Below are 72,089 nucleotides of genomic sequence, written 5' to 3'. Positions count from 1 at the left end.
AGGAAAGACTGATACAGATGAGTGGTATTTTTGCCTAACCTGGCTCATAGGGTTAGTTGGCTTTTTTCCTGGTCTTGGAGGGTTTTATAATTTCATGGGCCTTCTGTATAGCTCTAGTAATGCGAGCACAAATAAGACAAACATTTCAGAAAAACAGGTAGGAGTAAGAGGCTACAGAGTAAAATTTCCATGTGCTTTTGGTTTGTGGCAGAGATGTAATTATATGTGCACACCTCTGCACAGCTGTGGCCTTCAAGTTCACTGGTGAGTGCCTCTTAATAACTGTTTTGGTAACTAAGTTGTGAATAAGTATGCAAGTACCCTCCTAGTGACAAGCATGGAAGGATGAGGAAATTTAGTTGCTTTGGGGCTCCAACATACTGGGAATCTTTTATTTGTTAGTATTTTTCACAGGCCTTATCCTTCAAGCATTGAACCAGGGGCATTCGCTTTTTACGTGGTCAGTTCCTTGAAGAAATGAAAGGAAAGAGCTGTGGGCTTTGATCCTGTCCCAAAAGTTTATTTCTCCGTCTTTTCTCTCTTTTCCTTCTCTCAAGCCTACCCCTCAGCTACAGCAGAAGACTACTGAGGAACCCTCTAGCTGCTACTGTACAAAGGCAGTGTGAACCCGTTGCTTTGGCCTGCTTCTCGAATAGTTTTCCCCATGTAGATTTAATGGGACTGCCTGCTCACATGCCATATGAAAAAGCCTGAGTAGTTTGCCTTCTCAAGCTGAATTTTAATTATTTCTGTTCTTATTTTGCTGCTGAGTTCTGCAGCTAGGCTAATAAAATGCAATTCCTTGGGGTAGCAGATTAAGAAGTTCTGCAACAACTGGCCTCAGAAAAGCTTACACCATTTAAGAATTTTTCCACTGATTAAAATTGGATACAAGTCAGTCACAGTCATTTATAGTGGCCTCTTAGCACTGCCTAGGTATTTGAACTATTTTACATTTTCAGGCTCCGTGGCACACTAATTGCGGTCTACAAAATATTTAAATTATTATTTTCCTGTTTGTTTCAAAAAAAAGGAAACAAAAGTGTCTTCAGACCCCTATAAGTTTTTAAGACTATCTTATCTGTAGGCAGGAAATAATCTGGAAAATAAAAAATAAATATATACTTGCTTAAAGTTGCTTACAGCACCACGCACAGAACAATTAAATGGAGCTTCATAGCAATTTAGTGGTCTGTTAAAAAGATCATGCCCTTTTGCCAAATAATTATATGTCATAAACAGTAATCACTGCATACAAATCTATCTGTATGTTTCTTTCCACATACAGACTTTTTGAGACAATTCTGCATTTTTCAGAGCAGTTGGACAAAATGAAATCAACTGAAAAACCCACAAATGCTATTTGATTTCTTTTATCTGATCAATTACACAACAGATTCTCGAGTGCACACACATTTACATGCTTAGACACCATTCTTCACCATTTCCCTGCTTTAAAAACACCCACACGCTTCCCTCTTACCTTCTGTGCTCCAGTTTCCTGATCAGGGACAGTGCAGGGCTGCGCTTTCTTCCCTTAAGTCAAAGCCCCAGCACATTTTACAGCAGCCTGCTTACTATTAGCACTTCCCATTACTTATGTGTTTCAGACTTTCCTTCTGAACATGGTTATCTTAATAGAAACAGCCACTTAAAAAACCAAATAAAACAATAAAAGTGGAGGAGCTACCCCTTAAGCCCTCGCAGACCTGACCAGCCAGGTGAAGTGAGCAAGGAATCCAAAGTTAGTAAAATGTATTTAAATAGTTATCAGGCAAGGGGAAACCAAACGGAGTGCATGGTGGGGAAGAGGCAAACATACGTATTGGAATAACCATGCGGTGTCAAGTAACAGACAGATGAAACAAACAGTCATCAGCTATTTTTACATTCAGATTCACCATTGGTAATGCTTCAGAGATAACTAATACAGAAAATAATGCTGTGCAATTAGCTCGCTACTGCCAGTGATTCAAACCTTACAGTACTGCATTTTTGTATGTACACATGGGAGTCAAAATGTTTATTAAGGCCACAATGTTTATTAAGGCCACCATTAAGAATACTGTGTAAGAAGTATGCATGAGTAATACATTACTGTCCTACTGGTGCTTTTGCATAAATAGCTCATTTCATCATCAAGGCTGGACGAATGTATTCCGTGTTCTTGGAGTAAGGATCCCATTCCACTGTCCTTCCAAAGCAAACAAGACCAGCCACCCTTCTGGGAAGCACTGGGTTTCATTTGGTGAACTGCAATAGGATGTTGAACAACAGGGGAAATATCCACAAAGTCAACAAACTAAGTTTTTGTATTGCAGATATAAACAAGGGATTGTATCCTGTGCCATGCTGAGTGCACAGAGCTCCTTACTGAAGACATGGGACTCTCTCCAGTCTCAGCATCACACTGGACTTGAGCCACAGCCTGTAGCAAAATGAAGAGCAGAAGCTCCTGCGATTACAGCCCAACTCTGGCTTCTATGGCAGAGCAGGGCTCCCTGTGAGCCCAGCGCTCATTTGCATTTTAAAAAGAGCTGCTAATTACATTGCTACAACATCAGCAAGGCAACAACCATGTGGTATCTGCTGCCTGAGACTCTCCAAGCACCAGAAGGCTTCTGATGAACTAATCCTCCTTGGGATTGAAGAGTTGCCTAAATTTACCAGTCCTCAGAGAGACAGGGACCAGTGTTCTCCAAAGCAACCTTCAGCTTTGAATTCCTCACCTGGGAGAGGTGTATCATTCACCTTAGATCCCAGCAGGAAGGCTTTGCAAAGTCCACTCTCCTAAACTGAGCTTTTGGTGCACAAGGGCTTCTCCCAGCTCACCCTAAACTGAATGCTGGTCTTGCCAAACATCAGGGCGCTTCTGCTAAGTTCTGGCCCCGAACTACAGACTTCCAATAGCAACCCATGCCCTGCACCCACCAGAGCACTTATGCACAAAGATCTGGTGCACCATGAGACATCAGAGAGCACTGATGCACACTGAAAAAAGAGAAAAGTTTGGGATGAAAACAGGCAGTGGAAAGGTAGCCTTCAGGCACCCACTGCCACTAAGACAGGCAAAACTGTCTGTATATGTGTGTCTGTCTCTCGCACACATTTCTAAAGAGGAGTGGAATGTATTTCTGGAATACTTGTGCTAAAAATATACTCATCCCTGCTGTCTATGAAGAGAGGCAGGTATATCCCTGCTTTCTGTAAGCCCATGAACTTGTGAACTGCTTAGAGGCTGAATCGCGACTACAAAGACCTCTGTGGAAATTGTAACTGTAGGAAGGGTGGCTGATTGCTTGGAAAATCCAAACCAGGCCTCTCACAGGAAAGCAGCTGGAATTAACACTATTCATCATGATGAATGTGCTTTACAGACTCCAGCTTTGAAAGGACTCAAATCTTGGGACAGACATTATGCTTATTCAAATATGATGATAATAAATACATATATTTGCAAATTCAGTGCTCAGATGAGACTCTGGGATCAGATGGCCTGTCATTAAAATAAAACCACTTCTGGGGAAAATTACTGAATAACACACACAGCAAACAAAAACCCAGTGGCACTTAGATGTTGTTATCCTGCTCCCAGGAAATTTAAAAAGCAAAAATTCCTGCTGCTTCCTTTCAGTGAGTGCAGAGCAATAACAGATCACACTGGACTTTTGTAGGCAGTTATTAAGTTCTAAATTTATATGAAAAGACTATGCAATTTGCACAAATATGCCAATGGAAAATGAATGTATGTGTAATGAACTCCAACTTTCATACACATTTGAATCTTTGTTTGCTTGGCAAGGCTGAGAACACAGACATGAGTGCCTTATGCAAGAGCAGAGTTTTCAGTCTTTTCTGACTTGTATCCCATCCCTGAACACTATCTCCAGGGAAATAAAACGGAGTTCTTCCCTGCTGAGAGAGACAGCTTTTTTCTTTTGTTACCTTAGCTGCAAATCCCAGAGAAGCAGTATGCAGACCCTGAGGGGTGAATGGACTGATCACATGCAAAACGTCCCTGGTACGTGGTAACCAAAAAGTGGAACTGATTATAAACAGAAATGAAAGCACGCCATTCTAGACTAGGAAAACACAAGCGTCAAACTGCTTTGGTTGTAGAAAGTAAATGGCTTACAATGCTCTTGGCATTAATGAGCAAGGGGCCTATTTAATAGCCCACGAGACCTATATGACTATATTGAGTTTTCAGTTGTTTGTTTACAGCACTTTATGTAAAGTAGAGCTATGCAGGTTCTATTCTTACCTGGCACAGACTGAATAATTTATTGATTGTTATCATGGTCATGGTGCAATAACGTGACATCTGGGCACCAGACAGATGAGTGTAGAGCATTGGCTGACAGAGAAGTTCCAGAGTAATATCAGCTGAACAAAAGCAGTGAACCAAGGATGAGAACATGTCCCACAGCAGGGCAACACCTTCATCTGCTTGGCATGTTGACCCTCACACTTGCAGGCAGATATTGCTGTGCACCCCCTGAAGACTTTCAAGGCCTTCATTTCTCTGCAGGTGTTAATAGCACCTGTAGTGCTATATAATTGCTCCTGGGTGCCTGGCAGCAATACAGTGCTGAGCAAGGAGTCATGTTGTAAATCAGATGCTGTTCCACCCACCTCCTTGAGACAGGCCAAGACCTGCCAGCTTGTTTTCCAACAGCCGGGCTCCACCTCCATGAGACCTGTCTGGAGGGGGATGTAGCTGTAAATTCTATCCCATTCCTGCAGTATGCCAGCAACCTGGACCCAAATGCCTTCCTTCCATGCTCAAGCTGATCTGAATGCACACCTTCTCTGATGATAAAAATGCTCCCAGTTTCTGGGAAGGAGGTCCTCCGCTTGTTCTTCCTCTTGGGATCTTTGCATTTCACACCTTGCTGGAAGAAGGAGAATGCCTGAAAATGAGCTGAGGTGTCTAGTTTTGCATTCTCCCTTAGGAGGCATTGAACTTGCCTGAGTATCTGTTTATTTTCTACTAAATGAGAAAGCATCACTGCTTCCTCCTGCAGCTGGATTTTGTGTAAAAACTCTGGTGAGACCTACCCTTCTTCCCTGACTCTAGGAGGCAGCAGAGACCTGAGGGTCCTGAGGGAGGAAGACGTCTTAGTATTGGTTTAGGTATTTTATCACCCAAAGGGGAACAAGATCAAGGCTGCATTTTCTTTGCTCAGCACCTCCTGTTAGCCAACACAGGCTTTGCTGCACTTGATATCAGTGAAAATGACAAGTAGGTCTCTGCCATATTCCTCTCTGCCTGCACCCTCTTCTGGGTCCAGCCTCACTACACATCAAGGTTTGAAAGAACCTCTGTCCTGACAAACCCAGCTGAGCAGATGCAAGTGAGGGAAGAAGGGTCCCCAGCAGCAGTAGCAGTCTTGCAGCCTCTTCCCTTGGGGCCATTTCTCCACCTGGCTGGAAGGGCTGCTTATCCACCCCTTGTGCAGAATTTAGGCAATGGCACAGTTACAGGATTCACCCACAGCCTCTCTGCAGGGCTACTCTTTAGGGCTCAAGCCTTGCCAGTAGCTGGAGTTCATCAGTCCCAACTCCAGGGATTCCTAGAGCTCTGGCAAGGAGAGAAATTTTAATTTTTTAAGACCTTGGAGCTTTCTCTATTCGTCGTTATTGCACCTTGAATGAAGCCTGGAAAAATAAAAATCCCCTGCAAGAGAAAGCTTTGGAAGAAATTTCAGCATGGCTCAAGCAAAAAGAAATATTTCCTTGATTTGACCTTTCAGAATTTTATAATATGGTGTTTAATGTAATACAATATCAAAATTATTTTTATCCTGCCCTCAAGAAAGTAGTCGAAGATACTATTTTCCAATAGAGAAAATGCTATAACTCTTTTCTGAAATCAGATTTCTCAGGAACACAACAAACTTTTCTACATTTCAGCTTTGACTGCATTTGCAATTGCTGGCAGACATTTCCACCATTTTGCCCATCTTTTAAGCTCTCTGAGTACAACCTTAAATTCATTTTTAAAAGAAATTCTATAGCTTGATCTGCTCTCCCTGCTGCTACCCCACTAATACCACCCAGACTCAGCTGACTGAGATGATCCAGCCATGAATACTCACCCTAAAACTCTGGGAGGTGCCTGGCCATGGCACCAGACAAGCCTTATGGCTTTCAGAGGCAGAACATAGGCTACAAGGACTCCAAGACACAGCCTCAGTGACAGTTTTGGCAAGAATCCTATTTATGTCCTCCAAATCAAACTAATTCTTTGATCAGGAGCAAAGTCCTGCTTTTGCCAGTGAAACACTTGCCCCACGTACATTGATCATATTTGCAGAACCCCAGAAAGACACTTCTATATAACCCTGTCACTCTTCAACAGTCTGCCAGAGTGGAAGACAGATGTGGCAGAAAAGAAACATATTACAGGAAATGCTGAACACCACAAGATGGTTAAGTTATTCTGCAAATAAAGGTTTAACCCTGCAAAGCACTTTTCTACTCGGGACAAATTTTCAAAGAGATGGCATTATCTTAAACAGCCAAAACCCATGCTAAGTACCTCCCTGCCCACTGGGAGCCAATTTCCTTTCAAAATCTTTCCCTTCCAAGCCATCAGGAATTGTCAGTTAAATCATCAGGAATTGACAGCACTTTGCAATTTGCAGGAGAGGTTTGGCCTGTCAGAGGATATCCCCAAAATCAGTCTTTCAAAGACAAGTTAGGAAGTGAACACACTTGTGATGGGCCAGATGAGGGAAAAATATGCTTGTGAATAGTCTGAGTGATCTAAAAATTAATTCTCTTTAAAAACATTATGTAGAAACCAATGACATTTAGACATAACAGGACAAATGCATTAAGTAATTTATAAATATAGCTATAATTCACCTAATATAAGAAAAGAGTTTGGAGGAATGAGGAGTTACTGGCCAAGCGTAAATATTTCCTATTTACAAATTGCAAAGGAAAAGCCAGAGACCAGAGGCTAATTAAAATAGCTGGACAGCAATGATGGGAAACATAAGGTGCTATTTTTAGGGGATCATATGAGAGCCCAAGCAGCTAGAAGTCTAGTCAACGCAGAGGTGTCACATGGCTGCTCTTGGAGTCCTTTGCACTGTATCACCCCACAACAGACAAGGTGAACTAACCACTATGATTTTTGTCCCAGCCTCCCAAACCCCCATCCAGATCTTGTGCAACACTGCATTTTACACAACATGTTAGATGAATTTCCATGGAAGTTTTCATAGAACCGTTGGCCCTGTCCTGTGCCAGGTTCCTTTGCAACTGAGAGATGGGGTTTGGGCAGTGTTTGCAGGGCTGACTCCCCCCAGATGTCGGAGGCCACTATTTTACAAGAGGAAATTAGATTATGCTCAGTATAGCTGGTACTGCTGAGGTAGCAGCAGTTCAAACGCAGGCTTATCTCTGGGCGGGGAGGGATGAAGAAAGAAAAGATAAAACATGAAAACTTGTTATAGGCTATTGAGTTTGCCTGAGTTACACAGGTTTTTATTTTGTGGTTTGCAGAATACACTTGCTGTGGTCCAGGAAGAGGAAACAGTGAAGCACAGCGGAAGAAAACATGAAAATTTTATTTCTCGGCTGTCACTGAAGTTTCAAAGCATATCTGCATTATCTATGAAAACTAGTAGCACTGCCAAGAGTGTTCTGAAAATACTGGGGTGCAAAACGTCTACCTGGGTGGTTTTGTGCTGGAGCACTGGTGGGTAGTGAGGGGAAGGCCAGTCTGGTTTAGAAGAGAGGTCTCAACGCAGATGTGAATCAGATAGGGAAGCAATTTAAATTTGCACTTCCTCCTTCTCAAACCAACTCTCTTCCTAGCTCAAAACCCTTCCCAGAAAAGGACTATTGAAAACCACAAAGGCTTTGAGAAATATTCATTTTGCATGTCTTGGCAAAAAGATGGGTACCACTAGTAACCAAGCCACAGCAAACACCATTGCCTGACCTGTATCCAGTCCACTAGCAGATCAGAGCACACCAGTTAACTGTGAAAACCAACACAGCTTTTTGCCTTTTTCCCATTCCAGTAATGTGAGGAATTACAATACTCTATTACTAAAATGATGTGACTTTAAGTCACATTTAAGAAAACTAAGTAATCTAAAATTGGCATTCAGTAAAACAGGAAGCACTAGAAAGAACTAGAGGTTTGTGCCCAGCCTTTCAGAAAAAGCCAATATGTCATTTTTGAAGGCTTTGCTGAATGTCAGGGCGAGAAGAATAACAAGCCAACAGATGGTGATGCAGTGAGATTGCCAGTGCTAGCAGGAAGAATTCATGCAAACACAGAGAGGCCAAGAACAGCTAAAAACCTGGTCCGAAAGATAGCAGACATGCTTCTCTGCAGAGGTGCTGAATAATGCCTGAGAAGAAAGGAGCCAAATGAGGAACAGAAAGCAACTGCTGCAGAAAAGCAAGAAAACAGAAATGTGGCAATTGGAAACAGAGCTCAGTTGTGCAGATCAGCTGCAGAAATTAGTCCCAGCTCCTTGGCCTGCAGCACATCTGGGCTGGTCGACACAGCCTGGGACCTGGCTGCAAGGTCCTTTGCACAGGGAATTGGGTGGACTGGAAACCTAGGAATGGATCTTCATCCTTTCCCTGTGGCTGAACTTGGAGAAGAGGGTCAGTGAGATACATGGAGGAGATAAGATGAAAGCACCAGAGAAGGCCCTAAGAATGTCCCAGGCCTCAAACTGTATCACAACCCCTTAATGAGGATTAACCAGATGAGTCTCAGGTAATCAGAGACGACTCTTAGCAGTACAGTCGTTCCTGGGACTGAAATTCACTGTACAAAATGTACTGAAGTGGCTGGTATTAATAAACTGACAAATGCAAACAAAAGAATTGTTCTTTAATCTCATTCCATTAAGGAAAGGGGATGTGGTTTGAATTATGATCATATAAAACACTGACTTTAGGCACTTCTTCAAGGTTTGTAGTCTGCAAAACTCATTAGAAAATTTATGCTGCCAAGTATTTGAAAAAATATAATAGGAATAAAGAGATAAATATTGTCTTTTTAAAATGTCACAACTGGTTTCTTTTAAACTTTACAAAGGCATTTTAGGCAAAAAGATAAACCTAAAACAAATAATAAAATTATTACTGAAGAAAATTCTAATCCTGTATTGTATGTGATTAATTATCTTCCTGCAGAGGTCAGGGGCACTTCTCTTAGGAATAAAATGAAACATGTTGATAGAATCAACGCTTTAAGCAAAGCCATAAAATCATTCATACAGATATTCTCAGTGATTTCAGCAGAAGTGTTTACACACAACGTAGAGGACAGACTGAAACATTTAAGCACTGCAAGCTCAGAGTGCATTTTCATTGTAATCTTCTTATAGAATCATTAAGGTGGGAAAAGACCTCTAAAATCATCTAGTCCAACCATCAACCAAATACTACCATGACCACTAAACTATATCCTGAAAAGCCATGTCTATGCATTTATTGAACTCCTCTAGGGATGGCAACTGCGCCACTTCCCTGGGCAGCCTCTTCCAATGCCTCACCATTCTTCCAGTAAAGAAACTTTTCCTGATATCCAATCTAAAGAAATTTTTCATAATACCCAACCTAATAAAGATTTTTTTCCTAATGTCCAGTTCTTGATAGCGACAGAAAGTATTGCTGATTAAAAACCAGCAGTAATTCCCAAATCCAAGGAGTATCTGAAATCCAGTAAGGAATTGACTGGGTATGCAGGCAGGCCTGAAGAAGGAGGCAAGGCTTGACATCTCTACTCATGACACTTTCAGTGGAGTCCATGTCATTTGGGATCACAAGTCCTATTGATTTAAATATTCCAACGCTGCTGAAGGACAGTAGCCCCTCAGATATTTCAACGTGATGCATGGAAGCTGGATACTTTGGAAACTGATGCTGACTGCAGAGGCAGCCTGGCAGATGCAGCTGAGCCAGTTCCAATCCAGAGATCTGAGTGAGAGCTGGAACATGCTCTGCTTGATTACTGCTTTAAAGATGGAGTTTGTGCTGTCCTCACAGAAGGGATGCTAATGAGACCTTGGACTAGTCTTTTTTCCAGCCTAGTTGAGCATGACAAGCATGAAACATCTCAGTAGAAAAAACCCCAACAACTATCAATTTTGAAAGTTTGCAGATTTTTAGAAAAATAATTGAAGAAACAAATACAAAACTTCTATGTTAGTAAAACAAGACCATAAATCACAAAGAGAGCAAGGAACTGGTGGTGTAAATAGAAATGAGTAAAAATTAAATGTTATTTAAAGAATGATATTTTTATATTATTCAATATTAGATACTCTGATGTATGGTTAATTCCAGTGTCCTAGTTCATGTTTTCCTTTGTACCTTTCACAGCTTTACCATCTATTTTGGCATCAATGTAAAAATTATAGTCACCAAATTCTCATTTTGCCTTGAAAAATCATTTGCAGACTCACTGTTTCCACAGGATACTTCAGGTATAATCACACAGTCCTTATGTTCACTATTTGAGTTACATTAGTTTGTGAAAACCATAAGATCTTAAAAAAAGTCATTAAGTGTATCAGGGGTCTTCACTGCGGCCAGTACCAGAGTAAGTAAGCACCTAAGCCCGCACTCAGAGAAGATGATCTACAAATCCAGGTCCATGTACACCTGGTCCTGTTGCTGAAGACACAACCCACTGTTAATTTGAGTAAAAACACGATGCAAAACACATACAGATTCATATCAAATGCTTCTACTGGAATGCTTTCCAGATCTCACCTTTAGTTAAACATCTACAACATGCTGTGCAGACTTGTTAGATTCAAAGCAGCTAAACTACATGCTCAAGGTTACAAAAAGGAACTCATAGAAAATCCAGGAAGAGTATCCAGTTCTCTTCCATCATTATGGACTATTCATCAGCTTATGCTGAGTCCTAGATGGGAAAACCTCCAAGGGAGAATTTTTATTAGCACATTCTGCCTTCTGCAAATTACTGCAGTATGATCATAATGCCTTTGCGCATTTGCCTACCTACTGGTAATATTTAAAAAGTGCCTATTGCTCTTGAGTCTAGAGCTGCATGAACAACAACAATAATAATTAATAACTTTTGCAATTATCTTCTGCCAAATGAAATCTCATCTTCGGCTTCAACTGGATACATTCATCTGTCTTAAGTTGTTTTCTAGGGTTGCTATGCACTAACTCTTGGTATGTTCTATCCCAAAGGTGGCTTTTCGGGAAACTTTGAAGCTCTATAAATAGAAGATATTATTACTATTATTGGGAGGCGGTAGGAATGCAACAATTCACCCTCAGGGGACAGAGAAACTCAAGAACACTTGCTTCAGCATTTAAATGCATGGATGCTTCACAATCAGTGATGAGAGGGAGAGAAGAGCTCTAGTGCAAAATACCCTGTAGGAGCGAGATGAGATCCAGTGGATGGAATCCATCACAGCCAGTGCTGTCCTTTTAAAGTTTAACCTGGTCATCTAGGCTCCCTTTCTCATCAATGGAGGTTAGCAGACAACTCTGGGAGGTTTGCAATGCCCCTCTTCCCATGGGAAGAATTAGTCTCAGGACATGGTCCTCCCTGCAGATGGGAGAGGAAGCCTTGCTGAGTGGCTCAGGCAAGGCACTGAGTGCTGAGACTGCCAAAGAGAAGTGGCAGAACTCTGGCCCCCAGAAAGGGGACTGGAGCCCAGCAATGGTTGAGATCACCAGAATGAGGAAACACAAATGAAATATGTACAAGATGGAAAGGGAGTGGGGATATTGGGAACATCCTAAAAAAAAAAAGTAAAGAAAAAAGGGAAAATGAGGAGTAACAAAACAACTGAAATTATTGTTTTTCTTCTAAAATTTGCCGGTCTTTTCCTATTTCTGTTGACTCCTTGTGAATTTTCCATCAGGAAACATGAACACTGTCCTCTAAGTCCCTTCATTTCAGCCTTCCTGAGCAAACTGCACTAAGCTGTTGCTCTGCCTCAGAAGCCCGGTGAGCTGTCCTGCCATGCTCTCTGTGCTGGGCAAGCCCCATGCCCCCGGGCTGCCTTCCCAGTAAGCTTTTGCTTTGACACAGTTGTAGGTCTTGACCACTGCAATGCAAGAGGGTTTTAGAACTAGGCTGAAGAGGAAGAGAGAAGGTGGGCACTGAAACTGTTGGCAAATCTAAGCAAGACAGGATGCGATCTGTCACCAGCAACAAGTTCACATAAACAAAGGGTGTTATACATCACTTCAAAACCAGTCAGGAAGCAGCATTTGACCCAGAAAGATGAACTAAAGAGATACGTACCCAGCTGTCCTCACAGAGAAAATCTGCCTGTGCTGATGCCCTCCTTCCCCCAGGGTGGCTTGGAGAAGGGCTGTGTGAACCGCCAGGGTGCTGAGCAAGGGGGGGACACCTGACCCTCCCCTCCTCTCCCCACTGCCTGCCTGCGCTGCAGGCGTTCAGCACAGCCACAGAGCTCCCTGCTGCTACATAATGAGGTGCCTAAAGGGCCTTTCGGGACGAGCCCATGCTGCTGACAGGAGTGACAAGCAAACGCTGCTTTGCCTAAAAAGACAGGTGCTGTTTTCCAGTTAAATGAGCCTTTAAGTCTGTTTCCTTTCACTGTTCATCTGACAGCCCTGGAAAAATGCTTGTCCTCAGCTCTCAGAGAGCTGAGTGCAGGGGCTGGCCAACAGAGGAGAGGGTGGCAGTGGCTTGGCCCCACTTTGGCAGCTCTGCCTGGAATCAGTGAGAGAGAGGTGTAGCTACAGTTCAGCTCTTCATCAAATGAAAAATTCACTTTAACCATACCTCATTCTTCTTCAGAAGAAGCCCAGCAAAGGCTAGGCTGATGCAACCAGCCTCTGCCCAGCCACTGGCAAAGTCAGCATCAACTGACCTCTCTCTCTCACTTGTGCCAAGAGTCAGGGAGCTCAGGTATCAGATCAACAACAGTGCTGGAGCCAATGGTCTGACCAGCAAGGTCTGAAAAGAGGGTGGAAAATCAGTAGCCATAAGAAATGGCCATTAGCAACTAGGCTTCTACGAATTGCTACTAGTTAGAAGAACTTTGATTAATACTGCCAAAGACAGTAAAACTATTTATGCAGATTCTATAAAAGAGTTAGAGGGGGTTTTTTTGTTTGTTTGTTTTAGCCCTCTACAGCATCTGCACTGTTTACATAATGAGACAGGCCACCAAATCCTGGTGGAGGCAGGTGCCATCATTCAGCCCAACCTTCCTCATAGCAGTCTGGCATCTTCAGGATGTGCCTCAGCAGGTTAGCTAAGGAAAAAGGTTTAGCGAGGTTCTCCATGCACCAGTTTGACTTGTCTTTGTACCATGTGATCAGCATAAAGCCCAATCCTCTCCACCACCAAAGCCCATTATTCAGTGTCTTGAAAGAATATCAGAAAAAATACCCTGTCTCTGACTGTGGCCAGGATTATCTTTCTTCTGATATTCATTGTGTGGCCTGTAGCTCCTAGATCATGGAAATGGTAAAAAAAAATACCCATCCATTGTCTGTCTTCTAGCCTGAAGAATCCTACTAATCTAACCTCTTCTCGTGGAAGAAGACATTCCACAATTCTCTACGTTTCTCCTCTCTGTACCTTCTTTAATCTACTATTATGACCTTTTTCAGGTGACGGTAATTACCACAGACAGTATTCAGAATGGATTTACATGGTGACAAAATACTATTCTCAATCCCTTTCTCAGTCTTCAGTTTGCCTTTCTAACTGCCCAGTGTGAACCAGAGAGTTTGGAGGCATAAGTCTAGTGTACCAGCACAGAGAGACAGACAATAAAGTCAACGCAGGAATACGTTTCAGCAAAGCATTTTGGAGAACCTTGCCCCTTTTAACTCTCTGCCAGGACAGACTCTCCAGGCTACCCCATGAGTGAGGGCATGAGAGCAGAGTCAAGGCTTCGGTAACTCCTGATGCCACGTGTAGAATATACAACTCATTTAGCTTGTCCATGATCTCTGTAACTACTCAATTTCCCCACACCTGGTATTAATCCTAGCAACAACCACTAGCAAAAAATCTGTCTCTTTTTCCAATTAATTTGTCATTCATTGCCAAAGCCTCACAGATAAGGAGCATTAAACTTGTGCCCATTTTTTTTGCATTCAGTGTAAACTGTACCACTGATGCAGAATGAGTCCTGTAAATGCCTAAGCACAGGGATAAAGGAATGAATCAGTTGAGGAATATTATCTGCCAGTACCTGCAACCTAGGCTGGCACTGGTGATTTCAGGGCTTGATGCTATAATCATTACAACGTGCAGTACTCTGTCAGCCTTTGATAACTCTGCTCATAGGTACAAGATGAAATTGATTGGGCATGAGTACTTGATCTAGATCATACTGAACTGAGTTCAGTCCCACTGAATGCCTTTCTGATGGCTGCTGCTGGTTTTTGGGTTACCAGCTAAGACAGGTGAGATCCAAGTCATTTAAGGGCTGAGGTACCACCTTACCAAGTGAATTTTGTCGGTGTGAGGTGCAGGGACCTCACCTTGGCACCTAGCACCCTCACTCTGGCACTGGAAGGTACCCAAGCAGCGCAGTGGCAGTGCTGTTCAGGGTGAATGAGCTGCACCGGGCGGCTGTGTCCCAGGGGCTGCAGCAGCTGAGGTGCTGGTGTCCATGGGTTTCTGCAGCACACACTGCACCACCATGACATGCTACTGACAGCTTCAGTCCCATGGGCTTGTGAGACCTAAGCCCAGACATCGTGGCAAGACACCTGAGAAAACCTTTCCCTAGAAGCTTTTGCCTATCTGTCATGTTGCTAATAATTTTATCCCAAGCATGATCTGATTGCCTTGAAGTCAGAAATGCCTTCCATTTGTAGAGTAAATTCACAACCTTAGCAACACTAGAAGGCAGGTTTTTGTGGTCAAATATATTGCCACATTAATAACTTCAGAATATTACATGAAGCACAAAAAGAAAAGAAGAGAATAAATTAACAGAAGAAGCCTGCATGGCACACTAGAGAATTAAAGTGCCATTTTATTACACACACCTTAGAGTTAAAGTTTTAATTTTCTTTTAAAAGATAGCAATATATAATTTTCATCCTCCATGTTCAAAAACACTTTGAGAGGATGATTTGTTCTTTGTCGCAAAGTACAGGACAAACAAAGCTGTAGTCAAGTGATGTTGACCAAATCCTTGTGACTTCACAGCATTAACCGAACTGTTGTTACGTTTTTTATTTGTTATTGTTCTATGAAAGGACTTTTCTCCAAGAATCTTGACCTACTCTAAATACAAATGAATGAGTATTTTCTAATCTCTTGTGAGCTGTTATGCAGTCTTATTTTACAAAGGGATTATTAAAGAGGACACTGAGGCAGAGAGGGTTTACTGGCCTCACTTTCACAGTAACAGACTTTGAAGCAGTTCCTAGTTAGTGGTTTGGCTCAGGTCAAAGCTCTAACTCTAAGTCAGAGGCAGCTCCAGGAGTTATTTCCAATCCCCCGCTGGGGACATGTGTCCCTGTCCAGATGTATGGCTGCATACATTCATTCAGCACAAGTACAGTAATCGCTGCCGCTTGCGAGTTTCACTTGCTCTGCTGAGATGGCACTGAGGAGCTTTTAAAAGAGGAAAGGCATTCAGAGGCATCTTTTTCTTTTACAAGCTGCAGACATTTGCCTCTTAGCGAAGAAGGTCACCAACCAGGCATAGAGATCTGGTGGATATCACTGCAGCACAGCTTCCAAATGGTTCCTCAATCCAGCAGCTCTCCCCACTGCCTTATACTGCAGAGCTATATTTGGAGACAGATACATGGGTTATGTTCCCAAGGGCCTCTGATGGAGTAAGTTCAGAGTGTGTTGTGATGATGGACGTGCACACATGTGCCCTAGCAGAGTAGAGGTCAGCCATCATTCATGAATATGTGGAGACCACTTACAGTCCAGTTACAGCATATGCTAGTAACACGTGTTCCCCACCCACCCTGCTTTCTCCCTAGTAAGCTGCTACATTTTTAATGTCTCCATTAGCTCTTAGAACAATTGACAGCTTCATGTCTTCCCTTGCAATGAACTCCAATGTGGAAATGCCATGCAGCTTTCAATCACAAGCCAAATGGCTAAAGACTTTGAGGGGAGATTTCAGTTCCAGGAGAGGAAGCCTGCCCAGTCAACCCTTCACCTTTAATATAATTATTACTTATTTATAAACAATGATACAATGTACCTATCTCCTGCAGTACCATTTGTCTTTGGAAATGCCCTTGCAGGTAAGTATTTAGGTTTTCCTATTTCAGTGCATCTGCACCTGACGCAAGTTTGCTGGCCCCAATGCTTCTATTGAGAGTTAAAAGATTCACTGTTTAATGCAGAAACACCAGATATTATTCTTTCATTTAAAGAGAGGACAGTGCAGTTAAATCGTTTCTACGTAAGGCAGTCAGACCTCAGTCCTCCCAAAAACATCTACATTCACAGCTGCAGAATTAAAACCTGAAGCTGGCTGGTGTTGCAAAGGTTCAAAGCACCAAGCAAATAGAAATAATACGAATCATCTGCTCTCCTGAAATCTTGTGTTTTTAAGACATGCTGTCAGCCACACCAGCAATGGAAGGTGTGCTCTGGTACGAGAGAAACTGATGTTTCTCCAAGTGCCGCATAATGTATCCTGGAAGCAGAAAGTTACCCAATGCTCTTAATTGAAACATCACTGACAATTACAGTTTTGTTATCAAAGGACGGCTCAGTTTTAGTGGAAATGCCCAGCTACAGAGAGACACAAACCTGTCACGTGGTTCAACTCTGCAGAGCTACCAGGAATAGATAGAGGTAGAATCATACTTCTGTCATTGCAGGAAGCTCTGCACACAGTTTGAACACCAATTTAAATCAATTTAGAAAACAATTTTGTTAAAACAGATCCGTCCCTTGGTATAGTTACTTTGATTCTAGCTTGATAGCACTATTTTGGCTAAGGGATTGACTGAAGAAAGAGCAAAGTGGGTCACTGAAACTGCAGTTACACATGCTGTGCCAACTGCTGCCAAAACTAGCAGTTTTAGCTACCACTGCACATGTTGGGTTTGGCAAGCCATTTAATTAGAGCTTTTGGGAGAGACCAGTATGATTCCATAAGTAGAGAGAGACATTTACTGATAGGGAAAGGAAACCAAGTAAGAGAGATACTTGTGTGGTAAGCTGTCATGATCTGAAAATGATAACAGAGCTTACTAATTTGAATCTTAACATTTGCATTTGAAGTAAGAAATGTGTCTACACTGTTTATTTTCACGCTCTGGTACTACCAACGGCAGCAAGGCATTAGTAGCAAACTTGGGCATACTTCCTCTCCCTGTCTCCCTCTCTCCTCCTTCTACTCTCACAATTTCTGAAGGGATGACATGTGCTTTTTCTTCTTCCAGCTTGGGGGGAAACAAGTTAGTTAGCTGCAACTTCTCAGCAGGAGCACTTTAGAGAAATACTTTTCAATTTGTTCAAAACATGCTTTTGTAGGTTACCATCCATGATTACACTCCAGTGCAACAAATGAATGACAAACTCTCACAAATGTGAAGGCAAGCAGCATGAGAGCATTACCAAAATCAGCTCAATGATATAAACTTTCAAGAAACTTCTGCCACTTCTGTTCTGGAAAAAAACCTCCATACACTGAAGTCTTTCCCCTGTGAGATCACAAAAAATAAAAAAATGGCTCATGAATCCCATCAGTCAAGATACCCACCCACAACAGTCTCTATCAGTCAGATAGATAGAATGAAAACCAAATATGATATTTAAACACAGCTAGATGGAGGTGGGGAGTTTTATTTTTACAATACTACACAATACACAGCCTTGGGAAGAGTGAGTGAAAGTCTGACCCTCAGTATCCAGTCTATCTCCTGGATGGGTCTCCCAACACCAACAGCAGCCAGAGCAGACCTTGATGATACTTCTTGCCTGCATATTCTAAATTGCTTTGGTTTTCAAGTAAGTTTACAGTACCATAAATGTTTGATTTAGGTATAGCAGGATGTGTTCATCTTACATCTGGCTTGATGACTTCATAAGGGAAAGTGGTCTGTGAAGACATGCCTCTTTCAGGAGGGGTGATCTGGAGGCTGTGCAAGAGGAAAGACTGCCTACACTAGGCTCCCTGAGCAGGGGCCCTGGGTAAGGCACTTCCAGCTCTCCATTCCCTTGCCCATGGGGCTGGCGCTCCGCAATCAAGTCACTCATTGCTCTCTTGAACTTAGACCATGCAGGCAATACCAAAGCAAGTAATCAGAACTCTTCATGCTCACACTTCAAAGTCCTATTTTCAAAAACAATGTGAGCACTTAAGAGAGTAAATCCCAATGAAAATTACTCTTTGCTAGTGACACTAAATCTCTTTGGCACTTTCAGAGTTGTATTTTGATCTCGAATTGTGCAGTATGGCTGGCAAATCCTTTTAACCAGCTGTTAACAGCCTATCTGCAGAGTACAGCTCCTCAGGCTCCTAGAAAAAAACTTTGAGAAGGAGGTTGGGAAAGAGACCCTGGAGCTTTCTTGTTAATAATGTTCCCATGATTTCTACAGCTCAGGAAGGAGAAGATGCTGGCAAAACTCTGTGTCAGTCCTTCAGCACGGAAGAGTCTAGACTTCTCTAGCATCCTTCAAAAGAAAGATCTCCAGATTATCTACAACCTAATTAATATCAGTCTCCACAAATCACGATGAGTCCAGGAGCCAAAACATTCCAGAATGTGACAAAAAGACTCTATCTTCCCTAATAGGAATTTCAGAGGCAAATGTAGATGCATCTATGGCAGAAGACTTTGAGATGGATCATGACTTGAGTCTTTAGATCTATGCTGGGAAGGGCAGGGCATGCACTTCCCTTGAGTCAAAAAAGAGAGAAGGAAGGCAATTTTGTTGAAGACTAACAGATTACACATTTCTGCTGTAACATGGAGTTCAAGAGAGATTGTATGTGTGCTCAGAGGAATGAGCAAATCTTTGCAAATGCTGATAGACTGTAAATAAATAAATGAAGTATTAATCATCGCTGCCACCAAACTCTGGGAGAAATCTATCTTTGTATTATTTGGATGAGGCTCTGTCATTAGTTCAACCTTGCCATTTTTAGAAATTATTAGAGTTTTATAGCAGGTCTGAAACTCTATGCCAATGAGACTCTGATTGTAATGCATATTAATGGCACAAATGGGGGAGGGGAAAGGAAGTTGGTGCGATTCCCTTATAGAGTAGAATGCTAAATAAGAAGATTCCAGCTGTGCAACAGGAAAGTTAAAATGGTTTGTTTGGATCATTAATATTGCAATGAAAACTAATTAAACCTAGAGATACAAGGAGGAGCTCATCAGAGATTTGAATAGAGGCAGCACAGCACTCAGCAGCCTCCAGTTTTAGCAGTTTCTTTTATCACACCAAGTGGGATAGCAAGAGTTCACTGAACAGAGAGAGGATAATCTGAAGAACCAAGGCGATACGGATGCCCAGTCCAGGGAATGCAACTGCAGGAGGAACCTGACTGCTACAGGCCTTCTTTGGAAAATGCTGTGTGAGTTTTGTAGCTCTGTAGAATTAGCCAAGCCCCTTTACCGGGTCTCTGCTCAGACTAACATCACTGTGCTCTCTGCCACCTTCAACTCTGGCCTTGTCTCCTGCCATGTTAGAGTCATCCCTTTGTATGTCCCGACACATGAAACTTTACCGAAGAATTTCCTTAGAGCCAAAGAGCCTCAGAAGCTGCTTTGCAAGATGCAAAATGTATATCATTGGTCCTTCCATTCCTTCCTTTGGCCATGGCAATTCATAGTCTGCAGTTTTAGTGTGACCCTCGGTTTGGCGTTTCCTTTCTTCTTTAGCATGCCGTGCCACATGACTCTCAGCTCCAGAGAGAAGCCCAGTGACACAGGACTCTGTAAACCTCTTCCTTAGACATTTGTCTCAGGAATGAATAATGATCAGATTGGGCCTTCTTAGGTCTTGCATCCCTGTAGCCTCAATACTTCAGTCTCAACTAAGCTGTTGCTTTTCTGTGCCAGGTGCTGGTAACAGTGCTTGCATTTCACTCCAATAAAGGCTGTAGGGATTAAAGAATGACCTCCTAATGCCTACCATAAAGTACATTGTGGGAGCAGGGTCCTCACAGATGAAAGACATCTTGTAATTTTACTAATGTTGCCTAAATGCTGCTCAATTGGGGTCTTGCTTATAACCTGGGAAATCTAAAAATCCTTTAGTCACAGAGAAAAAAAGTAAGACACTAAACCAGTGACACACTGAACTGTATAAATGCAACTCAGACAAGAGTTTTTTTGGTGAGTTAGTAACTGAATGCCAAAGAAACATCATAGGAAATGAACCCTTGCATCCTAGTGTCAGACCATTTGAATATGAGGATCACTGAAATCCCTCCTATCTTCAAGTCAGAAATTTCCTACCAATATAGGAGGTGCTGACTCAAGTTTTCAGTAATTTACTCCATCTTTGGGCATCAGAGAAATAAGTTTTGATGAAAACGCTCTGCTTCATTCACTGTTGGGAGACAGTACAGTCAAAGAGCTTGACAGGAAAAGAGAAAAAAAACTCAGAAAAGGAGAAAATGGACAATTAATACTGAAGATACCTAGAGATGGGAATGTAACCAAGCAATTCAGCAAGATATCAGCTCTAGCCCAGACTGAATTTCCAGGCAAGTGTTATCAAGGCATGGACTTCCTTAGGTAGCTAAGGAGAAGAAAAACATGGAAAAATGTTGTAAAATTAAAGAGAACTCACTGAAGATGCAAAATTAATTTTCAAATATGACATCTAGGCATCAGCCTAGTCAATATATGCCAGTGAGGACCCTCAGAAATGCCTCTGTTGCAGGATGGTGGGAGGCACAGAAAGGCTGCTGAACAATGAAGAACACTGCACACTCTGCAGAGTCAAACCCCTTGCGCACCCTCGGTGTTGGCAGCCATGGGAAGCAGGGACTTCTGTGCAGACACTAAAGAGGTGACAGATGCCTCCTGTCTGTCTAACACTGTGTAACAAAAGCTGAATTGCTTTACAGAAAGTCTGCCAGGCAGAACCCAGAGCTGTGTGCTATAGGCAGAAACAGCGGCAGAGGCCGGAGGAGTGGCACCTCCCCCAGGCATCTCAGCAGTGGAGAGTGGCATTTAAGGATACCCATCAAAGGGGGATGATTTTGATATTTTGCAGCCAACATATGCATATGTAGATGTGATCTCCTCCTTGCGCTGCAAACTCTGCTTTGCTGAACCCGTGAAGAGACTTGGTGTCCATAGGCAGGCTCAGGTTACAGCAAGTTCACAGAAGGAGTAAGAGCTCAAGTAAGGCAAAATTGTACTCCAGATTGCCCTTGAACAGAGGAATCCCAACTTAAATTTTGGTGCATGGATCTACACTGGACCAGATTTATACAAACCCTTCAAAATTCATGCCAAAAGACTTGAGGCAGTGTTATCTAAACTGTTTTCACCTTTTTTCTGGGAGGGAAATAGGTGCTTATGATGATGGCACTTCTGCCTCTTAATAGACTGCAATCTTGAGAACCTACATTCCACTTTCTATTTTCCCCTCCCTGATGCTCTCCCTAAACCGAAGTTCTAAACAGCATAGTTTTGGAATGACAAATATCTGCCCAGGCTTGAGGGACTGCAGTAACCTCACATTCCCTTTTCTGGTGCAGCTTGCATAGTACAAATTCGTATCATTCAAAGTCAGCCCTTGAATACTTCACATGCTGGTTCTGCTTCTTCATCCTCAGACATCAACACCTTTAAGTAACCCTGTATTGCCCCTGAAGTGGTCCAACTGACATACCTTTGATTGACAAACAAGGACAGTTATAAACAAGGGGGAAGGAAATCAAGAAACATGTTATGGCTGAGGGCTTGATTTCCACAGAGAAATGAAGACCAGAGAACATATTAACCTCGTATAAATTGTAATCAGTGACCATCTCACATTTGTTGCCCACCACATAACGCTTTTATGGATTTCTTCAAATAAATCTAATTCATAAGGTGCTCTGTATGAGTGGAAGTCAGGGAGTGGGAGACTGCAGGCTCTGTAGAAATGGAGAATGCAGGGGAATGGCATCTACCTGAATTTGTGGTGCTTCAAATATTAGTGGGAAAGGCAGTCTTGCTTCAGATCTTTCCCAGAAGATTTATTTGTTTTGTGATGCAGGCAATGTAGTCAAAGGTTAATGCCTTGGCTGTCACTCAGTCACACACATTGATGATTTTACTAGCAAAGTGACTGTGCACTGAAATGCTGTTTGGGCTAATTGCAAATCATTAACACTGCCTCTACATGAAAGACATCAAGGTCTGATCTGTCAAGAAAGAAAACATTGGTTAGATTCTCTAATCTAATTTAAATATCTTAAACCCATAAGGTACGTGCTTAAATTACTGTTGAAGGAGCTAAAACGGTTGTTTACATACCTAAATCTATATGCGAGTGCTTAAAGAAAGCAGATGGGTAAGAAGAAACAGTTAAGTCACTCATTTAAGGCATCCAAACTTGGATTTTGGTGCCCTCCTTCCTTGTTTGTCCATAAAAATCTCTCCACTCACTCTGCTTGGCATGCCAGAGCAAGGCAGGCACGGCCGCACCATGCACAGACTGAGATTTTTGAGAAGCTTCTCTCTGTCAGGGGCTGAAAGCTTTCAGCTTTCCACAGCACCAAAATGGGATTCAGTTAAGTCTAATATCATGTAACCAGCATTGCTCATATTATAAATAAAGTAAACGGCAATTACTTTGAGGCAGAACTGGATAGTTTGTTCAAGTGGCTCTGCTTTATGTGCATTCAAAATTTGCTTCTAACAATAGGATTTCAAGAGTAAAATGCAACATGTTCACACATTTGAAGAATAATACAAATATGCTGTAGGAGTCCATTTGTCTACTATTCACTAGACACTGCAACACCTGACTAGTAGTCTGACATCAAATGATTCCCTTATCATTCAAACAAACAAAAAATTCTACTCAGAAATCTACGAGGCTTTCTTGTGGAAGTTACATATCTGACATTCATGTCCCCTCTTTTGATAGCTGAATTTACTAGTCAAAAAAAAATAAAAATCCCTGGTTGCATCGAATTTTTGCTGTGCCATTGCAATGAATCATTCTGTCCTCTGGTTACAGCACATCATGAGAATGCAATTCAGTGGGTGACCCAGCCAAGAGAGGACATGAACTACCTGATTTACAACTCTTATAGAGCACTGCATCTACATTCTCAAAAAAGGAACAACTAGTGTTTTTCAGGAGTTCATTCCTGACAAAAGCTCAACTTTTCCACATTTATGGCACATTTTCTTGAAAGAATTATTCTGCTGAAAACCCTACTTTACACCTAGGAACAGAAGAGATAAAACAAGTTGCGCACATTCTAACATCTACCTTCCTTAGTGGGCCACTTGGAGGAAACGACCTACAGAGCTTTGGCCATAAAGAAACTGACTTCTCCTACCCAGGAGGAAAGCAGCAATGGACCACACAATGCCTGGTCACTAAGGCTGCAGAGTAACTTTGGAAGAGCATCGTGTACTTAAGAGTGCTCTGTACTGGCAGCAGCAGGTACTAGCTATGAGCAATGATTATTTCCTGAAAATACATATTACTGAATACATTTGTCACATTTATATTTAGATATGGCCCAGATTTTCCACCTCACTGGCTTTAATCTGCCAAGCGGTTGCGTCAGCCATAACCACATACACTTATGCTCACCTTACTGATGTTTGGGATTTGAGATGAGGTAGGCCAACAAAAAACAGGCATTTTTTTTCCTACTAAACCAGAGAGACATAATGTGCTCTCTGAGAGGTACCTAGGTACTATGGGGATTTGCAATCAGGAAATTTTTATAGGAAAAATTGACAATATCTCATTGAAAGGCACATTCTGTCTTGAAATTCTCTATCTTCCGCACCAGATTCTATGACTTTGACATCATTATTCTTGAAATACTAATAAACCACTTAAATCACTGCACAGTGAAGAGCTGCTTTCCCCACATCCAACACCTAGCACAGCAAGTGACCCTTTTGCTACCTGCAGAGGCCAGCAAGCGTAGATTTTCCTGGACCAACATCGGCAGAAGGCAGAGAGGAAATCCTGGTGTCCTGCCCTTCCTCTGTGAAACAAAGAGGCTGTTCATTCAAATGCCTCCCTAGACTGCAGCTGTTGCATGGAAAGAAATAATCTCTGTGGCTATATTAGCAAAAATGGTTTCAGTTTCCCAGTTCTCCCACCATCTCCAAAACTGCATGCTGTCCTATGCAGGACTCAAAGGACTTTCCTAGTTCACCAGCATAATTAAAACAGGACAACTCATACACACAGACAAGAGAAAAGCACCAAATCAACTCCACTACAGCAAATAAAAGCAAGAGCAAATCTGTTAACTCTGCCATCTTCTCCTCCCATCCACATCCTTTGATTCTTCCCTTCAAAGCCTTATTGATTCATTAAAAATAAGTGTTACTGCAGGTGAGAAGTTTAATTTTGCCATCTTCTTATTGTTCACCCTTTAAAAAAAGGAAACTTAGTACCTCTGAAAACTGTTAATATCCCAAATACTTTAAAACGCTGTACAATTACAAGGCAAACACACCAAGAAATGGCAAAGCTTAAAAAACAGGAACTGTGACTACACAGGTGTCCTGTCCTACTCCTTTCATGTTCTGCTTTAAATTAGGTAAGCAATATTACATAAAAACATAAGCATTTTAGAAAAACAATAGGAACACTCTGTTTTGTCTATGGTGCCATTACTTTCATATCATTTGACTTCCTCTTTTCTTCCCTGTCGTAATGGTAAACCTGAGGGTTTACATTCATATTCTTACAAACATTGGCTAAAGATTGTGCTCCATCTCCTGAGCTGGCAGTAGAATAAACGGGCTGATTCTCAGAAGTACAGAGCACCTCTTGCAGAGCAGAAAATGCTGCTGCTTTGTACTGTGACAGCAGCAGGGAGGAGGAATTTAAAGTGAGCAAGTCGCAACCTGAGTGTGGCCGGGATCTGCATCCCAGCCCTGAACCAATCCCTGTGAATTGCAGAACTCTCAACATCACCCACAAGCTATAGTTATACTTTAGATGAAGTTAAACCATCAGAAGTTTTGAAGTAATTGCAAAGGCACAAGGGTTTGCTCAGCCCTCTTCCTAGTAAACTATAGCTCCAGATTTTCGCATTTATATGGATTTTCAGTTTCTGGTGTGTGGGGTTTTTTCTTTTTCTTTTTTTTCTCAATAACCATAATGCCCTTGGAAGTGTTTACCCCACTTTACCAATATAACTTACAGTGGCTTCACTTTAACAAAACACAGCATGCTTATACAGAGAACAGATGGACAGGAGATGTAAGAACATTGGGTGGAAATTGCACATCCTCTACCTTTTCCTTCTTTTGCTCTGAATTTTCATGGTCACTGCGTTTTGCTCCACCAACATACATGACACCTTCAAAGACTAAACACTCAGCCATTTTCAGAGTCTGCTTAAGAACTTTCTAAGTTATCATCATACACTTCAAAGGTATTTTAAGACACAGCTGAATCTATCAGAATGTACAACAACAAAGCCGAGCTGCCTGGGATGCTTTGCTCATGCCGTATGAAAACCTACATAGGAAAAATTCCAGCAGTGCTGCCTCAGTAAAGGAACTTAATCAACACTGAGCCCTCCAGTGACTAGGGTGCTTGATAAACAGAGGAGCAGACAATATAATCCAGTGAGTACTGGAGCCTTCATTTAGGGTCACCCAGTCCCAAACTCATTGCTCAGAGAGTCAAACCCTCCCCCAAGGACATTTTTAATCAGCTTTGTGGGATTTTTGCTTCCTCCCACAGCCTCCCAGCATCTCTAGTGCCTTTCCAAGTGCTACAGCATCTCCACCGTGGCCTGCAGTGCCTCCAAGAATACACAGTATGTAAAGAATTCTCCCCCCTCCATTAGCTCACTCAGATAGATTTGAGCAACAAGGAAAATGCAATGTTGAGAGGTTTTCCCACAGGATGCTGAATGTACTGAAATCCACACGCTCTGAGAAAAGGGTCCCTTCTCTTCCTGAGCAGACTCTTAACTCCGGCCTGGAGCTGACCTGTACAGAAAGGAGTCCTTTGCCAAAGCCAGCCAAGGAAAACAAGCAGACATATCTCCTTCCCTAGCCAGACATAGCTCTCTGGTGGAATTGGACCAAATGGTGAAAGGCTCCTGCTGGCTCATATGAGCAGCTTTGCTGGGATTAATGCAAGTTTGTTCTGTGTTTAGCACAGTGGGTAGGTAATAAATAAAGCCTGTTAGTCCCACTGAATGATGGAAATAAAAAGACATATTGAACAACTGCCTTCTTCACTCTGCCTCACTCGTTATCCATTTCAGATGAGGTAAGGATCTGTTCTTGAAGCGAGGTGGAGACGGGACAGGGAGGACTGCGTACCATGGGACCATGCTATTAAAGTCTGTACTATCCTGCAAATATGCAACAGGTTGAATTAGCATATCTTATATCTGAATTTTCACACAGCAGCACAAAATGCCATTTCCAAAAACCTCGCCTTAGTGTGATACAGCTCTTCTAATGTTATTTTGGTAGCATTATCTAAGCATACTTTTTGTTTTTAAAAAAAGAAATATCCAGGTTTGATTCTCTGACTTTGTAACAGCATCTGTTCAGGCATCAGCAGCACACTATTGAATTTTCCATGCTGTAATAGACTTTTTCTACTCAACACAAGAAATTCATCCATGCAATAGAGAAGGACACACAGTCAAAAAAACCAATGGGCATACACATTCTTTAGACAACCTAGACAAAAATATTTCAGGATATTTCCAAGACTGTAGATGAAAGATGGGAAACCATAGGTTGTCTATGGCATGTTTCCCTACAGCAACAAAGCTTATATGATCACACCGTCTGTGTGTGTGTTCCTCAGTCCTCCCAAAGGTATCTGAATTTACTGAAAAATGTCAACTAAATCTGAGAAAGGGCTAAGATTTTTTGCCAGTTGGTGAAATTATTTTAATTTTAAAATAAATTTCCCATCTGCTAGCCCTCTGAAAGATATCAGAGAGGAAAAATAATCACTTTCTGGGGAAAAAAAAGAGTCAGATAAGATGGTCTCAAGTTGATACTAAAATGTAACCCAGTTCTATTGAAAATAAACCAATATCAAGCTACAAAATGAAAGAGAGCCTCTGTCTCTGTTGACTATTATTTGCAGCCTTGCTTCTGGAGGAACACAGGGCTAATTCTTTGTTCTTTTAACTTGTCTAGCTTTTGCTGCGTGTGTTCCCACACTCATCCTTCTCAGTGACTCACGAAGTACTATGTCTACGGCAGGTTGCTGACTTCTTTCCTATTTTTTCAACTAAGTAAAACACTTCCCAGTCATCTCACACATGAACACATCCTCCTACTTCTAGATTCTCTCAGCCACAGGCCAGCTGGTGATTTTATGAGAAGCCTGGAAGAGTCTTTATTATTAATCTTTCTAACCTAAATAAACTATTTCATACTAAACAATTTGTCTCCAACTTTTATAAACATTTCATACAACACACTATAGATCAGATTATGGTTGTCTAAGACAAGACAATTGAGATTACAAGTTTCTGTGAAACCATTCCTGTGGTTTACATATACTTATGAGGCTGTGGAATATGTTTAGGAATCAGTAAAAATTATCCTAAGAACATATCTATAGGCCTAAATACACTACCTGGAGATCGATAACTCCCTAAGAAAATTTTTAGGCAAAACCAGAAATGAATTTAAATCCTCTGGTCTAAAGCAGAGGAAGATGGGAAAAAATGTTGCCAACACTGATGCTCTCTGTATGCTACCTGGAATCCCAGCTTGCAGGAAATTAACAGTAAAGATACACAAGGAAAAGTCTAGAGAGACACTTGCTGCAATGGCCACGCAGCACAAGGTCTGGACAGCAAGGAAAGATTTTCCATGGCTTATATCATGGCTAGCCCTAAACAGACCTCTGTCCCTCCACCAAACACATGCACAGAGGAACGGTGAAAAAAACTATCACCTGAAAAGCCTGCCACACTGTGCGTGGGTGCCAAAGCTCTCCAGATGAGGGCTATCAGTATGGGAAAGCATAGCAGAGAAGAGGAACCATGAATGCTCCTGTTGTCTGTACTCAAGTCTGAGCTATAAGCTGTGTCATCAGGAAACACTGACAGTGGGTTCCCCAGGATCCCAGACCATGCCTATGGCACAGTGGCAGGATTATGCCAAATTTATGTCATATGTACCTGTGTTTAATCTGAGCACATAATATACTCAATGCTATGTCTTAACCCAAATTATACACAACTTCTCAAAGCGATGTGCAGGCACTTTTCTTCACCATGGAAGAAACTGCCTTCTGTTGCAATATCCTTTTTTCCCTCTTGCAGGGTAACAGAGAATCAGTCTGGTTTAGAAATACAAAAAGTCCTCTTCACTGGGAAGCAAAGAATAATGATGCATAGCTGCAGACCATCTGAGTGAATAATACAAATACATCCAGTATGGAAGCAACTAAGTCAAGTAAAAGTTGTAACTTCCAAGAGGGTCACCACACAGTTTCATAAACCTAAGAAGAGAGCAAGATCTAGGACATCTGCAAATGAATAGACTGCTCAGCTGATCCGTGGACTACTTTGGCATTTTCTTCCCTGACGTTGCACAAGAGACATTTGAGTACACATGTCCCAAGGCTTTTTTCTTTGTGTCTTTGCACCTCAGTTGGCAATAGGACCAAGCCATAGTGTTCCTCAAGTTAAATCAAGAAAATACATTTTAAAAATGTACCAGTATCTCTGTAACATAACACATTTTTTCAAAAGGAAACAGAGATGGAGGGGAAGAAAACAGAGCGAGACTGAAATGTTTAATGGTTTCCCATAGTATTGCTTAATGTCAAGGGAGGAAGGCATTAAATAACTGGTGGAGGCATGCTTCCCTTTGTTAAGACACTCTACATCTGTGATTCTGCTGTTTGCTGAGATGTGGAATCCCTCCCAGTTGTCCCAGCAGCTCAGAGTCCTGACAGAGGAGGAGATGGAGAAAATAGCAAAGGACGAGCAGCTGTGAGTTTTCAAGCATAGTTTCCATTTGTTCCGGATGCCCACTGCAAAAGCACCTTGTTTTTTGGTAGTAACCAGCCTGAACATGTTTTCTTCAATTTGTTCCATGATGTGACACAACATGTTAATGCAAGGCAGCATACCCACGCACACCACACTTCCCTGAGGCTGCCTAATCTCCAGTGATATCCACCAATCCAAGTGCACAAAAACTTTCAATCTTTTTCCAAGAATCTGTTTCAATCAGACTTCAAGACTTGCTTTGCCATGCTCTGAAAGCATACATTTGAGCCCGAGGACTGGATTTATCTGATGATGAGCTCTTGTCAAGAGCTGTTAATGAAGCAAAGGAAATGACCCCATGGATCAGAACAATGAACCATTCCACTCCAGCAGTGGCCAATCCAGAGGATGTAAGCAACGGTTACAGAACACCCTGGACATTCTGGAGCCTTCGTTACTTGGGACTGACAGGCATCCCATTGCATTGGAGTTTCCTCTTTATTTTCAAACACATTGGACTGCCATTATTTAAAGAGAACTTTTTTTTGTTAATTTGATTTTTTCTTGCTGAAATTCTTCATTTCACAGCATTTGTTCTCTCTCCCCTTGCTGATTTCTGTTAGATTCTTTAATTAATGCTCTGTTATGGTTCCTTATATTTCCTCCTCTCTACTTAACTCCTTAATTTTTTTATATCCTTTGCCCTTTAAGGACCTACTCTCAGAAAATGATGCAGACAGTCCTAGTTCAAGCAACTAATCCCAATGAGAAAAGAGGCACTGCTATGTAGGTAAAGACTTTGGAGAATATGCTCCTAAATGCCCAAATACCTTTTATTTAGCTGAGCAGCATAAACCTGGGCATTTCCACAAACACAAATCGTGTTACACCAGCTAAAACAAAAAGAGAACAAGCACTTTCATATCGAGCCCCTCAGAATCTTTTAAGAGGATCCTCTTTTTGAATCCATCATAACCATCCTGGCACCCCAGGCAGTCATAAGTTGTTGCAATGATCTTTGCTTTGTCCTTTTTAGCGCAGTTAGATTCTATTTTTTTGCACATGCGATGAATTCCACAGAGAATCAAAGTTCGAAAATTTCAAAAGGACAGATTTCCTTTGACTCTCGGATGGAAGAGAAGGAACAGCATTTTAGGGTGCCTCTAATTACAGTCACCATGACGGTTCATATGTGTAGCAATAAAAAGAACGAGAAACCTACCTAATCATTAAAGTAAAGCAAACAATTCCTCTCTGTATCATCATACGCAGGTACTGGAGTTGCTAATAAACCAGGAAGAGCACCGAGGCACTGGAGGAGCATCTTTCCTATCTCCACAGTTTCTTAAACAACTTTAGAGGCATAATTTTATTAAGTATATGCAAGGCAGGTGATCTTAAACCTCAAAAAGAGTCAGTATAATAATTGTGTGCTCTTCTAATGCTCTCCAAAGGCCTATTCAGAGTCCATTCCGAAAGACAATAATATATCAAGAACTTCTGCAAACTTCCTCCTAATGAACACATGCCAATTTGAGACCAAGAATTCTGGCCTCAGAGGACAAAATAACCAGTGCTCTTAGTCTCTGGATGTTTTGCTACTTTATTTCAGAGTGATTCAAAATCTAATTAAATTTCTAAACTCTAATGAAATTACAGAAGAAAAATCATTTAGGATTATATTATATACAATTACTCACAGCTGAAAATTACAGTTAGCCTCTTTCACCAGGATAGGGTCTCCTGAGAAATCCTTGTTATTCATATAACGTATAAATCTGACATTACTCCCACTATTTACAGGTCGAAGGTAAAAGCAGAATTAATTAAACATATATATCCTGCCCAGTGGCCGAATAGTGGAAAGTGGGTAATAGAGAGAAGTCTCATAATGATGACTATGCTTGAAACCACATTTCCCAGTTTGGTCAAGAATCAGAATAAACCTACGACAAAGCAGGATTTTATTAAGCTTGGCTTATTCTGATCAGTGCTTTTCCTCACTGGAGGTATGCTGTGAATAAGAATAGTGAAGCATATCTAGTCAGCCATGTGCAGTCAACTAGCTGAACTATCTGAAGCATTTTGTGGAGAAGTAGCAACAGAATAAACCAAGCAGCTTTAGAGACTTCAGCCAAATACTCGGATGTTTAGTTGACGAGATGTTTGGAGAGCCTTGAGCTCCCTGATGGACAAGGGGAAACAAACCAACCAACCAAACAAACAAAACAAAAAGAGGAAAAAGAAAAGTTTTTTAAAAAGAGAGTGTTGACATTCATTCCTTCCACAAGAGGTTCTCATGAACCCTGGAGCATGGGATCATTTGCAGATGAAACACGAGGTACAAAAACACTGGGGGTTTCTTATGAGGATGCTGATCTTTTCTGTCCAGCTGCTGCAGAGATTTTTGTTTGCTTGCTCTTCTCAACTCTCATTCCAGAAAGAACTGGAAGTAGTGAAACAGCAAAACTCAATTACACACATATGTATGTGTGCAATCAGTCACAGTGAGTCAAAGTATTAACAAATACTTTCTCTCACACCTACCACAGCCAGTTCTAGCTATACAGCAGAATAAACTAGGAATTAAGGCCACCTCAGAGTGGGTCGTCAAATACATGTGTCATCTTTATTTATATTTTTAGTGCCTTTAGAGTCTTATTTGTTGGCTAGCACTGTGTTTTACTTATCCCTCCACAAACACCTGGAAGTCATAAACACAAATTTTCACTCACAGCTTATCAGAGCATCTAAACACTTGTGAACATGTTGATCATTTGTAGCAATTTTTCCATCAAGGTGGCCATACACATGAAGTCACCAGCATTCCTTATGGACGACAATGGTCCCAGTAAAAATAGACTTCTGAAGGAAGGGTTTACAACTGTAATTACTGAGCAAGACAGATATTTTGTCCAGCCTTAAAGATGTGAGATTCTTCAGAGATCAGATTCCTCAAACACTCCCTCACCAACAGCAGGAAAAAAGAAATGCCCAGGAGTTTTTTCTCTCAAAGCTTCTCACTCAAGATGCATTTAAGATTATTTTGGCTGGAATATAGAATCATCTACATGAGATGAAGATACCAGACAACACAGGACTAATCTAAAGCACAAAGGTACATCAAGAGGCAAGAGGTAATAGCAATAGACGCTCCCGAGACTTCTGTTGCAAAAAAATGAGGCCTATGCTTTTGTGCCTTTCCCCTCTGACGAATGGATCTGAAATGAGTTGAGCGGAATAAGTTCACTTAGTAGAAACATTAATATTTACTTATATGTTTTGCTGTCATTCAGTACTAGAGCAGGTTAACTTGTTTGAAATCATGAATTCTCCCGAAGAACAGAAAATTCTGTTTTTTCACTACGGCTCAAAGAATAAGCTTAAGTCCTATCAAAAGCAGCATCTGCTAGTAAATTCCTGCTTTTTAGTTCCTACTACATCAAGACATTTTTCATAGGCCTAATTTCTTTTCCAGGAACTGGCTTGCAATCGTTTTGCAGCCATGGTGAATTTCTCCTGAAAAATCTGATTCTGAAAGGGAAAAGTTCAGCCAAGTACTCGTCTGCTCAAAATGTTATGATGGTGTTCATGCTGAGCTCACACTAAAGCTGGCAACATTGAGAGAGATTACCTTCTAAGGCAAAAAATCCACTTATATCTCCACGGATTTAGAAGACACCAGCAGAGACCAATTCATTGCAGAATGACTTTTTCAGTTTTGTAAAATAAATGTTAGCATTTTCAGTTCCATAGAAAGCAAAACAGCTGAAACAGGCTGTGGCTGTTGGCTGTGCACCTTTCTCAAAGAACATGTGGAAGTGGGGAGTTTGTTTACATGTTGGACTTAAACCCAAAAAAGGGAACTTATGTTTGCAAATGTAACTACTCAGGATGTGACTGTAGTTTCCCAATATAGTCACATGACCCGTTTTATCTTCTATTTATTTTTTTCTTTAAAAGACACCACAGAAGGGCTAAATTTTGAAAATTTCAGTGAAGCAACTCTGTTGTCAAAACTTCACAATGAGCTCACTAACAAGGTGGATATCAGTCCTAATGGCATTTCTTCTCTTACGTAAGTGAACTATCATATTTCTTTTCTGTCCTCTTTGAGAGCTTTTTCTTTTTCCCTGAGCTTGGTGGCATTATTTACTTCCCAGTCTAATTGTATATATGTTGTTTAAAACTTTGTTTAGAGCTCTGTTCCTTGGTGGAAGAACATTTGCTGAGACAGTGATGTATTCTAATGAGTTTTTTATCTAACATTTCCTAGACTGGGTATTAAGGTCTTTGCTGTGCACAATACGGAAGTTAAATACACAGCAAAAAACACCACAAAGTCAAATATCTGCATCTTTGCAGATGAGACGGCAGAGCTGCTGAACATCTTGTTTGGCACTGCATAGAAAATGGTAATTCAGTAGAGTATAAGAAAAAAGTTGATCTGTGTGCATGCTACCTGCAAGCCACTTTTGGTCTTTGTGATTCTCACTTATAGGACTTCGATGCTGCTAACTCCCACTGCTTCTAACACTTTCTGCCAGCCCAAAGCAGGGCTTTCTCATCCTCACCACTTGGCTCTTCATGGTTACTCACCTCCACTTTGTGCAGAGGAGAGGTGGGGCTCATGGACAGAAACTGTCAGCAGGGGTCATGTTAGCACTGAGACTAATGAGGAGGGTGGAGCTGGCAGCAGCTACAAAGACAAAAGTTTACAAGGGTTGCTGTGCTCTCTGAGATGTCAGGTAAAGAGGCAGGCACCCTCTGGTGGCAAAAGCCTCATCTTTACCTAATGAACACCTCTCACGCTACTATACTTTACGCAGAAATTCAGAGAAAATCATCACCTACCCTTGGGGAATCCCACAAGAGTAGTTTGTCTCACCTGAGGCATGCAGACCAACTAGCTTGCATCCACTGTCTATCTGCTCCTACCTTGGATTCTGCAAGCAAAGTTATCTGTAGATCTACAGCAGTGGTCTATCCTCCTGTAGTCCCTCTCAGGGTACCTCTCAGTTACCTCTCAGGAATTTGTTGGTATTACTATCTTTTTTGTTGTTGTTGGCCCTTAAAGCCCTCCATACCTTTCTATAGGCACTTCCAAGAGTCCAGAGGAATGGTGACTGTGCACCACATAGGATATGGGTAACCAACCATTCTTACAGATGTGAAGTCAGCAATGACTGCTCCCTAGCTACTGACTAGTAACTGCTCAACAATCAAATGGCACAAGTGCCATTAATACAGTAGCATTTGCTTAGAAGACGGAGATGCAAGTTCCAAGAGCAGCAAGACATGTTCTACAGCAAAAGGCACTTTGCAATAAATACAAGGAAAAATGTATTAATGTGCCTACAAGTGTCACATGGATAGGTGCAGGCAATGCTGTATCTACAGGACTTGGATAGAGGTGTGTCTGGCAATGACTGGAACTCAAAAAAATCCCATTTTCATGTAGGAGTGACTCCTGTCCTCATCTGTCACTATAAAGAAGGATTTTTGCCTATAATTTGAAGACTGAGGAAGGACTCCATCTGTCTGGATGCTGGCAGTGCCTATCTTACGAATTTTACATGTAGCTGGGAATTTTGCTACACTAAATGCCAGACAATATACCTTTCTTTTTAAATTTTTTTTTTTTTTAATAATGGCTTCTAGAAGTGGTTTCCAACAGGATCGTTGGGTGTTATCTCTTTGTTGTCATAGCCTCTTTGTTTGACTCTGAAGTTGCTCAGACACCCACTGTGAGCCATTTCCTTTTTCCATCCTACCTCTTGAATTTCCCAGGTACTTGCTTCCTTTTTCATTTGCTGGCCCAAAGATGATGAGCACTGAACCCCTGGCTACTGCAATGCCACAGAACTAGCCACGATCTGCTGCAATGAGGAGAAACCTGAGACAGGGGAAAAAGGGAGAAGAAAGCCACATGTAAACAGGAGGCCATAGAAGTGAAGGGACTAAGGCAAGTGCTGTGCACTGAGAAATACAAGGCACATATTGCTGATTATCAGTGTAGGTTATGGCTGGGAGTTGTTTACAATCTCTCATAAGGTGAGCTATTCCTGCTCCTTGATCTTATGTCCAAATTACATTCTGCACCGCTTTCCTGCAGGCAAGGCACTGAGTGAGCACAGTTATGTAGGAGAGGGCACAGGGAGAACAGGACATCCCTCGGTGTGCCTTAAAAGCTCTTTCCTGCTTAGCCCAATTCTGTGCACACCAGGTCTGAGGAGGGCTAAGCTGAGATCACAAACCAGGGGCTCCCAGGCTGGTACACTTATTTGTGAGTCCGTCATCTGCTCAGTGTATGTGCCTTGAGGGAGTTAACGGTACTGGCTGAGGACTAAACTGTGCATCCAGAAGCAAAAGGCTTCTCAGCTGCATGCCTAGCTCCAGCAAACCTGACTGAGCCCAGCTCCTCAGGCAAGCTGCCGCAGCAGATTCACACTTACTCTTTCTCTGGCCTCCTTCACGTCTCATGTGAGACCTACCTAGCCTGCAGTCTCATCTCTGGACACGCTGCCAACAACACACACAAAAAGACTTTCTCCCAGCAGCTGGAGATGCAGCTCATGCCTCTCACAGACTCCTGTGCTGTCAGGACCCTGGGGACACATCTCTATTACGGTACCACTTGCAGTTATGCCTGAGCCAGCTACATTGGAGAGGTGAGAAAGTATCGTCAGTTGCTGCAAGACCCTTAGAAAAATGATCCGTGAGTCACTCACGAACAGACATCACACTGATCTATGAGGCTCTTCCACCAAGAAGCAAATGCTCTCCAAGTCCTGAGGGTTTGTTCAAAGCGTGGGAGTTAGTCTAAACCTGGTATAGAGGGACAAGGGGTGGGAAAGCTAGCACTGTGACTGGAGTGCTGCAGAATTTGAGGCATCATTTCTAACCCTTCCATAGTGGGAGGTTTGTGAACATCCCCAGATCTAAATTGAAGATGGCATCTTGGTCAAAGAGCAACACATGCTAATCCATTTCTTTCCACCTAAGAAGAAACTGAAACTAACACAAGCTGGCTATCTAACACAGTCCTCAAAAGCAAATGGTATTTAAGCAGAACCCAGTAAATGATATTAAACCTTAATTAAAACCATATTGAAAGTATGAATTGAAAATGTTCTCTCTAGTCCTGTGGGTTTCCAGAGATTTCCCTCCTTTCCTTTTAAAAAAGAAACTAATAATTTAATCTCAATATATTAAACTGACCTACATAAAATATTCCATGTAAAATATTATTTCTGTCATAAAAAACATAATCTGTCACTGGTTTAATTCCATTAGAAAGCATACATTAAGGTCTATGTATTATGATCATTAGGATAATAAAAGTAATACAATATCACTTTTATTATGTTTGAATTTAAAACATTCTTCATATGGGCACAAAGAATAATTAAAGGAATGGAAGAAAGGGTTTTTTTTAAAATTTATAGTGAAATAAATTTACAGGCAAGAGCAAAGAGACTGTCTTTTAATCTGGAAAATCAAGTGCTATGTTTTTTACACCCACTGGGTAGTCCTAAGGCTTTTTTTAAAACAAAATTTCCATTTCTTTGTAACTTTGATTTTGGTCATGTACTATAGTCAGCTTTTGCGATCATATCTGCAGTCCAATTCCCCACCCCTCTCAACTCCCTTCTCTGAGTGTCACAGGGGTTTTGGAGACAAAACATTTCTGCTTGTATAAAACAAGCTTCCTGACATTTTAATGATAAAGAAAAGCTTGGCAAAAAAAAGGACTTTCAGCTCAGAATTATAGTTCCTAATACAGATTTGCTTTAAAACCCAAGATTTTTTTAAGCTCATCTCCAAATTTTTGAGGCTTGGTCCATAATTTATAAAAATTTGAGATTAGAAAATGTGATTAGACAGTGGATTGCCAAAGATCAAGGGCTATAGAAGAGGACTTCATATTCTGCCTGAAACATGTACAGGAGATAAAAATTTCGCAGCGTCCTGTTTTAAAATGCAGGAGACATATCTGCCTTTAAAGCCTTCTCATGATCCAGGTACTTCAGGCAGCTACACATCAGTTATGTCATTTGGAGCTACTTGAGAAGACTTCAGTGAAAAATATTCTTGCATACCCATCACTGAAAACCTATTTAAATGTACATTTAGTAAGTTTCTATAATAAGCAAACAACATTAAAACTAAACATGACTTCTCTCCTTTTCCCTGATTTTCTTTTTTGAAAATTTTGAATCTATTTCCTTTGAAAAGTACTGGGGATTTAATTTTTTCCATTCTATGCCAAAGGCCTGCACGCTCCAAGCATCGGGCAGCACAGCTCGGTGGCTTTACGGAGAAGGGAAGGGCCAGGAGGGTGTCCTTTTGATGAACACGGAACTTGGCATGGAGGGTCTCTGGAAAGGTTGCTTTCAGCCCATAACATTTTCTTGCAAGAGGAAAAAGACTGTTCTCTGCCAGCAATAAATCACATTGTGAAAACTGGAACTACAGGCAGGATTGGGACTCGGGTTTTCGGGAGAGGGGTGCTGGGGTACACCATATCCTCTCTTCTCAGCATGTCTTATTAGCTTTACTGCATCTGTAATCTTTTTCTGACTATAAAGCAGGTTCTCTTGCACACAGCTCTCAGGCTTGCAGTGAGGAAGCTCTGGAATGGAAACAGGGCTAAGACGACATAAAATGTTAAAAGTGTATTTTCTATTCTGTCCAAAAACTGGCATATGGTGGCCACATTCTTAGGATATTAACACTTCACTACTCCAGGAAGCCTCAGATCCTTTCTCAAGCTTTACCAGGATCAACCATCTCCTTGGAAAGTCAGATGGAGCATTGTCCTTGAATATAGAGCATTCTCCTCGATGTTCTAACAGGCTAAACTATTTCAATTTCAGATTTTTGGAGAGCACAGGTCTGTGCTTCTGGAAACTCAGAGGAGGAAATAGGTGAGTTCATGGTGAGATTTTTGCTTCCAGACAGGAAGTCGAGGTGAGGCAAAGCAAACATAACAAAAATTACTGTGCTTCTACATGTTTTCTGTGTAGAAGACAATAATGTAATTGTGTGCTTGTACTTTATGCAGCACAGCAGAGTCCTGCTGTGTGATTGGGGCTTTTAAATTGTTTTTACGGATTTAAGTTTGGGGGGAAAAGCAGAACTCTAGCTCTAAAACTCAGCTGAGACCTGCATGTACCAAAAGCTAAAATTGTTCATTATCATAAAATGGCATTGAGCTCTGTTGCCATGGGTTAACATGGTTTCATAACATGCAGAGGACTGAATAAGCAGACTCTTCTCAGGTATCTAGTCTGGTTCAGCATTGTCGGGCAATTGTAAAGAATTAATTTTTTTAGGGATGCATTTAAACTTTGGAAACCTTGTGTCACATGAAAACACAAAGTCTGTATTTATTACTTAATGGTGTATACTCACTGACTTGTTTCAATTTTTGCAGATTTCACATATCTTATTATAGGAGTGACTCTGGGAGCATTTCTAGCAATTGGTTTTGTAGCAGTAATAATCTGCATGATCAAAACCCAAATGATTGACAATGTCTTTGGAGGTAAGAAAAAATACTCCTGATTTCTTATCCAGAAATCTAGATCTTATGTTTTAATACAGCAGATCTGAGCTTCAGTGTTAGAGACTGTTGGGTACAGCTCTGGATTTCCTTTGAAGAAATATCTAAAAAATGTTTGAAGTGCTGGAGTCCCTAGAACTGCAGATTCATATTTCAGTATAACTAGCTCTGCTCTTTGGTTGTACAAGAGAAACAGAATTCACTTCAGCATGCTGCTTGGGTATCTTTTATCCTAATTAATTTTTAAAACAGAATTCTGTCTATTCAATGTAAGTTAAAAGCCTGCTGGATTTGCAGGATGGGCAAGAGGCTTACTCACAATTCCTAGTCAGAATTATTATTTATTTCAATGATTCTGGACTTTTCTCTCAAATGTGACTGCCTAACTCTTGAGATACACAGTTTCAGAGTACATGGTAAAACTCCCTATAATTTTTCTACTGTGACTGCTTCTCAAGTTGCCACATGAAAGCATGTTTTGCATCTGAAACAGGCAAAAGCTCTTTGATATAACATCATAACTTCTGGTAGCAAGAGTTCCTTTTGACTTTGGACCAGCAGTTTACAAACTATGGTTTGGATCCAAACCCCAAATCTTAAAAGTTAAACTGAATAACGCCCATCGTTTCACTAGACAGAAGTGAGTGAGTGGCTGAATTTTTCCCATGGGCCTCTCCAGAGGCAATGGTGGTCCCTGGCCCTCCATCCTCTGCACAGAACCTCTTGACAGGACTCCAAAGTGCTTCACAGAGCAAATATTGTGATGATTTCTTCCACTGAAATAACAGCAAATACAATAGCAATAGATAGTGGCAAATGAAGAAGCACAAAGTACTAACAGATTGACTAGAACATCAGTATAAGCTGTTCTTTACTACAAAAAAGTGAGTTCCGGGACTTCACTAAAGCAAACTTCTGCAAGCCATGTTTTGCTTGTCAGGAGAGTTCTGTACTCTTTGTAGCAAATGAAAATTTGCCTTGGAAGGAAACCATAGCAGAAATGGAGTGAAGCAGTGAGGTAATCTCATGAAACATGAGGGGAAGCAATCCTTACTGAAAGAAGAAGGACTAGAATATGAAAGTTTGAGGACTGAAAGCATCACTCCATCTATGGCATCTCAACGGCAAACTTCAAAAAAGCACTTTGCAGCTGCATGAAAAGCACCAGCTCTTGCAGTCCACTTTTCAAAGCAGAGAAATTCTGATATATGTAGCCAGTTTCCACAATGAAAAATGAGTCGGACATTAAACAAGGAAAATGCAGCGAAAGAACGGAGAGGCGGCTGCTGCACAGGACTGGGACCTGCTCGTCTGCTGTATCCAGAAACATTTGATTCCGTGGCTAGATCTTTGCATTAATCTTCACGTAACAAATGAGAGGTAGTTTTCCAGCATCCAGAACGGTCAAGCCCTAATAAGTCAGCAGTGCACCATGACACCCCACTTCAGCAGTAGTCACTGACTCTTGCTTAGTAAAGAGGGCGGAATGGTCTTAACTATTAGTGGCCAGCTTAGCCCGAACCTGTGACAAGCATTAAGCTTGGAGTGAGCTCTCTGGACCCAATGCTGCTATAGTGAGCTCAGCCTGTCAGTTATGACCTGATTCGGTCCTACTTACAGTAAACACTGATCTTCTAAAGGGTCTTCAAACAGACTCCCAAGGTACCCCAGGAGGATTCAAATGACAATCTAGTGCCACTTCCTGAATGAGGAATGGTTGATGCTTTCTTTAGCAGCACTACAGAGCAGGTCTAAGGGGAAACTGCTTCCACCTCATGCTCATCAAGCATCTGCCCTCAAAGTTGTTTCTCATGACTCTCTGGGGATATGCTACAATGAAACTCAAAATAGGCAAAATATTAGCAAAGATACAGCCTTAAGAAAATTTGCGTGAGATATCCCAGCTGGAAGAATGAAGAAGAGCTTTAGGAAGGTTGCATCACACTGCTAATATTAAAGAGTTTTACATCAGAAAGGACGGCTGGATCTTTACTAGCCATAACTACGTTCTCCTGGTTGCATCCTCACAAATTCTGAGCAGGCCTATCACAACTCTGTTCCTTGTTTCTTAACTCACTGGAGTTTTCTGTTTTCTCTTTAGAGTCGGATGGCAAAATGGAGAGAAGGTAAGAATTGTTGTTCCCTGTGTTATGATACACAAACTAAAATGCTGAACTCCTCTCTTTATGCCTGCTGCTTCCTCACAACTGTGACTTGAAGGATAAAACATAACACATGCAAGGCTCTAGAGGATCATGATATACAGCATATCTAGTGGATCTACATGGAAAAAGGCAATTCCTTGGAACAATGTTTTGACATTTCAGAAATAGGCAAGAAATCCCAGCAGACTGAGATTCTTTTTAAAAAAGTAAATCCAAACACTTTCAATTAAGCTTATTATTCTTTTTTCCCCAGTTTAGTCTATGTATTGTGATAGCACACTCGTTTAAGAATGTCTCCATCCTTGATGGAAGGGATGCATTTTTAACCTTCACCTTCCCTCCCCTTACCCAGAAACAGCAAGACCACATTAGGTTTTGAGCACCTGACAGGTTCCCAGGCATAAGAGGCAGTTCTAGACTGCTTCGGCTATGGTCACTCCTCATCTGCTCCAAGGACAGGCAATAGGGCAGAGATGTACAGGAGCAGGAACTCTGGACTGCAAGTTGTCTGTTGGCTTGTGGAAATCTGCAGATGTGGAAGCTTTTTTGTGTCCCTTTGAGACATTTTATAGGTGACTAAAAAACCCCACACATTAATTAATCAGTATTCTCAGGAACCAAAGGCATCAGCTGTACTCAGTGACCTAAGAAATGGGTTTTGGCCTCTCTCAGAGAGCTAGATAGAGTGAGGTCCCCATCACAGGCATCCCTCATAAAGAGAGCACAGCATGTGTAAACACGCAGTCGAAGATCAAAGCAAGAGTACCCTTTGCAGCAAGTACTTCAGTGTTTTGCCTGTCCAACAGAGAAGGGTCCCAGCCGGGAAGCCTGTGTTATTTTCCCAGGGAGAGGCTTCCCCAGCCTAACATAGCTAACTGTCACAAAATGTTTCCTTTCTAGTAACACACTACACTCCTACAAGACACTGTTAATTTCTGTGTATTAATCTAAAACAGATTAGGACTACTACATGGCTAGAAGAACATAGAATAACCAGTAAACTTTCTGGTGCATTAAGTACAGTATAGACAGTGCAATGAATGGTAAGGGCATGAGAAAGAGCTAAGCCATGACAGAAAAGCCAGAGACCAGAGTCAAGAGAAAAGGAAATAAAGGGAAGAGAGGGACAAAGACAAAAGCAGAGACAGAAGGAAGTAGATTTACTGTCTGGATGAAATGTATATGGTATGATCCATGAACTGTTCAACACTGGACTTTTCTACCTTTTCCTTCAGAGACAGTTTGAACATCTATGACACTGTCCTCATATCATTCTAGGGGAAGCAACCAATTTTGTCATGTCAGCAACATTTAACATCTTTCATGACGACCTTACATTGATCCCTTTGATGATTCTTCTTCCCAGTCTACAGGCATTTGCTAAAAGCTGAAGTTTTGAGTTTCATGTCAAAATTCCAGTCGTAGAACTGGAAACATAACACAATACACAAACTCTTTGCCTCAGAGCCAACAACACTGACAAGTGAGAGAAGCTGTAATTCAACAATGTTTGGGAGCAAAACTATGGATGCTACAGATGAGGTTATTTTGGTTAAGTAGAAAAAAACTAGAGATCTACCATTGCTTCTTGATCAGTTGCAGCTTTCAGTTCCACTGTGGCAGCAAGTAATTTACTAACAAATCTTCACTTCAAGGCATCTGTGTATTACTCCTTGGTGGCTCATTAAGGGATTCTATAATACAGGTGTTAATCTGGAAAAACAGTAGAGCCTTCTACTGGAAACCTCTGAAAGTAAAAATATTACCAGACCCATAGCAAACATTTAAAAATGCCCCTATAAACTAATCCTTAGTAGTATGAGCAAAATGCAGATATCCCTAAGATAGTATAAATTTTTAGCAAGTAAGTATGTACAGTGGTTTGTTTTATTAACAAAGCTGTACTTTTCTACATCTCAGATTGCTGATGCAGAACTAGCTTAGCTGGTTTTAAACCATCATTCTGCAACCCAAGCAATCTACTCTCAGAAGGTCAGAAGGAAATACAGCACACAGGATTCAATGCACTTTTTAATTTTTCCTCCCAGTATTCTTCAGGGTATGGTCTTTCTAGATGGTAGAGTTTGCACTGATATAGGCCTATACCTAATGGGACTATCTTAAAGGTTGTACCTTTATAGCACAAGTAATAGCTGAAGTACGCAATAGGCTTCCATAGGACTCTCACCCATGTTGACATCTTTTCATTGCAGCACAAACCTTGACCCAGAGAATGTGGTTATATGCCATGTTTTGGATTCCAACATTCTTCATCTAACTGGTTAAGGTTGTGTATCTCTGAAAGGAGCTTTTCTTAACAACGAGAATCAAAAAAATAAAAATAAAAATTTCCCCAAACTCCACAAATGCAAAGTTATCACAATATCCCCCCCGTTCATTTTCTGGAAAGAACGTTAAAATATTGGTCATGCTAAGTACTCACATTGCAACTGCTACAGTATTATAAATACTGAGGAAATTCCTCAAGAAAATCCAAGCTGTATTTTCATTTTTATCTGATTAATTTTTCCCCAGAGGTCATAGGGATAGTTTCCCATTTACTCAGGTCACCAGACTAATAGATAATTAGATCTAAACTGATTTTAGCCACTTGCTTCAATTCCCTGGGGATTCTAATACAAGGCTAGTCCTGGAAAAGCTTTTGATAAAGCAAAATCCATTATCTGAAATCACCTGGTTCTAGATTTACTGCAACCAATCATACAGCCATCCTGAATCTCTCAGAGATACAAGCAACCTAAAATCCTTGGTGATAACTGAGATACCACCCCTTTAGGATCAGAGAGGAGACCTGTCATATCTTCTGCAGACCACTGAATTTTCTGGTTGAGCAGTGATGATTATTAGCATTTGTTCAGAAGAAAAAAAACACCAAACAGTCCAACTGACGGAGCACTCGGCAAATTCTCCTTCAGCCAAATTTTGTTTTAAATTTCATGTCATTATTCCCACAAGTTCCTCAAACCACTCAACAAGTTCTCCCCCTAGCTGGCAAATCTTCTGAGTGGGTGTCACCCAACACAGCACCATCACAGTTGATGGAATTCCTCAGCCTTGTATCAGCTGAATGCCTTGATGCAGACAATCATCTTCTGTGCTAGAACTGGTACTAAACCTAACCAACACGTTGCAAGAACAGGTTTCCACTAAAATCAGGAAACGTTCTGCTGTGTGCCCCTTGATACTTTCAAAATACTTAAACCAGAAATGTTTCTACATCCACATGACACTGACAGTGCATTGCGAAAATACTAACAATATTTATTTAGGCAGGTATATAACATCAAGATTTAAACAATCAGCTCTTAATGGGATGGCACTTAAACTCAATGGGATATTTACTAACACTTGAGAATAGAAAGAGACTTGAAGCAAGCTTCAGTCAGCTAACAAAACAGTAATTTAGATGTCAACTGACAATTATTTAATGTCCTCTTTTTTAATTAACAGCTCATGTCAGTTTCAAATGCCATCTTGGTGTAAGCTTGGTAAATTATAATGCCTAAAAACTTCATGTAAGTTTAATGTATTAATAAAAATGTCTGGGCACATTTAATGCTAGCAATATTTTGAGTTAACTATGGTGCATGGCAGTCAGATTTATTTTGACAGAAGGAGACAAAGAAAGAGACATAGAGAGACAAGAAGAAGGATGAAGAGACAGTATATGTTTACTAAAAAGGAAAAGGTACATATTTTAAGCCCGCTGCAATAGCAAAAAGGGAATCTGTTGCCTCAACAGATCCTGGGCAACAGCACACATCAAAACTCCCCATGGACCTACCGGGTTCTATAGACACTCATGGAAACCACTCAGCAGATCAGGTTTTAAATGAAATACACAAGTCATTCTGATATTTGATGGAGGAGAATAGCAGCTTGGGAGCTGCATTAACCAAGTTCCAAGCCTATCAGTGATTTTCTTTTGTTACCCAAAACAGCATCTAGACATTCTGTTGTATTTTTCACTCGACTTCTGCAAAGGGACTGATTTCTCTCTCCTTTGCCAGACTATGTTTGGGAAACACAAGGTACTCTTAAGAATCAGAGCATTCTTTAGGCAAATGAGAGGGCTTGAAATGCTCCTGCACCTTGAAAGTGAACTGTCTCAGCCCAAATATTTGAACCAAGAACCCTTTTCCTAGCATTTTGTCATATTCAGGTCTGTAGCCAGCTGCATTGACAGGCAGAGATAAAGAACAAAATTTGATCTTACAATTTCTTATCTCTCAAAAAGGTTTAGAGTCAGATAGAAAGAGGAATCTGTTTTGAAGAAGAAAACAGTTCTTTCTGATCTAAATAGTCCACATTGGTCTGCAGTAATATGAATTGCAGAATACATAATTTACCCAACTGGAAGAGCAGTGCATGAGAGAAAAGGATCAAGAACTAGAGCGTAGCTTGTGAAGCACGCTGGGCATTGAAATGCATTGCAGTGACTCAGATACAGCTCAGCTGCAGGATCAGCTATTCACACGTAACACTACACAGACTGCAGCCAGGGAGCAATACTGCCTCAGCTGCTCTACTATCCATTGAAATCATATCTGCTCAAGATGCAATCACATACTGCTGCTCTACTATAGCCAAGTTCAATGGCAAAAGTACTTGAAACAGCATGATGTCAAAAATAAATCTGCAAAGGAATTATCTTTATCCAGGTCCTAATCAGAGTAACTAAGTTGTCTTGTGCACAGAAAATTTTTATACAATGAGAGCAGACGTTTTCTTTGTGCAGACCTGACTTTAAGAGGACATTTTTCCCAACGGTAAGGTATCTCACTTTTCATCCTGGAGGTATCTGGAATAAGGCTAGTTCATTCTCCACGTTTCATTCAAACTGTTGCCTTGCTGCTATGATCCTCATTAAAATATGAACATAGAATTTGTTTGGATACCTTTGCAGAGGAAGATGAAATCAATGACTCATTACATGAAATACATGACAATTGAATTGTCTATCACTACAAAGTACTAACAATGTCAACTGCAGATAGAGCTGAGGAAGCACGCATTTTCCTAGGCATAAATCTGTGTCCATCATATACTTCCAGGAGTATTGGGGAAAACCAGCACCCCACCTTTACCCTCAAGATTACAGTCTCCATCTTCCAAGTTTCCTGTTGCTTAAACATGCTTCCTCAGTTGCTTCCAGCTGTTCCTTATCTTTTCAGTTAACCTCTTCCAACACATGGGATGCAAGTAAGAAATACAGGCATGGGAAAGGAATTCGTTAAGCTCAGACAGTGGTATTCTGAAGAAACCATTCTTACTAGAAGAGTAAATCTTGGTATGGAATGGTTTGAAAAGATGAGTTGGCTTAGCCCCAGCTGTTCAGTCTCTTACTAGCCTGGTCTTCAAACGTATAACAACTTAGAATCCTAATTTTCCAAAGGTACTTTCTTCTTTAAACTAACTTATGACTCACTCAAACTGCAACTGATTCAAATTGCACACTAAATTGACTAGCCTCACAAAAAAAGAACAAAAGAGAAAATAAAGAGAAAAAACTTGAACAAGCAGTGATCATGAAACAGAAGAATTATCAGAAGACTTCCAAAACTCTTGGCACTTGATAGGTATCTTATGGGAATTCCTTCCTGAGGTGTCTCATATTTCTGCATTAGCGGAACAGTGCTGGAACAGACCGAATCCTCCAAGATGCTTTTCAACAGCAAACAAAACCCAAGAGCTTCAGCTGTCAGAAACTAGAGCTGCCAGAAAGACACCTGGCAGAAGGCAGCTCACACTGCAGCTTGGGTGGGCCTCCCTGGCACAACCACCACTTATATGGTCCTGCAAAAACACATCCCAGTGGCTCTTCCCTAGTCCACCAATTATCTCCCTTTCCCCATTCAGCTCAGTTTTGCCCTTGTTGTGTGCAGCCATGGCATTTCTGCCAGAGAAAGCAAACATTGTCTGGTCTGGAAAGAACAAGGTTCCGCAGAGAGATATGGGAAAGCAGAAAAGAATATGCACTGGAAAACATGAAAAAAGCTTCAAAATCTATCCAGCTTTCACCTGTCTATGATCATCACTGTAGCTGATGGAAATGTCAGAGCTCCGTTGCCTCCTAGTCCATCTATTCTCCCATCACCACCCTGACTATCTTTCCCAGTGCCCACTGGGCTTTCCTCACCCCTTGCTTGTAGCCTGCAGGGGTCTCTTTCTTCCCATATGGAGGACTAGTAACAGTGGTGCTTATACAGTACAAAGTGTGCCACAACATACCTTGCACACCACTGCTCTTGGACAGATTGCCCTTGTTTTGGGTTGTCTGAGTGCACGCTTTGGCCTTGAGTCATCACCTTCCAAAGTTCCATTCCTGTGTGCCTCAGGTATCTTTTGGACTTGCGGAAGAGGCACAATTGAGCTTTAGTGCTGCCATTCCTCCTAACAGGAACCGTGGCTAGTTTAAAGTAGCCTCCCTGTGTATCGTACAAAGCATCTTACAACAACAAAAGCGAAGCCTCAAAGGGAAAAAATTAGCCATATCCTACATGCACCTCCATTCTCTTTAAATCTCGACTAATCCAGAAAACTTCCTGGGTTTCTTCAGTAGTGTTCAACTTCCTTAGAGCCACTGAGTGTACCACATATCTTTGTTCTCCTAAAAGAAGCCTTTTTTTGCTTTTCCTCTCCCAGGAATCTTTCTTTTAAATGATATTCCAGCCTAGGCCATTCTATGATTCTATGATATTGGCCAGTGTCATCTTCTTGGACATGAAGAAAATCAGTTATGTAGATTACATAGAATCTTGGACACCTTTGGGGTCAAAAACTTGTTTTCTCTTAACATCCCTCAGCTATATCCTAAGCTGTTCTTTCACTTGCCTTTTTTTTTCTTTTCTTTTCTTCCCCCAAGTAGACCTTCACAAAGTCTTTCATTCTGCCAATTAGCACATTCTTCAAACAACCCAACCATGAGGTCAACATAAAGTTTTCATAAGTTGTTAAAGGTTTACAAGTAAGGAAAACAGAGCCAGCAAAGACATTTAGCTTCTTCCATAATCTAAATAAGCCCTGCAAAATCAATCAAAAACTGTTCCTTTGTGGTCTGCTTTGACTGCAGAGCCTCCCTTCACATTGTCACCATAGCCAAATACAAGAAGTGAACAACTATCAGGGGAATGGGAGAAGAAAACAACTTGGAGGGCCTCAGCGTTCTCGGGCAGAAGTGCATTTGCACTTCACTAAGGAGCAGATATCACCTGCACAAGGTGAGTCTGGCCCTGCTGACAGCCCGGCACAGGCTCGACTCCTTGTTTAATACTGTAGGGATTAGTGGGTGGCTGATAGACTGAAGGCTGTATTCAGCACCTTAGCTTTTCACAGTATGCATCCTGGGAACCGATTTTGATGAAAAATATTTAAAAGCTGCACAAATGCCATAATAATTCATGCTATTGCAAATAAGTATGAACAGAGATGGCCTAAAGGACTCCACGTGTGCTTGTGTAAGTGTTAAAAAATAAGCAAACAATCTCAGCAGAAACGGCTGGTTTAGCTCTGTGCACATTTACAGTTGCAGAAATAAAATGTAAATACCCATTCTGTGTTGAGGCAAAGGTCACCAGTGACTAGAGCAACACACTGGCCTTTCTACCTGGTTTTGTTACTGTCCTGTCTATCCAAATCTGTTCTTCTGAACAACCTTGGACAAGTTATTTTGGCTCAGGTTACCTTTTCCCTAAAACAAAATTAATCTTTATATTACACACTTCAAAACGAAGGACACTAAGCTTTGCACTGCGCTGGGGACATCAGGTTTTAAAAAGCAGCACTAAGACACTCTGCAGGCACTTTCAGGCTTTCAGTTCCTCTTGGCTCCATTCCTGAATGGAGGAGATACTTCATACACAGACACACATGCACACAGAGACAGTTTTATCTATATATACATACATATAACCCAGACTGTTAGGGTGAGATTAATTCATTAAACATGTTTCCAGGATACAGCATACTTCACTGATGCCAGCTACCAGCCTGATGGGCAGAGTCACACTTTTGGCTATTTTTTGCTCCTCCCTGGCCACTCTCCACATTCCTGGGGAGAGCATCTGGCCCAGGATGCCTGTGCTCCCTTCAGAACTGGGAGCTGCATTTGCGGTTGACCTTTTCACAGCTGCCAAACAGGGAGGAATCCTTACTTCTTCCTACCCCTCCACACAACTGTTTGGGGCTAGTCTTGCATAGTAAGAGCTGGTCCCAAACCTGCTGAGTCAGGAGAATGCTTTCCTGGTAGTATTCAGACACCTGTCAGAGGCAATTCCTTCCACAACCATCGTGCTCTCAGCTGGCAAACTTGCTGGTGCCACTGATTCCAGAAAGAAAAATAAAATAGTAACTTTATGTTTCTCTTGAGCTATTTCGAGTCTGGATTGAAAAAAAAATAAATCAGAAATGTTTCTTGAAGAGTACCCTCTTCACTTCTGTCAACAGACAACAAGGTTAACTCGAATATTAGATACCAGTGAAGAGAGAGTCTCCTGCTCCCAGGCAGTGCCTGTCTGCCATCCAGACCGAACAGCTTTATGCTGACCGGGGCTTGTCAGAGAGGTGACAACATGGGATTAGCTAGGAATGAAAGCTGCTATCATAGCTAAGGGACAGCTTCAAAACAAAACAAAACAAGGCCTCCCGATGCCAGAGGCTCAGAGTGCCACAGGTCTTCGCCAGAAAAGAACAGCATCAGATCAGAGCTCGTTCATAATCCAACTCACAGAATTTCCTGCATGCCACTGAATTTCTGGACAAGTTCACACTAAACATATGAAAAAGGAATCACTAATTCTCGATGGGCTCCCATGAGCCTTTTTTCCTGTGACTTGTCAGAAAATTAGATTCTTTATAAATCCTTTTCTTAAGATGATGTATATAGCCTGACAGATCATTTTATTTGAATTCCCTGATCTCTTACCCTCCAAGATTTCTGCCTTGCAGGACCTGCACTAGGTATTAGCAAAGCTAAGCTTGTTTTTCTTCTGGTTGTTGCTTATAACGACCCATCTCCACATTCCATGTACACTTTACAGCCTGGTGTGAGAGAGCAAATAGCAAGCTGAACAAAATGAGCAAGTATTACACAACGTGATGCTGACTTCCGCCTTGCAGGCTGCAAATGCTTGAGGATCCATGAAGCATTTCTCATGGATTCATAGAAATTTATGGGCTCAAAGACTTTCCATATGAGTTTAAATCAGGTTTAAAGACACTTCATAGAGGCCCACAGCTTCAATGGAAAATTTGCATGGACTTATAAATGGAGAAAGATAGAAAACCACTGGCTGAAAAGTAATCAGCTTGTTTTCTGTGCAGTAAAAACAACACCTGGGCCACTCCCAAACCTGGTTTACTACATAGACATTGAAATGTTTGTGCTGGCACAGGAGAGGTGGACGAGGGGGCTGAGAGCTGGAGACCAGTGCTGAAGAACTACTCCTTTAGGTGGAAATGCTGTGTTTGTGAACTGGTTCCTTTGAGTGAGCTTCCACCAGTCCCTGAAAGAGAGCAAAGGGTGGGACCAACAGAGTGTCCCTTCTCCAGAGACGGTCCTGCTCCACTTTCACCTTTCTTCCAGCACAGACACAAGGTCTAGTCAGACCTTCATGCATCTCCACCACCTCAGGGAACAAGCCCTGCCAAAAATCTCTGCAGTATAACATAAAAATCGTTTTCAGAGTGATTAGGCTATTCAAAGACATTTGGCCCAAGGTAAATACTGAATATTACAGCTGAGTTGCTGGAGAAAGCTTGACCGTCATCTCCTGAGTAACTGGCATTGTCACCAGTGAGAAGGCAGTCCAAGAGCAAGAAAGTCACTCTCTTTAGGTGAATTATTGATTACAGTGGACTACATGGAGAAGAGCACTGACCTCTCAAGCAGTCTCTTCTTTGTTCTTTTTGTATGAAGATAATTGAGTTACTTCAGATTAGGCCACAGGCACTGAAAGACAATGTCCTTCCCAAGCAGTTCCCTGCCACCTTATTCTCCTCTGACACAAGCAGGGGAAAAGTGAGCATCACTGAAGCTAATCCATTGTTGATTCAACCCAGTTAGCTTAAAACACTTTGCGCTGGCCTTGTTCTGCATTAATCTATTGTCAGAAGAGGAGGGAAGAATTGTTGGAATTTTTTTTTAGGTTACAGTTCCAGACAGACTGAAATTTGTGTAACTTAGTTCCCATGCTTAAATCTGTGTTATTTTGTGAGAAGAAATTCTGACAAGTCTGTAAGTGCAACCTCTATCAGGCCCCCTGATTATGTTTGGAAATGCCTCTCCTTTCTGGGAAAGAGCTGCCACAAATCGTTTGGAATAAGCTGAAAAATATTGCTGCATAACTGGATGTCCTGAGTAACATCAGAGCTGTGTCTCTGGAAGAAGTTATTCATGTCTCCAAAGTGCCAGAGCAGTGCAGGCAAAGGAGGGCTGAGACAACCGCCAGGTACCTCCGGGGTGGTCACCAGGCTGCAGGCAAGCAGGTATCAGGTACCACTGGGTGGCCAGTGAACTTCCCTCCCTGCACTTCAGCAGACACCTTCTCCTGATGCCCTGGAAGCTCCCCAAAGGCTCAGCAAAGCAAGCAGTAGGCGAACTCAGCTGTGAAAGCACTGCAGGACACCGCAGGCATTGCCACATGATAGAGCTGTGCTAGATCACCTCAGCCCCAGACTAGAGAAAGAAGTAAGGGAGGAAACAGAGCAGAGCAGAAGCAATTCCCTCTTATTCCAGGCTCTATGCGCCTCACCATATGGTCTCCTGCAGACTGTATGCCCAGTTCAAACTAGAGAGATTGAGAATAAGGTCTTAATTCTTTCTCACAGGCACTAACAGTGCAGTGAATTTCACAGGAACAGAAAATTTCAGTACAGCTTTCTGAAAGACACGTGACAAAGCTTCGCTCAGAGAGGGAAAAAAGACTGAAGCAAACTACAAGAAGCATGTCTCTGCCTGCCAAATCTCCTGCAAGTATTTTTCTTTAGGAAAGCGACCAGAAAATGCTTGAGTAGTGTTGAAGGAAAAGGACTAGGATGAATACCATTTCCCAGCAAAGTCATGAGATCTAATATAAACAAGCTGATGGCTGCAACGCAAAGATCTCATTTCCAAGCACTGACACTAGATGGAGTAAAACAGAATAAAAGATTAAGAGCAGCGTTTTAAGAACAGTAAAGGAAAAGTTCCTGCATTTCCCCAACTCCTAATGTGTTGCTTCTTTGAAAGCTCATCTCCGATTACTGCTCTGAAAGACACAATTAATATCTCAGTCTCTGTACTTTGCAGGTCAAACATGGGATCAAGCCAAAACAGGTATGTTCTGGGGGAAGGGGGAGTCTGATGGAGCAGGGAGCTGGAGTGACGGTACTGGGCAGACACATAGAAGCTGTAAAAGCACATCCACCTAGAGTAAAAGGAAAGGCTGCACAGCAATAAAGGCTGTGGGGTTACCCTGAGTCCCTGCTGACAGTCCGTATCTGCCAGGCACTCTGCATGGCCTGTGGCAAGTAATTTAACTGCCTTGTCCTCCAGTTTCCCAGTTGTATACCTGGAACACCCTACCATAAATCTCAGGCGTACTGCAAGGCTGTCTGCCCTATGCAGCTGCAATGCAGCCACCCCTGCATTAGCAGCTACTCCAAGTAGTAAGCTTTTGGAACGATGCAGACACAATATGGATCCAGGAGCTGCTCCCCACTCATGTAGCAAGGCAGCACTGGTAAGTGGCTCAAACAATAATTCAGAGCCTGCAACACAGTAAGCAGTTATTATAGTAGGATGCTGCCCTAAAATACGTTTCTTGCTTCTGGTGGATTCCTACCCACCAGTGAAGAGGACATCTGGAAGTCATCGCAACAGCCAGAACCATACACTTACTCTGTTAATTCCCTTATCAAAAAAAGATACCCCCAAAGACACAAGGAATCATTTAGGAAAAGTGGAAAGAACTTTATGAATGTAGTTCCAGCAGCTCCATTAATAATTTTCTAGAATTCCTATAATTTTTATCTGGGTATCTCCCAGCTCAGTTTTTACAACGATGCTATGGATTATCCCAGGTAAAACCAAAGAAAGTTATTGTTAACCTGTGATGTTTCTTTCTTTTCAGAGACGACATCCATGCACTAGAAAAACAAAGTACAAACAATCAATAATCCTTTTGTAATCGACAGTTACCTGGTCTGAGGATCAATAGAAGTCTCTTGTGCACAGGCAGGAATCTCACCAATACTGATTCCTTTCTTTGTTCTTTAATTGAAAGACTGATTGATTGATTACAGGAAGAGCTTAGAGTGCGTGCTAACTTTAGTCACCTGCACACAAAAAGCCTGCAATCTCCAGCAGCATGTATTTGAATGAAATGCATGAGGAAAATAAAATAGATGAGATCTGCTCATTAATAGATCCTGTTTACTCTGAGCTAAGTATAGGATTGATTTCTAAAATCAATTAAAGACAAGGTAATCAAAAAGGTAGCAATACATTTCAGCAGAAGAATTCATGGTCATGCCCATGTATCACGTGAGATAAATAATGATGAAGTACCTTTAAAAATCACAAAGCTTCTCAAGTTTTTCAGGAAATACATGTTTTGTCTTAATATAAAAACGTCACACTAAAGTTTAATCTTTTTTGGGTTTAGGACTGACATATTTTGTGTAACTGTCAGTGGTAATGCTAATTTCAGCCATTTAAAATGAATTATGGTCACTAAATATGAATAATTCCTTTCTGAAATTATGTTTTTCATGTTTTGTTTTTTAGAATATTGAAATGGAAACAATTTTGTGTACTCAAAACAGAGTAAAGTTTCTGGACATCTGAAGCAAAACATTTCACGTCAACATGCTAAAAACAAGCTGATTTGACATTGCCAAAATTTACCCATTGCTATTTTTTTAGTATTCAGCAATGCACTGAGTTCAGTCAGAATTTGTGAATAATTTCAGTTTCTCAGCTCCTTCTAGCCTTACATATTCTGCTGAACTTAATTTCGTCAAAATTGCTTTGCCTGGTTCCAATTACAAGCTTTTTACAGTGGGACTGACAACAAGAAAAAATAGAGCTTTCTCTCAGAACATTTAGAATAGTTTAAATAACTTTAAATGCTTTAAACCAAAGTTATTTTGTAAACATATCCCAGGCTTTTACCAAAGCTGGGAGCCTATGGCTTCGGTCTTAGTTAAGAAAATAGCTCTATGGATTCTATTTTGTTTGTTAAAATCTGCTTCCTTCAAGAATGCTTTATTATAACTGATATTGTCATCATAAGGTGCAAGAAAAGCAGGAAGATTTTTTTTTTGTTTCAAGCCAGGCTTTCCTTTCAGCTTGTGAACACCGGGCAGCAAAGGTCAGTGGTGGGAGCTCTGGGAGCACCTGGCTTGTAGCAAATGCCACGCCGGGCGTCCTCTGCTATTCCTGAAGCTCCCCTCAGGAAACCTGGCAGGACTCAAAGGCTTGAGAGCCTCAGGTAGATGGCACACACACACAATATTAAGTAATATCTCAATATTTCACAGGCACAGCTGTTTTATCATAGCATTACAGGATGACTCCAAGCAGGATGTTTCACTGTTTTATTGCAGCTTACAAATAACCACTAGCCAGATCCAAAGACCTGAAACTGTAAATGGATTGGATCTGCCTAAACTTTTAGCTCGGACCAATGTCTATAGATGCACACATTTTTTAATCTCTCATCTAACATGAATTCCTAAAGTTAACTGTTAAGTCAGTGTCTGCTCTTAGTTATGCCACGTGGCACATCATAATAAATGAAGATCTTTCCAGTTCTTCACTACTGTAATATAGCGGCAGTTATGCAACTTAAAAAAAAAGTCAAATATTAGACTGAAGGCCAACCTAGAAATTCTGTGTACTTGTAAGAAGTATCATTAAAGAACTCACAGAAGCAAAGGCCTCTCATTCGAAAAAACTCTGAGACTGTGAAGAGCTGCAGTTAACCCCACTCATTAAAGTCTGAGTCAGGGACTTAAGAGTCATCACACTGTCAGAGCATAAGAGCAGATATATTAGAATTTTGTTTCTATGTAAAATAAGCTACTGTATTACTTGTAACTGGAACTGAAAGGATTTGACTATGTATTACCTTAGCAGAGCAGGTAATTTTCCAAATGTGCAAAGGAAACTGGATAGTAATTTTCCTGTGTGTTTTGAACAAGAAAATGTAAGGTTTATTTTCAGATAAAATTGATATATTGGAATAATTTCCCTGGACTCCTAGGTGTCTGCTACCTAGTTCAGTAACACTGCAGTTCATTAGCAGCATTTGCTAACAGATAAACTAAAGTGGTAATGTAATACTTGTAAGTAATTGCATGTGTGTACATGTGTAAGTGAATAAACCATCTTGTAAGGTATCTGTTAATTGATTTGCTTCCTTTAGTACCATTTTAATTAAGACTTGGAACAGAAGAGAGCATGTGGTCAGGGAGGGAAGCTATTACCTTCCCTTATTTGTGTGAACAAATGTTTCTTTCCCATCATTCCAGTACACTGTGGGAAATAAAGATGAAAATAAACAAAAAGTGGTAAGTTACAAGCAGTAGGGGAGAAAGGCCTGGAGAATTAAAGTTAGTAATCTTGATCAGGCAAGTGCACTGGGCTAGAGAATAGTTTCTGAGTTATTGAAAACTTTCGATGTGTGCCTTGGCTCCCTGGGTATGGGAAAAAGATGGGCAGCACTGAGCCAGCTGGGGACAAGGGTACCCAGAGCTGCTGCTTCTGCTGCCAGAGAGTTTTGGGCACACTTGGTAACTGCCAGCACTGCACGGGGCTGCCGTGGCAGCAGCAACCAGTGCCCCATCAAGCCCCACAACGGTAGCAGCCAGTGTGGCTCTCCCCAGACAAACCAGGCTGCCACAACTGTCTTGCCATCCTGAGGAGCTGCAGGTTTTGCCCATTCCTACAGCCCCCTCCTAACAGCGCCGCTTGCAGCATCAGCAGCTCCTGAACTAGGGCCAAGCTGCACAGCACTGCTTGGAGATAATCACTGAAGGAAGACGAGATTAAATGGGAGCATTCTGGAGGCATTCAGTCAAAAGACAAAAGACACTGTTAGCTCCACTAATTCTTGATCAAGGATGCAGCCCAGGCAGCCCACAACCAGCACAACAGGCATCTGCGCTCACCTATTTGCCTGTCCAGCACAGGTTACACTTGCCCTTCCTGAGCACTGAGCTCTCCCTGTGATCGCTGGGAAGGACCTCAGAGGTGGGGTTTGGACACATGCCCCATTTATGTTATGCTGGACCTGCAGTCTCGTCACGGCAGATGCACAGCAACATAACGATGCTTTTGAATACAGTTATTCAGAAGAAGAGGAGGTGGTTGGAGACACAAGAAATGAGCTAAGAGGTGCACATACAGCATGCATCTCTAAAGAGATAATGATGTAGCATTGGCTTTAGTTACAATCAATGCACGTGCCACGGCAACAGTGGGATCATTCGGGTCAAATCCTGCTGTCAGCTGCATCAGTGTAAATCGGAACTAACTGTCCACACAGCTTGGTGCAACACTTGGTCACATAGTAATAAATCAGGCAGAAATCCACTGGAGCGGTGGAAATGCATGGATAGAAAAGCAATGCCTAGGAGAGGAGTCCTCTAAACTGGACCTTACTGGTGTATGCTCTGAGCAGTGTGTGGAAGAGTCCAATTCAGTTCCTCCCAAGCAGAAAGGGTGGCAAATTTCATTATAGACAGAACAGTTGTAACCTGAATCTTTCTTGGCCTTTCTAATGCTTCTAAGTGAAAAATCAGATCATTTTAGTCAAGGTTGTTTCTTATAACTATACTTAAATACAAGACACAAAGACTGTCAAAAGTGCTTTGTCTTAGCAACCAAAAATAGGAAAGCAATGGAAACAAGGGAGACTATTTACCTAATAAACTTAAGGAGAAAAGGATGCTTATACTCACCTACAAAGAGAAATATAAATGTAGCGTGGCTTAAAGAAAGGACAGAGAAGTATGACACTATAGGATGGCATAGACCAGGTCTGAAATAGAGAGTGCCTATAATTGCAGAACAAAAAAATAGGACCTACAAAGGTTTCAGACTTCTGAAAATCACACTAGTTACACACAGGGAATATTAGAATAGCCAGCCTAGGTCTGACTAAAGTATATTTTTTGCAACAGTCTCTTTGCCACAGTGGCTAATAGAAAACATCTAGGTGAAATCAAAGAATGTTGCAAACACATGCTAATGCATTCCTAGAAGAACTTGCCACTCTACAGCAAACTTCTGCTTAGCATCGCTAAGTCAAAAGCAGTCCTGCTGAATTTATTTCCTTCTGGTTTACTTTCCTTCCACAGTCAGAAGTAGTTGATTTCATAGATACTACATATTTATACATAAAAAGTCACAAAGGCTTTTGTTGTCCCTGTCACTCCCTCAGTGAATTTCTATGGTCACTACTACCACAGCATGAGAACAATTCACTTACTCCTAAGAAGGCATGTCCATTCTTTAAAGATAGAGGAAATGAGACATGGAGCAGTCTCAATCCTCTGCCAAAGGCCAATGCAGGATCAGCAGAGCAGAGAATACAGACAATACTTTCCAAGTTCAATGTGGGTGACTTAAATATTAAACCATCATTCTTCTTTACTGCTGCTTCTAACAAAAATGCTGGTTTTGGAATGGTTAGGTGTTAAGTATTTCACCTTATTGAATATATATTGTCTTGATTCTCATATTTCAGGCTTTAAACCCTAGAAAACCCCTGTGCTCTCACTCACAACTGCATCAAACAGGAGCCTCAGCAAGGTGAGTGGCATTACACTGGGGCTGAACGCTGTGTGGACTAATAACAAGCCCCCAAATGCTTCACAGGCAAGCTGCCACAGTGCACAGATTCTGTTTTCTGCATTCCGTTAAAACCTGTTTCATTTGCATCTCTCTCACCACTGCTGATGGCAGTCTGTCCTGATGCAGCCAGTCCACAAGGCCTTTCCTTTACAGATCAGATTCTATGCAGTGGTATCAGAAATCTGAGTCAATGGGCAATTAAAATAATTCTCTTTAATCATATTCTTCAATTACTCCTCAGTACTGAGGGAGGACTCACAAGGCTGGGACCAGATGCGAACATATTCTGTTGTGATTAAAACTGTATGAAATGCTCCAATGAATATAAAACACTGACTATTCACCCCTTTTGGGAACAATGCCTTTATGTTTTAAGTTGCTTAATATTTAAACTCATTAAAGTGGCACCAGGGAGGCAACAGAAACTTGTGGTGAGCGCACAGGGGGCCCTCCATGGACCCCTTCAAAAGCCCTGCCACCTTGAAATGCATACAAAACACAAAACAACTACTTAGAAGGAAAGGCTGCTGTGTATTCTCAGGATGAGCAGTTCTAACAGCAACTGGCAGAGCAGCCATGGAGGCTAAGTGGGCTGACTGGTGAACCTGCTCCTCACACACTGGATATCTCTGACAGGTCTGGGAACCTGCTGTTCTGACCCGGGTCCCTCTTTGGGAGCTTATTGGCATTTTCTTTTTTGCCTTGACCTCAGGTTTCAAAGGCTGCAGGTACCCAGCTGTTTCCTTTGGGGCTGTCCTTGATAGAAGCTCCTGCTCCTTATTGCCAAAGGGAAGCAGTGCCCAAAGTAGAGCTGGAGAGGATCTGAGGTACCTCAGGGGGTCTTGGTATGAGGAGCTGACTGAATGCATTTTGTATGGGATTGGGGACAGTGGCAGGGGATGTTGGGGAAATTGCTTTTTCAGGTAAGCAAACCAGTGATATAAAGGAAAACTAGACAAAAGAGGGAACTAATTGATGCAAGGAAGGGGGAAAAATTGCACACAAAAAGGCAAGATATGTGATCTTACAGTCACCTCAAATCATTGGTTAAGTAGAGTCAGAGACAACAGATCTACACATACAAGAGGATGCAAATGGAGAATTATTCTCAAGCCTACAAGATATAACATCCTCAAAACTAATAAACTTTTCATTCAGTTCTACCACCTGCCAGGCTTTTCAAGCAAGATGATGAAAGCAGGCAACATTGTACACAGAGTTCAAACATTAGCATCAATTTTTGACACCCTTGCCCTGTGCTTTTCATGAACTAGGCTGAAAGACACTCAGATCAGATACTCATGGCAAGAAAAGCAAAAGACCTTATTTGGCACCTCAGCACCATCCTCATCCATGGACTGTGCCTGCAGCTTGGTGCACCAGCACACATTCCCCCCTTGGCTGCTCGTTGTTGGAGCTTGCATCTTGAGCCACAGCAGCACTGTGGTCCACCACTCAGACTGAGCAGTCCCAGTGCATATGCTGAAGCCTTCTCCTAAAGGAGTGTAGACTTGTGCAGTGTAGTCTCTTAGGTACACCGCAATGAAGGGCTTAGACACACTTTGCGTTCAGCTTAGACACACTTTGCGTTCAGAGCTGACCACAGCTACAAATGATTTTAATTTCTCTATTGAGCTTAATGGGAATAGGATGAAGCTGTGTGCGAGCCATAAATCCCTTGCCACCATGACTAACGAAAAATAAAAAAATTAATCTTTTGCCCTTTATTATTCAGTAAGTAGAAACCAGTCATTGGTCTAGAAGCATGTGGTTTTTCAGGCATCCTTCTTGGGGAGGTGATGGTATTGATCTGAATCAGGCTGAGGCTTAGAGTGGGTGGAGGAAAGGAAGAAAGGGTGGTTGGCACTGCTGCGTGGCTTGTCTGCAGCAGGAGCAAGGAAAACACACAGGGGTCAGGGTGAATCCAGAAGTGGTACCCACCCTCAAAGCAAAAAACAGCTGCTAGTTCTCTGCTCCCAAGCCTTCCTACTGACTTATTTATTATCTTCTCCTGCATAATTTGTCATAATCTCTGACTCGTCAGGCCAATTAATCATGCTTCAGAAAAAAATGAGATTTCTCACAAGGACATTATCTGTCTCTGACAAACAAGGGATAATTCAATTAGCTTCCTTTTCTAAACATTTATTAACTGGTTTTGGTAAATTAGTCCTTTCTGTAATTTAGCTATAATTTAGGAAGATTTAATATGTCATTAGGCACACCAAATTCTGTGTTAATATAACATTATGGCTGAGATTTTAATTGCCCCAGAGTCATGAACTATATATATAAAAGGCTTAATTCCCACATGGAAGCAGCTGAAGGAAAGCATACAGGGCTCCACAGAAATTCTCCTTAAAATTCCTTCTTCCGTGAGTTAAATACATGCTTAAGGGCTCCAGAGAATGGGAGGCTTTCTCTGACTTCAGTAAGAACTCTAAGAATTCAGCAAGAAAGATAAATATTTACATATTTATTTACAGAATATCTACATACTACAGAAATTTATAGTATACATGGATTTAACACTCCTCGCAGTTCTCAACATTCTGATCTTCCATACTGCAATTTCCTGGGAAAATCCTAGTGTTTAATGGTAGTACCTAACTGTAGCCTGACAGATAAAAATTTCTTCTCTATTTCATGCCTTTTAGTCATTTGGGACCCTGTCAGTTGATACTAATGTAAAGGCATTCAAAAAGTCAATGCAACTTCATACTGAGGGAAAAAAACAGCCTCTTTCATGCTGTGGCAAATCAAGAGAAAAATCAAAGCAATTGAGTTGTGTGGATGTTAAAAGACATAAGAGGAGAACCAAATCTAGTTTTAAAAGCAATGTTAATTACTTTACCATAGCAGGATCATATAGACTTTGCCTAAACTGAATGTGAAGAGTTAGCTGAAGCAGACTAATCCCTACACACGGCTGGCTGCAGCCCAACTGCAGTGTGGATCCAGAGCATCATAACTGGTTGCTGGAACAACTGAACTCAGGGTATTTCCCAGCACACCCTGTAGTAAACTGCCCATGGCAGATCCTTTCAGCGTTCATATTTGACAGCAGGGACTATAAAGAGCTAGGATCTGGGGAACTTTCTCTTTCAGAGAATTTTGGAGCTCAGGCCAAGGCATCCTCCTTGCACTGCAGAACTTGACAGAAAGGCAGATGCCTCCAAGACAGTTACATTCCAGTATGCTTCATGAAGACAAGCAGCTAGAAAAAGACCTATTAGTCCTCTCTGTGGTGCAGATCCTAGTGCCCAAGAAGACACAAACCCACATTTGAAGCTTTTCCCAAGGCTGGGGTGCTCTCTAGGTCTCTCTTTACAGATAACCCGACACCTAATAATAGCCATAGCCTTATTTAGCTAATGTCAACCAAACACATAACACAAATACGTTGGGAAGCAGAGTTCATTAGTACTGCTGCTCAGAAGATGTGTCTGCTTACACTTGAAATACACATCCCCCAGCAGAACATCTACCAGTAGGACAATTGTCAAATTTAAGACAAGCCAGTTCAGCCCATCAGACTGGCACAGCCAATACATGTCAACTCTGTGGTAAACCATATTTAAGAAAACATAAAGGCCTTTTATTACAGACAGCTGCCTTTTTGACTCTCAGCTGGAATGACTGGTACACATTTACAGGTGAGTTGACCAAAAAAAGCCTCAAAGCAGCAAAATCTGATTCTCTACCTGTTTTGAAAACACTCATCACTAACACAAGAAGAGTGCTTGTACCTCTGGCAAAAATCCAGATATTGCAATTGCTCTGCCATCACACCTTCATTTAGAGAAAATAAGAAATACCTTGAATTTTATTTTATGGTTAAGATACTCCAGGACTCATTAGATGCCATGCTGTTCACGATTTTAAAGCTATAAATTCGTATTTGAAATAAATTGTATAAAGCTGAGGCTTTTTCATGAGGTACTTCAAGTTGTAATAGGAGGCACGATTCTGCACTTAGCTATACACCAACAAAGATTGGGAGTAACCTGGTGGAATTACTGCAGGAAAGAACAGTGCAGACAGGAGGAAAGCACAGCCCGTGTATTTTTAAATTTAAAATATTCCTGTTTAACTACAACCCCAAACTGCATAATTATTACCGTTAAGGTATTTATTAGGCAAGGATTACTCTGGAGAAAGCCCAGCTGACCTCAGTGGGAATTTTGCCCAAGTAAACTTCCCTTTGGAGTAGTCAGTCCTACTTGTATGCTCACACTCATGGGCATTAGCAGAGACCAGACACATCAGAAAACTATTTCATTAGTTCTCAAAGGTGTCATTAGCAACAGAGCTGAAGCTTTAAAAACTATTAGGACAGATTCCCTCTGTCCCTTTTTGGTCTGTACAGTGTCCATTAACACTCTGTAAGCAGCTAGGAGGGAATCACAGACCTGGGCTGCAGAGTAAATCAAACTCCTCCTCAATGCCATTGTAGGGCATAGAAAAGAGGGCGTGGAAAGGTAAATGTCCTGGGGAAAAATCAATGTCCACAGCATGTGTGGAGCTGTGCCTTTAAAACGTGCTGGTACGAGACACGTAGAAGGAAACGTTCAGTTCTATGGAGGCTGATGCAGAGCAATACTGACACATTCGGATATCACATTTACAGTCTGTCAGGCTTCTCAACTTGGCGTTAGCTCAGGACAAAATACAGCGTTGAGGGAGAATCAAACTATTTTGCATGAATGAATAATGGAGTGGGTAAACTCTCTAATAGTGAAAAAAACCCTTAAGTGAAGACCTGCATGGTTCCTACAGATACAAACAATGAAAGCTATTAGAAGAATACTGGGCAGATAGTCAGTTTATTTCTGATAAAAGTTAGATCTCAGACACTTGAAGTTTTTAATAGTTTTCAAATAAGACAGCCAAGAGGCTCACAACAAAAATGGATTGCAGAATCTTAAGGAGGACTGCATTCCATGCAAAAATGGAACAAGATTTCTTAACGCAGGGGAAACTGAAGGTATAAAAGGAGTTTGTAAGAGATTTAGCACTTGGAAGATTAACATTTTTTTGGGGAGAGGGGAAAAAGGGAGTTGGCTAACCAAGTCCCTGATAAAAGACCAGTTCTTCACTGCTATTAAGACACATACGTATAGAGAAATCAGAGAGAAGCTCATGAAAGACACAGAAGTAAACTCTGGCAAAACATCTGGAAAGTGCCAAGCAAAGGAAATCACCCAGACTCAGCTGAAGCTTACAGAGTGCAGGCTGCTCTGATACTGTGGCCATGACAGCGTACAAAAAACACCATAAATAAAGAAATCAAGACAGGACCCGCCTGTGAAACTTAGAGTCCAAAACAACAGTATGTGATTCAGCACGCAAGTCAGAACCATGCCCAGAGTTTGAAATTATGCAAGAGCCATAATTCTTGGCAAGATGGCTACCAAGGCCTGGCAAGTCCAACAATGGCAACACCAACACTGCTACTTCTGGGAAAGTCTGGACAGCATGGTTACAAAACGTAATTTGGCTGCCAACTGTGGGATGCTTACTAATTTTGTCTCTGATGCGCAAGTCAGCGTAATGCCAGACATCATTGCATTCGCGCTAGAACTACACTGAGGCTAAAATTGGTGAAAGATAAAGCCCATTAAAGAGCAGTAAGAATTAGATGTATGGACAGTTTACAAAATGGGAATGACGATTTTCCAAAACTTGGTGAAGAACAAAAATCTTATTGCTGATCTTAACATGCTAAGTCTGATCAAGATAGAGAACTCATCAGAGAAGGAGTGACCAAAACAACTAAAGAAGTCTTCAGGGACAACTTTCAGGAAGTAAGGAAGCTCTCAAAGAGTGCTGAACAGCACTGAAAGGACACAATTACTCCAAGACACAGGCCTACAGGGCAGTTATTTTTGCCCTAAAGAGGAGGCAAGCTTAGGCCTGTTTCTCTAGGAAGACAGGGAAGAAATATCAGTCCAGTTGTCAAACATCTGTTCAGGTTGCTGTAGGGGGCAAGCCAGGCAATTTATGGAAAGCCAGGAAGTCCCTGACAGATATGTTGGTGATATATCATCAACATATCTCTTACATCAGATATGCTGATATAAGAGAAAACAAAGTATGGCTCAGGATTTTGTAATATTTAAATCTCAATTTTTAAATATGCTTTTGTGCATTTTATTAATTCACAGAATGTGCAGCATTTAAAAATGGAAATATCATAGCTCAAAAGAACTACAGATGTTAGTAATTAGTGGCACATTACTCACATTTCATTGTAAACCAGATGTATTATTTTAATTATACTGACTAATATAACATATGCCATTGACATACATATAAACATGTTTTCTGTGAGTCAGGTCTTTAAGTATGGTTTTGATTTTATTTACTTTCTTAAGTTCAGTGTCAGAGAAGGAAAGTATATTTGTCGCATGTTAACAGGTCAAAAGAAGCAGAGAAAGTCTCTGCGTATTATCGCAAACCTGTGTTTTGATGGTATGTAGTTGAAACTGGTAAGTGGAATATTCTAACTCCAGCTTCACTCAAATTACTTCTTTTTAATGATAATATTTTCTTACCCTGAGGCTATGCCACAAACAATTATGGAACATTTTAGAGCCTACACTGTGTGCTATTATTTTTAAAAGATAGTATACTGCTTCCCTTTTTTTTTTAAATTCAGGCCAATGTCCAAACACACTCCCTTTTAAAAAATTACTTGCATATGTCATGGCTTGTATTATGGTCATTTAGCACTGTGGTAATTTGCTGTATGGCTAGCTTTTCTTTTCAGAAAAATTGTTGACTGCCTTTGCACTGACAGTCAGAGAAGAATCTGCATTAAAAAAATAAATAAATCAGACTTCAAGAGCAGAATCCCACCAGATAATGTACTGATACACCTTATGTGCCATTCAGACAGAATTTAGATGGTTTAACCCACCTTTCTATTTAATTTCAGAGGTTACCTAGGTTCAGATATAGATTTCCCTAAAAGATCAGTCTATTGTGAGTCCCAGAGAAGGAGCTGAGTCCTCCTCCTCTCCATTTGTGTCTCTCCACAGCCACTCAGGCACATACAAACCTTTAAGCCCCTCCATTAGCCTGGTGAAGTCAATCCCAAGTGTGGGACACCCAATTTACACCCTTCAACAATAATCCTTCCAACTGGAGGGCCTTTGCTCGATGTCTGCTGTGGACAGCACACGTTTTGATAAAATTGATTCTCCAAGTAGTAGCATTGGTTTTTTTACATATAATCCCACAGACCCATAAAATGCAACAAAGAGGTATTGACTATGCCTATGGAGTGATCCTTTCCCTGACCAAAGGAGGATTGTTTTGGAGAACCTGACATGCTTCACCTAGAAGTGATGCACTGATCTTAGTATTAAAAGTTTTCCTCTCTGATATCTCCACCCCTCCTTCCATTTTTCTCCTGCCAGATCCCCCCCCAAAAAAGGGCTTCAAGTATTGTCATGGACCATCTTCTCAAGAATGTAGTAAAAATCACCACGGTGGCAAATAAGTAAATGATATCCCTCTTTCCTAGCTGCTGTCCAACAAATTCCAAAGCAAGTCACAGGAAAAGCCCTCCTCCACCTGCTGCAACTACTGAGATTCAGCAGAGACATGAAGCCATGGATACCGGCCTCTCAGTATAAGCTGACTTGTGCCAGCTCTGCTGCTGCTCTCAGCACTTCTGTTGTAACCTTTGCTGGCAGTTTCCCCAAAGTTTTTAATACCTGACCTTTTTAAATTTTCACATTTTAATGTTCACATTGCTGTACTGCCTCTGCCATTGCACTCAGCAGTTGCTTATTGGCACTCTCCATCAGCAATCCTGATCATAACCCTCCACTCCTATTATTATTAATAACTTTTGACAGACTTCAGCTACCATGGTAGAAACGTTCTGTGCATAGTCTCTCCACCAGGAGTTTGTCTGGGTTTTTTTATTGTTCTTTTTTTTTTTCTTTTCAAACAGAGCAAATGTTAGTCATCCTTTTGAAAAAAAAAGCCCCAAACACCCAAACAGGAGCTTCGCCAACATCTGACTTAAAAGCTACAGAATAAATTTTCAGTACCTTCATAGGTGAGAAAAATAATTCATCCTGTTTCCAGGGGACAATCCTGAGTTCAAAGCTGTCTTGCCCAAGTCACAGAGAATCATTCATACAGGTTTTCTGCCATTTAGAAAGAGCAGAGGGAAAACTCTTTTTCTACTTGCACAGAGGAATTTGATGGATGCTCGTTTGAAATTCTGCCCACGTCCCTGCTGCCCTGCACAGACTATTGTTCCACGTAGCCATGGAGCCAGCAAATCAGACCGGACACAGCCAAAAGGATCTGGCTGCTACTTCAACACATCAGAATCACTAATTTTAATGGGTCAGGACCTCCCCTCTTCAATCAAACAGTGCAAATAATGTGGTGCCTTTCTAAAGCCTGCTGCTGAAGCAGTCACAGTCACCTTCTTCCTGATTTAGGAGATAAACAAGGAACCTTGTCTATTGCCTTCTCATGTAAGGAGAGGAGTGCAGGAAAAAGAGATCAGATTATTATTATTATTTTTAAATGCAAAGTTGAGAGTTTATACAAGGCAACTTTTCAGACAGAATAAATACAAGCTCATTTTGTGATATTGCACTGCTACGTCTTGCCCACATGGCCACAACACTGCCAAGAAAACCGTCTGTTTGGTTAAAGGAGGCATCCAAGCATACGGTATGTGCGGTATGCAAGATGTGGCTTCTCTCACATTCTCTGCAAAAAAATCATTTAACAAATGGCACCTTAACTTCTGTACTTAAAAAAAGAAAAGATAAAGCATTTCTTTAGCTCTTTATTTTTACCTTTAAAGGAAAGAACAAGAAGAACACACGATATTCGGCACTTGACAGCAACACGGAGGAGATGACTTCAAATTGCTACAGCCTTATCTTATTTTTTTGCTTAAAGGCAGATACTACATGTCCTCATCTACAACGTGAGAGTCTATCCTAAATTTACTAGATACTTGAAGTACATTAAAGTCAAATACTTTGTTTATGCAAAGCTGTGCCAGAAATTCTTCAGAGAGATCATCTTAGAAACACAAGTGAGGTAACTTTTTAAGCTGTTCATGGACCTGCTGGATATCTGGACAGATGCTCATAATTTCACTGCTCAGCAGGCAATGTAACCACTTGTCTCATCCATAACTTCTCCTGAAGCTCAGAGATCAAATTCAACCACTACACAACCCTACATAGCATACAAAATTTGATTGGAGTTTACTGATTAAACTGTCTCTGGTGAAGATCTTTAAAGGATTCCTTAAGGAACGGCAGATTTTAACTTCTGTTTTTAAGTTTAAAGAAATGGTTTTAAAGTTAGCAGCTGCCAAAGTCCAGTGACACCATTCCTGACAACAGAGCAAAAGGCAAACACATCTTCCAGGGACATTCCTGAGGTTAGGGAAGGATTCCCTGCTTTTCTGACAACAAACTCTGTGCTGTGGGTACGCGTGTGGGTACTTGGTTTCCAGCCTGGAATGTTTTAAAAAACACAAAACACAGAGACACAGGATTTATTATGTGAGCTTAAGAAAAGGAGAAACAGAAGAAAGTCTGGGGGCACATGGTAGAAAATGGAGATAAGAGGGAAAGATGCTATCTATGTCTGAGTAGGATGAAGTAGGTCAGAGACAAAACATTGTTATTCCTTAGGATGTGAAGAGCTTAAATGTCTTTTCTGTGGTGTGTTCAAGAGTTTAGTATTTCTACTAAAGGAGCCAACATACAGAGAGCATAAAATAGTATCAAAGAAAACAAGGCTAGAAGAGCTTTTCAGAGCTCGTTTAGTCCAACCTCCTTCTAATCTGGTATACGTAGATAATTTCTGACAAGTATTTGTCTAATCTATATTTAAAAACTCTCATTATGAAGGCCTCTCACCTCCTTATTGTAGCCCTTAACTAACTTAATGGCTAGAAATTTTCTAACATCTAATCTTGCTTCCTGCAATTTAGCCATGGTTTCTCATTCTACTGTCAGCAGACATGGATGGTTGTTTATTCCCTCTCTTTGCAAAAGCCTTACAATACTTGGAGATTTATTATGTTTCTGAGGCCTCATTGAGCAATCCCAGTTTTTCAGCATCTTCTCATAGGCCATGTTTTCTAGTGCTGTCACCTTCCTTGCCGGGTTCTTCTCTGGGGCCTCTCCAGTTGGTGCATATGTTTTTTCAAATTTGTAGTTGCTTTCCAGCTGTGAACTTCAGGTCTTTCGAAAGGTGAGTTAGCAATTTTTAAAGTGCGGATAATAATTCGGTTCCACTTGTTAGCTAACAGAACTAGTGTGAGCTTCACAGTCATTTTTCCAGACAGACTTCCTGCAGAAGTTAGGTTCTACATGTATCCTAGCTCTGCAGTTAGGGATGACTAATGCATAGGAATAAAGTATGAACAATACCTGAGCAGTTTTGGTTCATATCTCATCCACATCTTCACCCTGCATTCCACAATCATTCATTTCTCTGCTTGGACACTACTTTCATCTTCCTCCTCAATCCCTGTGGCTGGGCAAGGGCAGATCAGAGATACCAGCTGCAGATAAGGGCTTCATTTCTTGTAATATTTCTGGCCTAAGCTGAAGCCAGAGGTAGGGCAAAGGAATTTATGTGGAAACTTTTATTCTTAAGATACTTCTGAGCTAAATTCGCACTCATTTGGGGAGGCAGGCAAGCCAAAAGAGGGGATAGCACGGTATATTGTCAGGGCAACCGTCACTGACTATGTTTTGGAGTCAACACCCTCTCCGAGCTGGGCAGGGTGGGATCAGCAGGTAGCTCAGCAAAAAGTGCTGTCAGTAATGTCTTAACTGGGACAGGCGCCTAATGAGAATGCATGGCCAGAACATATTAATGCACTAAAAAGACTTAGAAACCCATCTTAGCATGACATTTGCTCACCTACTGCCAGAAATAAGGACACTTAAAAGTGACGTTTTAATATCTTTGGAGGGCAGAACTGGAACTGCAATGGACTTTTCAATGGTCCTCAAATGACGCTACTATGTACCACTATATGAAGCTGAGACTATGTCTTTGTTCATGATGATGCACAGTAGAACTTAATCAGGTTTCAACTCTTGCACATATCTAAGGATGCAGAAAGCACATATGACAGAGGCTCTAAACACTCTTGCAAAACATCCTCAAATCTCATTTTTCCAGGATTAGCAGTGCCCTGCAGATTAGCATGTTCAAACTTGAAGACAGAGCTAAGAAAAACATAATAAATCCCCTGTGCTTTTATGGAGTCCCAAACATAATCATAAAAGTAGTAACAGGTTTCCTGAAGTAAAAAAAAAAAAAAAGTGCTCTCATTTGAAGAAAGAAAATAGAAAATTATAGTATAGCATCAATAGTAAGGATTTCACATGTTCCAGAAAGTATGGCTGCACCAAACAAAACATCAATCCTACTCAGGTATATCAGCATCATTCATAACCCTGAAAGAAAAGGAAAAGAGAATGGAAGAAGGACACCTGACACCGGGCAAAAGGAAAACTTCAGTAACATCACCCTATTTAGCAACTTGCCAGTCAATCAGAAATAAATGGCCACAAGTAAACCAGCATCAAACCCTCAAACACAGTGTAAACATTGCATTACATTCAGAGACCTAAAACCCATGATGCTTACATTTTGGAAGCTCTTATATAGTGTCTTTCCCATTCACATGGAGCTGTATTTCCCACACATATGTCCACAAAATAACCATGGGGAAAAAAAGGGTAGTTTTTAATCCTAAACCATGTTTTTCAGAAGTTCTGGACTGTTACAGTTCAAAGATAATTTGGCCCATTAAAGGGATGGGAAAGTTTGGATACAGATCCAAACTCTCTCCACGCTTGGCAACACTGAATCAGTTTGGATTTTATCCATCTCTAATCACTGAACATTCATCTGTAATTAGGATTCCTTGGGCCATGGAAGCTACCAGCTGCTGGAGTTTGGGGAAGACCTGGCCATAAGTCATGTCTCCACACTAAGTTTCAGGCAGTCAGGTAGCACCTGTGCACGCTGCCTGGATGAGGTGTTGGAGGGTGACCAGCTGTGGCTGTCCTGGTTGGTCCCAGTAAAGAAGAGAAGTTCAGAGAGACAGTTTATTGCTGCAGGTGGGTAGCAAACTCACATACATCTCTCAGAACAAGCATAACAAGGTATCAGGGACGAAAGCGGGTAGTCAGCCCACCCCTGTCCATCCACACACTGTGAGAGTCGCAGCCTCACGGAGAAATTTTTCCCAGTGCTACAGCACAGCCAAAGCAGCCCTGTGTGAGTTGCAGTGGGTGCCACTCTGCAATATTTCTGTAAGGGCAAGCCACAATGCTACTTACAGGAACCCTGTGGGAATTTTTGAAACAGATTTGGGGACACTAGTAAGACCTCTCAATAGGAGAAGGCAGATTAAGAATAGCAGCCAGGGATGGAGGATGGGACAGCGAAAGCCGAGAGGCTCTCCTGACAGATGTGACTGCAGAGAAGCAAAGAGGATTTGCACAGCATGTCTCACTCGGAGCAACTAAGGATGATGATTTCGATAACGCTACCCCCAGGGAGCAAGGGGCTCCAAGCTCTGTGCCAACAGGCAGTCTGAGCTGTGTCAGCTGCACCGCGCTGCTGAGTAGGCACTTCTCTCGTAGCAGATCCATTCTGGCAGGAAACAGGGCCACGTAGGTGCTACCAAAGCTGAGAAAGCCATATCCTGTGGGTCAGAGGCTCCACTTATGTGCGTCAGCACACTTCCAGAAAAGCTAAGGGAGGTGCACTGGCTTTCAGAGCTGTGTGCCTGGCCTGTGGTTGAAAGAGAAAAGGGGAATTGTACTGAACATTCATTTGGCCTCTGAGATTTTTAGAGCATGGATAAACTGTGATGGTACCACGTAAGAGGCATCAACAAGATTGAATAAACATTTTACAAAAGCAGAAACAGCTCAGCTGCTACAAATAAGTTGAAAGGATGAAAGAATGAAACATTTTAACAGAGAAATAATGCAAGCCACATAATTGCAACCTTTTATGCAGGTTGCCCCAGTTTCATTAGCAAAACCTTCCAATCCAGGAACAAATGAAGGTTACAGATCACCCAGCTGCAGCCCAGAGGATGGAACCAATCACCTGACAAGGCAGCAGCACACCTAAGAAAATGGGAGGTCAACAGTCTATGTTTCTCCACAGCTTGCTAGCCTGACTAGCGCTGTCTGGCCCATGACTATATCCCAAGAGACTGGAAAAATGTAAATCTATTTAGGTATGCAGGTGCTGGGTTGCCTAACAAATGCTGCTGTTGGTACACACATTAGTGGCAACAGAGAGACCCATGCAAAGAGGCTTATGGGTCCTGTTGCTGGCTGTGCAAAGAAAAGCTCTGCACCTTGGTAAAAAACCTAAACCAGCAGCATTACCTGAGTTAATTTATACAATGACAAATATAAGAGTTTCAGCCTGTTTTGCCAGTTGATGGGGTCAACACAAAGAAGATAGTAAAATAAGATTATCTTTCTGTTGGTGTCTATCTATTTTAAAAAAATGGGGTAATGTTAAAACAATAAATTTATATTCTAGTTTGAGCAGCAGAGAGAATAAGCAGGGTGATGCATCTAATCATTGCTACATAAGGTTAGTGATACTGATTAAGAAAGATACATCACCAATTGCCCTACTACTTGACCATCACCCAGATTTGCAGTTGCTGGGGAGCCTCAGCTACAGTCAGGATTTGGAGAGCCTCTCCAGGCAATTGAGAAGGCCTACCTAGTCCTACCACTCACAGGTGAGGTCTCCAAAGTTGCAAGAGGGTCCAGCTTTTATACTGTTGAATAAACAAGCCTCCATACTTTCAAATGTGGGAACATCTGGTTTCATTCCCCATTGAATTTCCCCTAACGCCTGGCCAGGGCTCAAGGAGGAAGCCAAGGGAGTTGCTCTATCTGTTTGGTTTGACCGCCCATTTGACCATGCATTTGACCAAGGCCAACCACCTGGTTTTATGGCCTTGACAACCTGCCTCTAAACAAGGATATATATATATTTTTTTCTGATGACATGTTATCTTCATTAATCATGGTATTTTATCTAAGTTACATCTTTTGCTAATAATTATACATACCCCACTAATGAGAGGATACGAATATTATATAACATTTGGGTGGGGAGGGGTTCATCTAGAAGTCAACTTTGGTTTGACGCCTACTGCTCAGGCCTCAGTACCTCACAGCCTGAACCACTTCTAAAAGTATATTTTGAAATTTAAAGGAAACATCCCTTTGAGAATAAAGAGCACTTCTTGAAAACCTTTCAGTGAGGGAGAAATTAACTAAATTCTCCACAAAAGAGAGAATCCACAA

General features: G+C 41.4%; 1 protein-coding gene across 1 annotated transcript; it reads left to right on the top strand.

The window, feature by feature from the left end:
* Window positions 1-33,146: 33,146 nt before the first annotated feature.
* On the top strand, window positions 33,147-40,814 carry LOC104276899 (chromosome unknown open reading frame, human C10orf128; the record flags this gene model as incomplete). The annotated part of the gene is made up of 4 exons (XM_009873368.1): window positions 33,147-33,198; window positions 38,000-38,050; window positions 38,560-38,670; window positions 40,790-40,814. Coding segments are annotated over exons 1-4 (239 nt in total), but the record flags the coding sequence as incomplete, so codon positions are not given.
* Between the last annotated feature and the right edge of the window lie 31,275 nt (window positions 40,815-72,089).

Source organism: Apaloderma vittatum, unplaced genomic scaffold (assembly GCF_000703405.1).
Source record: "Apaloderma vittatum isolate BGI_N311 unplaced genomic scaffold, ASM70340v1 scaffold9107, whole genome shotgun sequence".
Taxonomy (NCBI): domain Eukaryota; kingdom Metazoa; phylum Chordata; class Aves; order Trogoniformes; family Trogonidae; genus Apaloderma; species Apaloderma vittatum.
Note: the sequence above shows the minus strand (reverse complement) of the source record. Positions and strands in the feature narration are given on the sequence as shown.